Source organism: Sarcophilus harrisii, chromosome 5 (genome assembly GCF_902635505.1).
Source record: "Sarcophilus harrisii chromosome 5, mSarHar1.11, whole genome shotgun sequence".
Classification (NCBI taxonomy): domain Eukaryota; kingdom Metazoa; phylum Chordata; class Mammalia; order Dasyuromorphia; family Dasyuridae; genus Sarcophilus; species Sarcophilus harrisii.
The window spans coordinates 94683758-94755846 of NC_045430.1; the positions used below are offsets into that span (position 1 = coordinate 94683758).

General features: G+C 35.5%; 1 protein-coding gene and 2 non-coding genes across 5 annotated transcripts; all 3 read left to right on the plus strand.

The window, feature by feature from the left end:
* Window positions 1-6907: 6907 nt before the first annotated feature.
* Window positions 6908-40365, plus strand: KANSL2 (KAT8 regulatory NSL complex subunit 2). 3 transcript variants are annotated; one of them, XM_031938014.1, is made up of 10 exons: window positions 6908-7259; window positions 7991-8249; window positions 16390-16568; window positions 17193-17307; window positions 20967-21130; window positions 21367-21533; window positions 22564-22660; window positions 27073-27326; window positions 37819-37938; window positions 39427-40365. In XM_031938014.1, exons 2-10 carry the CDS (start codon window positions 7999-8001, stop codon window positions 39562-39564), a joined length of 1485 nt encoding a protein of 494 aa, XP_031793874.1. In that variant the 5' UTR covers window positions 6908-7259; window positions 7991-7998; the 3' UTR covers window positions 39565-40365. The 3 variants fall into 3 exon arrangements, 2 of the variants coding, with proteins under 2 accessions (XP_031793874.1, XP_031793873.1); XR_004229473.1 differs by lacking the exon at window positions 39427-40365 and adding an exon at window positions 33665-33940 and having other exon boundaries at window positions 7213-7259; XM_031938013.1 differs by lacking the exon at window positions 6908-7259 and having other exon boundaries at window positions 7574-8249.
* On the plus strand, window positions 22758-22893 carry LOC111721028. Its single transcript, XR_002770407.1, has one exon. It is a non-coding gene; the product is annotated as a small nucleolar RNA SNORA2/SNORA34 family (small nucleolar RNA).
* LOC111721027 lies at window positions 36399-36534 on the plus strand. Its single transcript, XR_002770406.1, has one exon. It is a non-coding gene; the product is annotated as a small nucleolar RNA SNORA2/SNORA34 family (small nucleolar RNA).
* Window positions 40366-72089: the final 31724 nt, after the last annotated feature.

Sequence of the window (72089 nt, forward strand, 5' to 3'; positions counted from 1 at the left end):
CGGTAAATGAGGTCTAGTAGTGGTGCGGGATTCCCAATAAAAGCATATATTGGCCCGGAGAGCTAGATTAATAAAAGAGGTTTATTACTGAGTTTAGAAGTAGGAGATAGGTGAAGGTAGAGATAAGGAGGGCACTGGACAGAGGGTCCAGTGGACAGAGGGTCCTCACATGGCTGCCATGTTTGGAATCTCTGCAAAGAGGGATTCCCAGCAAGGCCTTTTTAAGTCGGAGACTTAGCTCGAGGGGCTTTGGGGTGTAGCCCCAAAGTTGGCTTAGATCCGGGTGGGGCTGGGACAGGTCTGGATCTTCTATTGGAATTCAAAGGGACCAGGATTTGTGAGTCAAAGGGTAATTTACATTAACTAGGAGGGGTTGGGAATCAAAGATTGGAATCTTTCCCCGCATCAACAGGGGAGCCTCATATTCTGTTCTGTCCTGCTACTCTGGTCCCATCTGCTCCTTCCCTACATAGGGTGATGGGAATTGAAGGAAAACATAGGAACTGTTTGGAGACCTCTCTGCCTTGCCAATTTGGTGACCTGTTCAAACACTCTTTTCTTGTTATCTCCTCCTGTCCTGCCTCTTTGTTGGGATATGACAACAGTGAAATTGGGGACCCAATTTTCCCTTCTAAGACCTCTGGGTGCACTTTTTGTGTTTCTCTCAAAGCTTTCTCAGATTTCAGATGAAATCTGGGAGGGGAAGTAGATTCCTCTGTCTGGTTCCAAGGAACTTCTGGGTAGACCACTCATGCCACTCCAGTTTGTGTCCCTTCAGAACCCAATGTTGCCTCACAGGCACCAGTATCCAATGAAGCCAGAGGCCAGAGAGGGATTGCAACCCCTGATTGAAAAATTTCTTAAGCACATCTTTTGGTTCTTTTTTAGTTTCCCTGTAATACTCTTCTCCTCCTTTATGGGAGGAATTCCTTAAGGTACAGGATCTCAGAACTGTTAATGAGGCAGTTATTCCTATTCATCCCATTGTTCCTATACTATCCTGACTCAAATCCTAGGGAACACACAATAGTTTTGTATTTTAGATCTTAAAGATGCTTTCTTTTGCATAATGCTCACAATTTCTTTTTGCCTTTGAATAGGCAAATCAGAGGGAACCTAATCCCCACTAATTAACATGGGCAGTACTCTCTCAGGCCTTCTGAGACAGTCCCCACTTATTTGGATAGGCACTGACTAAAGATTGAAGAGATCTGGAGTTGTTTAATAGCAACCTCATCCAGTATGTTGATGACATCCTGATCAACCAAAGAGGATTTTCTGCTGCTGCCATAAAAGCCCTTAGCTTTCTGGGCTCTTGAGGCTATAAAATATCTTTGTCTAAGATCCACGTTGCCTGTCAGTCTGTTAAGTATTGGGGAATACTTAAACGAATTAGCTCCTACCTCCCCTTTGCTCACAGTAGAGAGGAAACAGGTGATCTTGTCACTCCCTGAAACCTCAAAAAAACAACTAACAACTACTTTCCAGGGCATGGATGGATTTTGTAGAATGTATACTTAACTTTGGCATTATTTCCAAGTCCCTCTTCTATTCATGGTCCTGACACACTTTCCTTCGACTGGGTCCCTGATTAGACCAAGGCTTTTACGACCCTGAAAGCTAAACTGACCTGACTGCCTCAGGCTAGTCCTGCCTAATTTAGAAAAGCTTTTTACTCTGTATATTGATAAAAGGTGGGGGCAAGCCTTTGGAATCTTAACTTAGTCCCTGGGACCTGATCCCAGGTCTGTTGCTTACTTCTCAAAGCAACTTGACTTGATGTCCTTGGGGTGGCTCTCCTGTCTTAAAGCAGTGTCTGCTACAGCCCTTCTAATTGAGGAAGCCTCCAAGCTTATCCTAGACCAACCATTGGAGGTTCTAACTCTCCACTGGGTTCAAAGCATTCTAGAAGCCAAAGGTTATCAGTAGCTTGCTAGTGGGAGGCTTATCAGATATCAGGATCTCCTCTTAGATACCCTGATTTTACTCTTTGGATGTGCCACACTCTCAACTCTGCCACCCTGTTCCCTGACAGTAGTCAATCAATTGATGTTATTCATAATTGTGAGATAGTGTCTATTCCAGTCAGCCTGACTTGAGGGACATTCCTCTGGACAACTCAGACAGTGAAAAATTTACTGATGGATCCAGTTTTCTTGAAAATAGGGAAAGGAGGTAGGTAGATGGTATAGTGGATAGAGCACCAGCCTTGAAGTCATGAGGACTTGAGTTCAAATCTGATCTCAGACACTTAACACTTCCTAGCTGTGTGACCCTGGGCAAGTCACTTAATCCCAATAACAAAAGAAAGAAGGAAGGAAGGAAGGAAGGAAGAAAGGAAGGAAGGAAAAGAAAGAAAAGAAGAAATGGGGAAAGGAAGACAGGTTATTCTGCGGTGAGCTTCAATAGCACCTTGGAGGCTAAGCCACTCTTCCCTGGGACCTCTGCCCAGAGGATCTGATGAGAGCAACACTCTGACCTGAGACAGCCCTATAAAGTTATGTAAAATCACCAACAAAAAATTATACAAACTCAAATAGTCTTACATCCTCTGGAGACAGGATGAGTCTCCAGAGTTCTCTTTTCATATACAAACTCAAATGTCCTCATACCCTCTAGAAACAGGAAGATAAATCTCCAGAGAATGTCTCTTTTCATATACAAACTCAAATGATCTTGCTTATTCTTAGATTCCTGTATAAAATAGGCCTTCAGAAAATGTCTTTTTGCAAAATCACTTCTCTCTTGAGAATGATATTGTGCATCAAGGAAGCCTTTATCTTGGTGTCCCTTTAACAATAAAAGCCCTTTTTTATCACAGCCTTTGAATAAGCAAATTTCCTTCTTTGGGGACTTGATGCCTTGGAGAACAAGGAAAACTCTCACCCATTCCTGCCACACCTCTCCTTCGCTACCCTGTCCTCATCAGATTGAACCCATTGCCCTAATTGAAGCTTTAGAATGGGGAAAGGAATGAATACACAAGGGAAATTCTACAATTACTGCAAGCTCTCCATGGACCTAAAGAAGTTTCTGTTATGTTTTGTAAAGGACACCAGATGGGGGGCTCATTCCAGACCAAAGACAACAGGCTTGCAGATTTAGCTGCCCATGCTACTGCCTGACAACTTTGATTTCCCCAACTCCTCGAGGCTTACACTCCCTCATACTACCCAGGAACAGGCCTTTGCTAAAGAAAGGGGATATATTCTTCCCCCTTCTGTGTGGTTTCAACCACCTTCAGACCACCTTTGAATCCCCGAGGCTAGTCAGTGGAAACTACAGAGCAGAGAAAAAATACCTTCCAAATCCTTGTGAAACTTTTTACTGGTCACAATCTGGGAGAAACAATGAGACAGGTCTGCTAGGCCTGCTGGGTGTTGCCCAAGTAAATCCTGAAGGAGCTCTTAACCCACCCACTGCACTCTTCTGAGGCCCATATGGAAGAGGAGTACATACCCAGGGGAGAATTGGCAGATAGATTTTACACATATACCCCCTTGGAGGGGCTTCAAACTACTTTTGGTTTTTATTGACACTTTTACTAATAGATAGTGTCCTTTCCTTGTGGAACTGAAAAAACCCAAGAGGTATCAAAGTGTGTACTAAAATAAATCATACCTCATATAGAGCAGGAATGGTCCAGCCTTCATTTCTCAAATAACCCAAGTTATAGCTAAGGCGTTTAAGATTACTTATTTCCATTCTGCTTGGAATCCTCAGTTTTCTGGAAAGGTGGAGAAATGTAATTACATCTTCAAGAGAGTCAAACTGTGCCTGGAGACTCCTGAGAATTGGGTGAATAATCTCCAATTAGGACTATTTAGAGTCCACATTGTACCTCAGGAGCATTTTAAGTTTAGCACCCTTTGAATTTTTGTATGGGAGGCCCTTCTTAACCTCTGACAATCTTGTAGATTCAGAACAGTATCTGATTATTCAGTTTGCCACATAGCTTGGTCCAAGTCCCACGATGTTTATTTGCATATAAACATCTCCCTAAACTAGCAAATGCTCATGCTCAGACTGTCACCTCAGTAAATCTGGGGGACATGGTATAATTGAAATCTTAGAAGGCCCAACGTGCAGACTTCCTGAGTAAAAAATGGAAAGAATCATATAGGGTCATTTTGATTATTACAACTTCAGTTAAACTTGAAGGCCTTCCCAGCTGGACTCATGTTTCTAGAATTAAAAGTGCTACTACTGTTACCTCTTTTCCCTCAGATCTTTTTGGATATTCCTGTGAGTCCAAAAAAGACCTGAAACAACTATTTCACAGGACTCCTGGAAGCACTGAAAACATTCTGGATGAATAAGGGCAAACTCACTCTAGGCCATAAACTTCCAACTACTTGTTCAACGTGAATACTACCATCAATCTAATTCTGAGGATCGGTACCCTAGTATGCCACTGCCACCATCTTCAAGTTCTGTATCTTCCCTCCTCAGTCTGGACTCCACTAGGCAGAGCTAGCTCTACACCATTTATTAGCCTGAAGCAGCTTCAGAAGATGAGACCTTTGTCACTTTGCCCTAAATGAATTTGGGTCCCAACGGGTATACCTCCTGGGGAGGATATAGCAATAACCTTCAGACCACTTGGCCTTGGGAATGTTGTAGTTCCACAAACATTGTTGGCTGTCAGATAACAATCTGTTGGGTCAGTAATAACAAAATTTCTGAGACAGACAATATGAGGTGTATAACAGACCATTCCTCAGTTCTACCTCTAAGCCATAAAAATATTAGTAATGTGAAGCACTTGATCTCTAACTTTTTCTTAGAAATTTATCTTTCTGCTTCTGGTTCTTTGCTAACTTTTTTTGGAACTTTGCCAGCTGTTGGCAGCTTTAAAAAAAATCTTTGCTCCTTAACTAGAGCAAACTGAGTTTGCAGATTCTTTCTTTATACCTGTGACACCAGCCTGGGGACCCTAACACTGTTGGAGTATCTTAACTCAACAATAGTGGTAGAAAAGGTGGAAAGTGGTAAAGGGAAGTGAGTATTCAAATTTTTGCTGCAAAGGATAGCCAGGATCTTGTCTTCAGGACATAGCTTCTTTCACTGATGCCTATTAAAATGAAAATAATGAAGTTCCTCCTCTCACTAGATTATTGTGAGAACCAAATGAGATAATATATTGTGCTATATAAATATTATAATTGCCATTAAAATAGTTTGCATTCTTTGTTTTTTCTTCCTGTGTGGTTTATTCAGCCTATCTTTGAGTATCCATGGATCTTACTTAAGACCTGTAGCATTTGTTCTGGGATCTACAAGAACAGTACAATAGAATTCATTAAAAAATAATAAATAAAATAAATTAAAATAAAAAATAAAAATAAAAAAAAATAATAAAAAAAAAATTTTATCCAAGTACCAAAATGGATGGAAACTTTTTCTGTGGCTTATTCAGTCGTAGTTGCCTAGAGGGCTGCGAGTTTGGGCAACTTGCATTGGCTCACAAACAATATATCAATGTTGAGGAATAAAACACCTCAACAATGTTTGGGGATCCCCAGGTCCTTGCCGCAAGTATGGTGAAAGAATTGGCAGACCCAACCTCCAAGTTAAGTGGCAAAGGTTTTATTAAGGAGAAAGCAACTAGCAGAGAGTTTAGAAGCAGAGGATAATTTTATCCAGCTTTCTATCATTGGCATGCTGATTTTATGGTCCAGAGATAGGACAGAGGGGTGGAATTTAATACTTGCTAACCATGAGGAGGGGAGCCCCGAAATTTTTTCTCACTCTCTCGGACTTTGGGGGGAAAGTTTGGGAAACTTCAAAGAAGCTCTCCCCTAAGAGACCTGCCCAGGGAATCAAGATAAAGTAGTTCCATTGTTATCTGGGTGGGAATAATTGAGTCTAGGACCACTCCTACTTAGTCTAAGCTGGAGTTGGAGATTTCTATCCAACTCTATTGAGTTGGAGATTAGTCCAAGGACATTCATTCAATTAGAAGATTCTCTATTTTGATTCCAACTCAAACTGCTCCCAGCCCCCACCAAGAGCTCAATCCCTTACAGAGAACCTAAAAGCAGGAATTATGCCAAGGAACCTCTCTCCTGGGCACGGCTGCGACTCTCTGCCCCTCTCACTCTTTCCCCTAACAGGACCTTGCCCCTCTTTACCTCTCTCCTCTCACTCTTTCCCCTAACAGGACCTTGCCCCTCTTTACCTCTCTCCTCTCACTCTTTCCCCTAACAGGACCTTGCCCTCTTACCTCTCTCCTCTCCTCTTTCCCCTAACAGGACCTTGCCCCTCTTTACCTCTCTCCTCTCACTCTTTCCCCTAACAGGACCTTGCCCCTCTTTACCTCTCTCCTCTCACTCTTTCCCCTAACAGGACCTTGCCCCTCTTTACCTCTCTCCTCTCACTCTTTCCCCTAACAGGACCTTGCCCCTCTTTACCTCTCTATGGCGATTTCTCTGTTAGAGGATTTCGCTGCTACACTGCCACCGAGGAAGTCAGCTTGAAAAAGCCGCTTTCTCCGTTCTAATAATAGACTTTTTTTTGGCAGTTTAACTTTTCAGATTCCCAGATTCATTTGGTTCACACAGCTCCCTGCCCTGCGCCAAATCTCATCATTTTGGGCTCCCTGGGCGGGACTCATCCTCCCGATTATCAGTCAGCGATAAACTGAGGAGCAGTCTCCAGAATTAAATGCTTGTCAGATTGGCAGACTCCAAAACCCGAAGCTCTAGGATTTACTTATTGTTAGAACAGAAGCCCCTAAAATCAGGGACCACGAAAATCCTATTAAATCCTCAGGAACTGCAGCTTGCTCCCAGGCCTTCCGGGTTTAAGGCGGGCTCGCCGAGTCCCACTCGAGGCGGCTTATTTCCGAGTGTAGACCCACAGTGAGACTTTTATTAAGGCTCAGGGGGGCGCCGAGGTAAAGTTAGAATCCGCCGCTCCCCTTTGGGAAGTTCCAAACGGAAGCCGCAGCTGCGGCCCTGAACCTGCTTCATAACCGGCGCGACCTCACCGGGACCATTAAAAGCCCGCCAATCTTTGATCCCCAGTCTCTCCCGCCAAGCATAAACTCTCAACGGCCGAGAGACAGCCATTCCAGCTAGTTCACCCCCACTTATTTATTCCCGGCGCAACACCCTCTCAGTTTGATAGACGTGAGCATTCTGCCAATGGTGTGGCCGTGCCCTCTTGCTAAGGATCCAATCGGGGGCTAGGGGGCGGGGTGAGCAAGCTAGAGGTAGGTGGGGATCCGCAAGAGAGTTATCTGCAAGGCGGTTGAGGTAAGATGGCGACTCTGGCCAGTTTGCTCTTCTGGTGGGCGGGTGGCGTCTTTGTCTTTTCGGCTCCACCGGGGGCTGGGCGATTGACCTCAAGTGGCGGCGGCCTTGGACGGGGCTTTAACTTTTTTCTCCTCCCCTGCTTGTCCCCTCCCCCATGAAAAGGATTTTCTGGACGCCCCGAGCCCTGGGTCAAAATGGCGATCGCCGGAGTCTCCGTGGGCTGGCTGGGCTCGGGGTTGGGGGAGGGTCGGGCTGGGTTTTGTGCGTGTGGGGGAGGGGGGGGGCAAAGCCCGACGGCGCGGCCGGGAGACAGCCAGCCGGGGCGGAGGTGGGGGCACCCCTCGAGAGCTTCCTTGGCTTTTTGCTCTGAAAGGGACGCGGGAAGGGCGAGGGGAGCCGAGGCCTCCCCTTGCCCCCGAGAAGGGGAAGCCACGGGCACACCGAGCTCTCGGGGCGTTCTCTGGAGGCTCCTGGGGCGGGAGGCCCTTAGTAGGCCGACGTAGCGTAGGTGAAACTTCCCTTTGGCTTTTTTTTAAGGGAGAGAGGGAGAGACTGACTGAGGTAGAAACACGCAGAGAGGGGGAAGGAGAGAAAGAAAGGGTGGTTCTCGGAAGCTGAATGCGGACGCTTGCCCGGGTTCGCGGCGAGGGGGGGCAGGGCTCTGAAAGATCCCCGACCTCTCCGCGTAGAGTCTCTCCCTTCCCCTCCCCTCCCAACCTTTGCTCCCGAAGGTGTTGGTATGAACAGAATTCGGATCCACGTCCTGCCATCGAATCGGGGGCGCGTCAACCCAGTGCCCAGATCTCAGGAGCCCCAGTCTTGTTCCTTCACACACCGCCCATGCTCCCAGCCCCGTCTCGAAGGGCAGGAGTTTTGCATTAAACATATCCTCGAAGACAGGAATGCCCCTTTCAAGCAGTGCAGCTACATATCTACCAAGAATGGAAAGAGATGTCCCAACGCCGGCCCCAAGCCTGAGAAGAAAGATGGGTATGTGAGTTTCTCCTTTTTCTTTTCTTGATCTTTTTTTTTTTTTTTTTTTTTTTTTTTTTTTTTTAAGTTTTCATTTTGGGGTAGGATGGTGCTTTGAGGAAGAAGCCTTGTGGTTTTTTTCATTGTGGTACATTAGGGTATAGAGACACTGGGAGCTGAAGGTGGTGCATGCTGGCTATTGATTATTAAGTTATTTTCTAAGTAACAGCGGAGCTGCTGAATATCTTATTAGTGTTCTGTAAAAGCAGAATGGACTGAGTACTCTTTTAAAAGTATCTTTCTTGCTTTTAACATTAATAATGAACTTTGAACTAACATTGATCTTTCTACATTTCTTAATGTCAAGGTATCATTTATTTCTTAGCCTCCAAAAAATGATGTGAGGAAGTACTTTGAAAAACACTTCCAAAAAGCTGTTATTGTAAATATATTAGTGAGCCAGTAACAGCTTATGGTAAGGATCTTGCAATTAGTGTAGTATGTTGAATTTTACTTATTTTTCTGTTTAGGTTTTGTAATTCACTTGTTAGATTTTACTCATTGTGCATCATACTGAGAAGTAGCCTATAGGGGTGGCAAGCTGATTAAAAGAAACCATATTATTGAGACAATTTTAGGTATTTTTCTTAAAGATTGAACAATCCTCAGATTGATAGTTAAACAGTATTTTTTATGAATGAGATAACCGAGCGCAATGAAATTAAATATTGTGCCCCAAATGTTTTACATATACCTATATAGTACTTTATTTGTTAATGTTGCTAATGCTGATTATCTGTCAAGACTATCTTTTCTGAAGTTATTATTGAAATACCTTAATTATATATATTGATAATGCTCTTCATCTATAGCAAGAAAAATGCCATTTTTTTAGAAGTCCTAATTGATTTGCATGGATTCACCCATATAGTTTATTCTGTCTTTTGATTAGTTATTTGTATTGACCTTTGCATAGAGCTTCATCATTTTCAGATGAAGTTGTGATCTTTATGAACATTAACCTTTTGATTTTGTTTTCCTTATTGCCATTTATTTATTTTTATTTAGGGACTTGGCACTTTTTTTTAAAGCAATCCTTGAAAATTACTTTACTTGAAAATTACACCTTAACTTGAAAATTACTTTATGGGTAGGAGTACCCATAGCATAATTCCATTGAGATGATGCCTTTTTTTTCCTAGTCACAAGGCCCTATTTTGTCCTTTTCCAGAGATGCTTTTTACTTTTTAGTCCCTGCTTTGTATGATGGCGTTGGGGGCATTTTCTGAAGTTGTAATAAGGACAAGAAAGCAAGTATATTTACAGGAGTAATCAAAGCAAGAAATATCATTAAGGTCTTTATTGATTTATTTATTTATTTTTCCTCATGTAATATGATTTTTAAATGACAGTAATCAGTAAATTAACTGATTTATTCAGTGACATACCAATCAAACTACCAATGGATAATATTATAGAACTATAAAAAATAATGAAATTCATCTGGAGAAATCAAAGGTCAAGAATCACAATGCTTTAAAAAAAAAAGTGCCTAGAAATAATCAATCTCAAGCTATACTACAAAGTAATAATCATCAATTTTTTTTTTTTTTTTTAAATCAAGAAGTGGAAAAGTTTCAGAAGTACTGTGGCACAAAAAAATTTACAACCACGAACTAATTAAACTAATGTACAGTTCTGTGTAAACAACGAATTGGATAAAAACAACATTGTGGGGCAGTTAGTTGCATGGAAATGATGTTATAAATAAGGCTTTGAAGGTTTCAGAAAAGAGTTCATGAATTTTAGTGGGGTTTATGTTGAATTAACTAAAGTCACCTTGCAATGATGTTTTCAGGACAGTGTTAACATCAGTCAATCAAGAAGCATTATTAAATGTCTATGTGGCAAGGACTGTACTGAATATTGTGGATGCAAAGAAAGGCAAAATTAATTCCTTCTTTAGAAGTGTACATTTTAGTCGAGAAGATGACATCTAAATAATTAGGTATCTGGGAAGTATTTGCTGTTCATGGTAAACAGAACTCAAAGAGAGTTCTTAAAGGGAAGGTATCAGTAGCTGAAGTGTCTTGAGAAAACCTTAAAAAAGGGTGGGGGGGAACGACTTGCGCAGAGTCTTTTAAAGGAAGATATGGAAACTAAGAGGCTAAGGTGAGGGGGGGCCAGAGAATTCCCGTTATGGGAAATAGTGAATGCAAAGGCACAAAGATAGGAGATGGAGCATCACCTTGGAAATAAGTAAGTAGGTCTGGTTAATGAAAGAAACTTGGGAACAGAGGAAGGACTCTGATTATACATGAATCGATGCTTTACATGTCAAATAAAGAAGTTTATATTTGATTGTGGAGTTAAATAGGGATCCACTGGAGCTCATTGACTAGGCAAGGGGGAAGTGATAGTGGTCATACCAGATTTGTGCTTTAAAAAAAATAATCAGCCGGACAGCCTAATGGAGAATGGGTTAGAATGGGAAGAGACTTGAGGTAAGGAGATTGTAATAGGAGATTGCAGCACAAATTGGGACCATGTATTTCAGCATGGATAGGACATGTAAGGGAATCCTGCAGGACTGAGGACCTTTATGATATTTTTGTCTTTTTTATTGTTTACTGGCTAGTTGAACGTGGTCTGTTGGATGTGACTTCAAAGCTTTTCCAATTTGAAAGGCTTATTTTGGAAAAATCTGAATCAGTTCTATACCACAATGAAACTTTATTAGGAGTTATTACTACTAGTATTTCTTGATTCTCATATCATTCTTAAATAGTGTAATTTAAGGTCATTCCCTCTCATCTTTTTAGTATACCTTTTTAATAGTTAATTAGAAATTGAGTATCTGCTGTGTGAAGAATGATACACTTTGGATAGGTTATGAAGGGATTAGAAGTGCTATTTCCTGTTAAGAGTTTATGATCTTAGTGTGGCAAATAGGTATAATTTGAAAATATAATCATCAAGTAAATGTTAACAAGTACAGAAATATAAGTGGAGTAGAATCAATCTAAGAAGGCTTCTTATAAGATTATATTTTGAGTAGACTTTTCTCATTCATTCATTCATTCATTTAATGGACTTTTCTCATTCATTCAATTAATGGGTAAAAACCATTTTACTTAGCCACTCTCAGGGATACAAAAATTAATCACATAATTCCTTCCCTCAAAGAGTTCAGTTTAGTTCAGAAGAGAATATGCACATACACACATGCACGTACATTCTGGGACCCTAAATCTTGGGACCTTTTCTCAATCTTCATTAAATTTCACCTTGTGATAGTGCTGACACTGCAGATGACACTGCAGCACTGATACAACTTTGTAGGTTTCTATATAGCACTGCCCTCTCTGCATTTACTTTTGCTTTATCTAGCTAGTATCTCTGCCTGCTCTTAAACTGTGAGGATGCTTCAAGGCTCTGTCTTGCATCATTATTTCTTCTTTCTGTACACTTTCAGTGATAACCCTATAGGGATAAATTCTTTCTCTCCAGATGACTCTTCTGTTTCTTCTGAGCTAGAATCTGTATTAGCACATCAGATTCCTGTCCAAAATAACTCATTTCTCTAAAACCCAGTTCTCTTCCTAACTTCCCTGTTTTTGTTAACTATTTGTCAACTATTCTGTTTACTCAGGTTTGCCATCTCTCATTACTATGACTGGCACATTATCAGTCCCTTGTTAATTACTATTGATTGATTAACTGACTCTCTAAGTCTTTAGTCTCCTTCAACATTCCCCTAATCTGTTCAGTTGCTAAATCTTGTTGATTTATAAGATTTTTTGCATTGATTCCCTTCTCTACTAAGGCCATTACCTTGGCTCAGGCGAGGTGGCACAGTGGAAAGAATGCTGGGCCCTTGAGTCAGATACTTTATAGATGACCTTGGACAATTCTTTTAGTATACTTATGTTATAAGATGAAATGTAAAATCTGTAAAATGAAAACCATGATCTTTTAATGTAATTTTCAAGGAATCTAATAGTTGAATAAGGTTTTGTACCTTCTTTATTGTTATTCTCCTTTACTTGCATTTCATTTATATGTTCTTTGAAACTTGCTTTTTATCTTCCAGAAATTCCCATAAAATATATGGCAAATCTGATGACTTTGCTTTTAGATGGTAGTGAAGTTATTAGTCTTTTCTTCTGGACTTATGTCTTGAACAACTTGGCTCTGTGGTATTTAGCATTTGTCTAGAATTTTTCCTAATTATTGTGTTCCTAGTCTTAGTTTTGCAGATTTCTTAGTGGGGATGTCAGTCACAGCTACAGACTCCCTTGGGCCATCTTTAACTACATCCTGCTTCAGTAAGAACAGGAAGGGCAAGAGGATTTTTTTTTTTTTTTAAGATTTTATTTTTTTATTTTTTAAAATTTTTAATAGCTTTTTATTTAGAAGTTATATGCATGGGTAATTTTACAGCATTGACAATTGCAACCTTTTGTTCCAATTTTTCCCCTCCTTCCCCCCACCTCCTCCCCTAGATGGCAGGATGACCAATACATGTTAAATATATTAAAGTATAAATTAAATACAAAATAAGTATACATGTCCAAACCGTTATTTTGCTGTACAAAAAGAATCGGACTCTGAAATATTGTACAATTAGCCTGTGAATGAAATAAAAAAATGCAGGCAGGCAAAAAATGGGGATTGGGAATTCAATGTAATGGTTCTTAGTCATCTCCCAGAGTTCTTTCTCTGGGTGTAGTTGGTTCAGTTCATTACTGCTCCATTAGAACTGATTTGGTTCATCTCATTGCTGAGGATGGCCAGGTCTATCAGAATTGATCATCATATAGTATTGTTGTGAAGTATATAAGGATCTCCTGGTCCTGCTCATTTCACTCAACATGAATTCGTGTAAGTCTCTCCAGGCCTTTCTGAAATCATCCTGTTGGTCATTTCTTACCGAACAATAATATTCCATTATATATATAAACCACAATTTATTCAGCCATTCTCCAATTGATGGGCATCTACTCAGTTTCCAGTTTTTGGTCACTACAAAGAGGGCTGCCACAAATATGGCAAGAGGATATTTTAATGCTTAGATTAGGAGGGTCCTGAACCCAGGGCCTCTGAGGTTCCTGATACTCTTGTCTTAAAACTCCAGAGAAGGCCTTTAAGATCCAGAACACTAGAATCCAGCTTCTTAAACTGGTTTTTGAACCCACATGGGGTCTTGTTAACTGAGGGTTGTGAAATTATGATTTATTTGTGTGTTGTTGTTATGTTTTGTTTTTTGATTGAAGGAATTGGAATTGGAATTAAGTGACTTGCCTAGGGTCACATAGCTAGTAGTATTAAATGTCTGAGGCTGTCTATTCACTGTTCCATCTAGCTGCTCCCATGATTAACAGTAAATGTTTGGTTTGTATATCTATTTATATTTACTATAAATAATCTGTCTTGTACAAGTTTCTCAAGCAAAAAGGTATCCTGTGAGTAGAAAAAATTTAAGAAGATCTGCTTCAGAATGTCAAAGATCATTGAAAGGGACAGCTGAGTGGTGCAGTGGATAGAGCACCAGCTCTGAAGTCAGGAGGACCTGAGTTTAAATGTGTCCTCAGATACTCAATATTTCCTAGCTGTGTGACCTTGGGCAAGTCATTTAACCTCAATTGCCTTAACAAAAAAAAAAAAAAGATCAAAGAAAGACCTAACCCTAATAACTAGAGGTTAGTTGACATACATTGAGAGTCAGCCTTGATAAACATTTAGCAGGGATCAAAACCTGGTGCTGGCATAAAGCCCCAAGTCAGGAACTAGAGTGCTGAACCAAAGAAGGCACTGACCAGCATGAAAATTATGCTATAAGATCCACAGATCTACTAAAAAAAAAAAAAAAAAAAATCAATAATTGCATGCAAAGACAAAAAAAGTTGTGGATTTTCCACAAGGAAAGAAGAAATAAAGCAAGAGATTGGGGGGAAAAAGTTTCTGAAGTAAAAACCCTCCCTTTCCCCAAGACAATAAGCAATTCAATATAGGTTGAACCTGAGTAATTTTAAACATATCTCTATATTCATCATGCTGCACAAGAAAAGTCTAATCAAAAGGGATAAAAAAACACTAGAAAGAAAAAGCAAGCAAGCAAACAACAGTAACAACAAAGATGAAAATACTATGCTGAGATTCACTTTTCAGTCTCCATAGTTCGTTCTCTTCTCTGGATGGCTCTTTCCATCGCAAGTCTATTGAAATTGCCTTGAAGCAGAACTAGATCATTGTACATGGCAACAAGATTATAGGATGATCAATTCTGATGGATGTGGCTCTTTTCAACAATGAGATGATTTAGGCCTGTTCCAATATGATGATATTAAGAGCCATCTATGCCCAGAGAGAGGACTGGGAGAACTGAGGGTAGATTACGACATAGAATTTTCACTCTTTTTGTTGTGGTTTGCTTGAATTTTATATTCTCTCTCTCTCTCTCTCTCTCTCTCTCTCTCTCTCTCTCTCTCTCTCTCTCTCAGTTTTGAGGTCAGAATTGTTTTGATTAGCATCTTTAATGATTTAGAGTAATTTTTTTTTATGACTATAGCTTTGATTTCTAACATTCACTTGTTAAAAATATTGAGTTCCACATTCTCTCCCTCCTTTTCTTTCTATCCTGAGAAGGTAAGTAATTTAATATAAGTTATATATGTACAAAACATTTCCATATTAACTCTGTTGTGAAAGGTCATCAAAAAAAAAAAACCCCAAACCCACAAAAAAAATAAAGTGGAAGATAACATAATTCAATCTGCATCCAGACTCCATTAGTTCTTTCTCTGGGTGTGGATAGCATTTTTCATCATGAGTGCTTTGGAAATGTCTTGGATCATTGTATTGCTGAGACTAGTTTAGTCATTCACAGTTGATCATTGTACAATAATGCTGTTACTGTGTATGATATTCTCCTGGTTCTGTTTACTTTGTGTCAATTTGTGAAAGTCTCTCCTTCCCTACCCCCCAGGCAATTGGGATTAAGTGACTTGCCCAGGGTCACACTGCTAAGGAAGTGTTAAGTGTCTGAGACCAGATTTGAATTTGGGTCCTCCTGACTTCGGAGCTGGTGCTCTCTCTATTCATTGTGTCATCTAGCTGCCCCTAATTTATGAAAGGTTTTCCAAAATCATCTGGTTTGTCATTTTTTTAATAATACACTAATATTCCTTTACAATTACATGCCATAAATTGTTCAACCATCCTCCACTGATGGGCATCTTCTTGGTGTCCAATTCCTGGTCACCACCAAAAAAGCTGCTATAAATACTTGAGTGCAAATAAGTCCCCACCCCTTGTTTTCTCTTTGGGATACAGACTTGGTAATGCTATTGTGAGATCAAAGGTTATGGATAATTTTATAGCCCTCTGGGCATAGTTCCTAATTGTTTTATGTAATTTTTGGACATGTTCACAATTTCACTAACAGTGCATTAGTGCCCCAGTTTTCACACAACATCCCCTCCTTCCTGGACATTTATCAATGTTCTTTTATATCATATTAGCCAATCCAGTAGGTATGAGGTGCTACTTCAGAGTTGTTTTAATTTGCATCTCTAATGGTGATTTAGACCATTTTTTAATATGACTATGCATAGCTTTAATTTCGTCCTCTGAAAACTGCATGTTCATATCCTTTGTCTACTTATTAATTAGGAAATGACTTTTATCCTTATAAATTTGACTCGGTTTTCGCTATATTTGAAAAATGAAATCTTTATCAGAAATACTGAAAAATTGTTGCCCAGCTTTCTGCTTTTGTTCTAATCTTGGTTACATTGGTTTGGTTTGTGCTAACCCTTTTTAATTTAACAAAATAAAAATTATCCATTTTATATCTCATAGTGCTGTTTATCTCTTGTTTGGTCATAAGTTCTTCCTTTCTTAATAGATCTGACCTAAACTATATATCCTTGCCCTCCTAATTTGTTTATAGGATCATCCCTTGTTTAAATCATGTACTTGTTTTGACTTTATCTTGGTACATGGTGTAGTTTCTACTATGCTGTTTCCTAGTTTTCCCATTAGGTTTTGTCAAATATTAAGTTCTTTAAGGATTGTGATTTTCAAGGACTTAATTCTGAAACTTTTGGAAGCTATAAGAGGTAACTTTTTCTCCTCTCTTGTTTTATCTCTTCAGTGTATCCTTCTGTGCAGAACATGCCCGTAGGAATGCCCTGGCACTTCATGCTCAGATGAAGAAAAACAATGCTGGACCCATGGGTGAAACACTTTTGTGCCAATTGAGTTCATATGCTAAGACTGAACTGGGTTCCCAGACTCCAGAGAGTAGTCGCAGTGAAGCTAGCCGAATTCTGGGTAAGGGTCAAAAAGGAGTCTAGAGTCAAAAAGGATAGATTCTTTAAGAGTGGAAAAATAGAGCTCATAACTATTAGTTTAGTACCTTGCACATTGGCTAGCAAATTTTTGGTAAGAATTCAAAAGATTTTGAATTTAAAGAGATATCACTTGTGCTTGAACTAATTTTCTTTCATTTCTATTTCATTACACTGATAAAGGAGTCATTCAGGAGACAACATTGCTTAGGAAGTTGGCTTTCCTGTCCTTTTCAGAAAGTGGTTGACCTCCTTAAATGATATGCTATTAAAGGCTTATTAAAATATATTGAGGGTGTTAGTGACTATTTCATGATCTCATCTACCTTAGAGTAAAAATATAATGAAAATTATGAAGCGGCTTAAGTGGTGCCATACATAGAGTGTGCTGGGCCTGGAATTAGACTCATGTCTGTGATTTGTGATGTATTTTTGGTGGCTTCATTCACTCATTTCTAACGAGTATCAAAATTCTAAAGAGCTTTTTATTATGTGAAATTGAGTTGTTGTTAAAATCATTTAGACCTTTTGGTGTTACAGTTGCAGTAAAATTATAGAGGGGTGAAGTTTTAATGACTGTATTCCTTTTTTTTTTTTTTTTTCTCAGATGAAGACAGTTGGAGTGATGGTGATCAGGAGCCTGTGACTGTGGATCAGACCTGGAGAGGTGATCCTGATAGTGAAGCTGATAGTATAGACAGCGATCAAGAAGACCCCTTAAAGTAAGTTGCAACTATATTATTTTGGAATGTTTTCTATAGTTAATGACAGTTTTCTAAACTGTAAAGTAGGCTTTATCATGAGGCTTGTAAGGTTACTTTTGCTAATTATTCCTGAGGAATGAACATTTTTGTGGAACCTTTCACTCAGATGTTTAACTGAAGTATTTAAAAAATAAAGTACAAAAGAAAACAAGAAAGGCCAGAAGGAAAAACAGAAAAGAATATTTTTGAAAGTTACATCTTGAATTTATTATATACTTATTCATGCTTACTTTTGATTGTTGTTAGGAGGTGCTAGATAGCATGTGGTTAGTCAATGGGTTGATCACTTTCTTAAATCTTCACAGGATTAATTTTTGATTGTTTCTTGCTATCTTTGTAGTCATTATATATCACTTGCTTTCCTAGTTCTGCTTTTTAAAAACATTTAACTTTTTTTAACTAACAAATAATTTAACAATATAGTAGATTCCCAAAAGATAGCAAAAATGAAGTAAAATTAATGATTCCATTTTATACAAATCGTAAAATTAAAAAGTCAAAAAGGAGATAATTGTCATCTGTATAAACTGGAAAGTTGAAGAGGCTATGCAGAAGCTGAGCTAGGCTTCCAGGTGGCCTGTGGAATCATTGCTATTATGTTTATATACCATATACTAACATAATTAGAAATGTGCAGATCTTCAACATGAAAGATCTTTTTCAATTTTAAATAAAATGCCCACTGAAAAAGCCTTATAAAGTTTGCACAGTTTATTTTAATGTCCATCTAATGCATTTCCCTGTAAAGTATTTGTATTATTTCTATATGCCGACTCTGTTGTTGGATACCCCATAGAACGATCTTAATATTATTCTGATAACACAATCAGGTGTTGAAATCTTCCCATTCTGCTCTGACTATAGTTGTTACCTAGTCAGGTTATTGCTATAAAACCATAAGAATTTGAAATTTGCTTGTAACCCTTGCCTTGGTGATATATCCCTGGTTGCCTTTGAATCCTTGATTCAAATAGTTGTCATAATTTTGATTTGATTCCAGTTTTGACTTTGACTTAGTTGTTAGTACTTTCTACACTCTCTGTTGCTGTCACTATTGCTGACTTATCCATCTTCTCAATTCCCTCTGCTTCAGCCTCTTTGACTGTCCCCACAGCTGCATTACTGCTACTGATAATACTTAATTGGGATATCTTGCATTTACTCTTACCAGCATTGCGGCATTCTTTTCTAAAATCTTCTTAATGGGATCTTTTTAAAAAAAATTCTTTGGTTTTTTTTTATTATTTTTATTTTCCCCAGTTACATGTGAAACATTTTTTTACATTTGTTTTTAAATTTTTGAGTTCCAGATGTTCTCCTTTCCTCTTTACACCTCTCATTGAGAAGACCCACATAAAGTTGTACAGAACATTTCCATTGCAAAAGAAAACAGATTTTTCTCCCCATTGCCCCCCCCCCCAAAAAAAAAAAACCCTTAGAAAAGAAGTAAAAAAAATTAAGTATGCTTCTGTCTCTATTCAGACATAAACAGTTATTTTTCTAGGTATGGATAGCATTTTTCATCATAAGTACTTCAAAGTAATCTTGATCATTGTATTGCTGAAAATAGCAAAGTTATTCACAGTTGATTATTACACAACTATGTTATCACTATGTACACAAAACATTTCACTTTGCTTGAGCCATAGAGGACTTTCTAGGTTTTTCTAATAGCATTCTGCTCCCAAAATTCAATTCTTTATGTAAAAATAAACAAGTATATATATCTCAGTATATGGGTTTGGAACCTAAATGTCATCTTCATTGAAGTCATAAGATTTTCCACAGTTCCTTGTTTACCCAATCCTTGAAGATTGTTTTGACCTCATTTTCCTTCTTTTAATCATGACCTAGTTGAATTGTTCAACTCTGCATTGTTCTGTATCCTTAAATTCCATGGCCCCATTTTATTTTAGAGTTCATACTCTGCCACTATTCAATCCTGGTTTCTCCTCTTCAGATGCCTTCTTAGTTACTACTCCATACATCTGGAAGAACTCAAGACAACTCTTATCAACCAAATCCAGGATAAATTCGTATTGTCTTAACTTTTTACTGGATCCTCAACTCTCGGTGTTGCACAAAAATTCTTTCTTTCTTGTTTATCACTATTCTTTCAATGATTCAATTCTCCTCATACTTCAGATGCCCATTTCTACTCCCATATCCTGTTTCTTAAGCAATGATGTAACCTCCTAATTTACTGGGAAAATTATAGCCATGGGATCTTCTTTAAAAGTGATGAAACTGTCAACTTTTGTTTGTCTTTAGATCCATTGTAAGTTTGATGGATTCAGTCTCTGTAAACTCTCTGAGAGACTTCTGGATTTTATCTTCTGTGAGATTCAGAATTCAATCTTCCAACAAAGATCTTCTTTATGGACTCTTTTTCTTTTCATGGACATAAACTTTTTGGGTTCAATTACCTATCTAAGCTGTGTTCTTTCTGATACAAAGAACTATCATCATTAGCAGATAAAGAGGATAAACCCCAAATTTCTAGATGTTCTTGCATTAAAATTCATTTTTGTTGTGCAAATACCTCACCAAAGTTAGTGAAGTCAAGTCATTTTTACTTGTTTTCCAACTGAGGTCATCTGCAACCTCCTCATTTTTACTAATACTGATTGGATCTTCTTTGGGTTTTTCATTTCTTTCTGGGGCTGGTCATGCAATTTCCCTCGACTCCTTTTTAAAGATGGTTTCATGACTGTTCTCAGTAGGGTCTGTCAATTGTTCCTCCATTGCTTCAGTTATGGTGGTCTGATAGATGGAGTGAAGTCTCAGGATTTTTTGCTTGTATTCCAAATGAGACTACCAAACATTTGGCAGGTGGTAGTGCAGAATTCCTGTTCCTCTCATTCTTTTCTACCTAGCTTCTCTTTGACTGCCTACTTTTTTTTTTTTTTTTTTTTAATTAGAGAATACTATTTCATAAAACTATCTGAACTTGTCTTGAGCATTTGGGACTTTCTACTATGTTCTAAAATATTTTTGTCTCAAAATCCCTTTAGTTCGAGTGAAGTCTCAGGATTTTTTGCTTGTATTCCAAATGAGACTACCAAACATTTGGCAGGTGGTAGTGCAGAATTCCTGTTCCTCTCATTCTTTTCTACCTAGCTTCTCTTTGACTGCCTACTTTTTTTTTTTTTTTTTTAATTAGAGAATACTATTTCATAAAACTATCTGAACTTGTCTTGAGCATTTGGGACTTTCTACTATGTTCTAAAATATTTTTGTCTCAAAATCCCTTTAGTTCTGGAATTTACACCTAGGAAGTACCTTCTCCACCTTTAGTAGATCCCTTCTTTTTATTTCTCACTGGACCTCCTCCATCATGGTCCTCTCTCAGGGCAGTGACTGTCGTTCTTTTTTGCTTATATTAATCGTGGTTCCAGGACTTGTAGTGCCTGGCCTATAGTTTATTTTGTATTTAATAAATTCTTGTTGAATGACTGATTCATTAAAATGACATAATTCAGATAAAGAGGTAAAAAAATTCCTATAGTCTTGCTTCTTCACCTTTCCTCCCCTCAAAAAAAAAAAAAAAAAAGACTATTGGGTCTTGCTGGTTTGCCATTCTACCCATTTTCTGCTTGATTACTCTTTTGTTCTAGACATGCTGGTGTCTACACAGCTGAAGAGGTGGCCTTGATCATGCGTGAGAAACTGATCCGTTTACAGTCTTTATACATTGACCAATTCAAACGACTTCAACATCTATTGAAAGAGAAGAAACGTCATTATTTACATAACCGCAAAGCAGAACATGAAACTTTAGGCAAGTAGTGTGCCAGCCCCTATAAATTGACTCTTTTCCAGAAATGTGATTGTTATCAATTTTGTTGCTTTTTGGGTCTAATGTGACAGAGAGAATAACTTTGTTTAAATACTCTAGTTCATCTTTTCCAGAGAATTTTCTTTATTTATTCCTGCTAGGTTAGGATCATGTCTTCCAGGGTACACCAGGGTAGCATTATCAAGGGGAATGTATATGTCTTTTGACTGTTTTTCCAGGTAGTAGCCTTTTGACTGGTCCAGAGGGACTTTTAACAAAAGAGCGTGAAAGCTTAAAGCAGCTGAAATGTCTTCGGCGTTACCGCCAGCGCTATGGTGTGGAGGCCCTGCTACACCGACAATTAAAAGAGCGCAGAATGCTGGCCACAGATGGGACTGCTCAACAGGTACTTACTGCTTGCTTTGCTTAGTTCTATTTACATGTGGTTACCATTGGTGAACCTTATTGTTTTATTTTTCTTTATATATTTTTCATAATAATATGCAACATTTTCTGCTTTTGAGAAATGACAATCTTCAAAGTATTTCATTTTAATCTTGGTGATGAAATTTGACTTAATGGACAATCAATGAGGTAGAAAGCTTCCTGACCTGAAAGCTGGAAAGCTATATGTACCTTTTTTTAGGTTTGTTTTATTTAAGTCTGATGTTAATGCTATGATGTGTTTTAGTAGTAAGAACAATACAGATTTTGTCTTTGTGGCTTAGATACATAGTAGTCCAAATTAGCTTCAGGTTACACATATTGAACAAAAGAGATCGAGTGAGCAAAGTATGCCATAGTTTTATTATAAGGATATGTTAAATTTTGTGTGAACTTAGGCAGTTTACTCATCTGGGTCTGTTTCCTTAATCTTATACAAGATCTTGAAAGTCCCTTTGAGTTCTTTATTTTCCCCCTTTCAGTTCTAATATTTTATGATTTAATGTTTGGACTTGAGGGCCAATCTTATTTTTAAAGAATGTTAAGAACCATAGAAGTTTGGAACAGTTTTGGACTTAAGTAACTTCTTTACATCTCCAAACAGTTGTCTGTCTTTGTCTTCTTAAAGTGGATTTTCCCCCAGAAGTTGTCTTTAGCCCTCTTGTCTTCTCTGTTTGCATTATCTCCTTGGTAATATCATTCATTCATTTGCCTCTTTGCTTTCCAGAGGGAGTCCCAATTCTTTATTTTTAGTTCCTGATTTGTTTATTGAGGTAAAACTTGCCTTCTTTTGAGGGAAAGAATCCATTTCTACTAGGAGTGAGCTTTAATGGAATAACAGAATTATTAACCATATTCAGAATTTATAAGTGTCTGGGGGGAACATTTCATTTAATTCATATCTGAGGACTTCCGTTATATGTAATTTTATTCTGTCTTTTATTATGACTTTGCATTATTTTCTTGAGTGACTCATTCTTTTTTCTTCCCAGGCACATACTACCCGTTCCAGTCAGAGGTGTTTGGCTTTTGTTGATGATGTTCGCTGTTCCAACCAGTGTCTCCCTATGACCAGGCATTGTCTGAATCGTATGTTTTTACCTTGTCTATTTAGCTTATGATTTGCCAGATTGAGTGAGCCTTAGTGTTTACTGGCTTTCTTATTTTCAAGATTGGCTGATTTCCATTGGCCCTGAATCAAGACCAACAGATTGTTGGAACTATTGGTTTCAAACAGGAGCCTAAAAAAATGTCATCCTATGGTTTTCTTGCCATTTCAGAATGATAATAGAGAATGGTCAGTTCATTAGGAAGAAACACTCAAATTAGTGATAAAGAAATGGTTTGTGTACTAATAAAAGAGTTATTCATTTTTTAATGGAATGTTAGACCTGTTATTAAATGGAAAAATTACAGCATAAAATCATAGTGGATAGATAAAAACCTCTAAGGTGTCATTGAACTGCACAACCAACTTAGAAAAGCCATTTTATCTTTATGTAGCAGTGGAATAGAAAACTGTCTTTTCTTATTCTGTGTGTAAGACTTATCTGGTTGACAACTTCCTGATCGAAAAATTATGAGATAGAATTTTTTCCCCTTTTTTAGTTTTACTTTTTGCTTCCCAAAGAATGTGGAAAATGGAATAATGAAACTGTTTCTCAGTGTTCCTCCATTTTTAACTCTTCACCCAAAATTCTGAGCTAAATTTTATTTTATTTTTTTGGTGTATGTGTGGGGAGAAAGATCTTGAAATACTTGGGGATGGAAACTTTTGCTTTATAGTTTTTATTTTTATGTATAAGGGACAAACTGCTAGAAACTGCTTGTTTGGTGATGTAAAGGCTATCAAGACTTATTTAAAAAATGAAATGGGATGTTGAGTAATTTTCTTTTTGTAGTCACTATTCTTTTTTAGACTGCCCTAATGCTCTTTAACAAGAAATTATGTACTTAATTTCTCATCCCTTAGAAATATGTGACTGTTTTTGATTATGAGTTAACTTTTTTCACTCATCTGATGGGGTAGAGCACTAGATCAAAAGTAAAAGAAGTTGAAAATTATTCAGTACTTATACAATGGGTAGGTATTCTCAGGATGTTGTAATAAATAACAGATAGTGATAGATTTTTTCCCATGCTATGAAAGAAAATTTTTTAGCATTATGACATTTGTTGTTAATGAAATTAGTTTTGCTTAAAAATTTTGCTTAGAAAGGAATTGCGTAGTTTTTATATACCATGCCAAATCTAAGATTATAGCTTGCATTTCGAACAGTCTTTGTATTTTAGCCATCATCAAGCCTTTGCTTGAAATGAGGTAAATTAGTGAGGTGAGATACATAATGTAGGCAATTGATTTGGTTTGTATTATAGAAAGAATTTTTATTTTTAAAAAGTAGTATAAATAATTAAAGATGACATATTTATCAGTTTGGGAAAAAAGTACCCTTTAGTTACTTAAAATCAAGCAAGAATAATGTAGCATTGCATTGATTTAATGACAGGTTTTGCTTTTATCAATAAGTTAGATCAGTTTGGTTTCACTTTTTTTTCCCCTGAGAGTTTCATTGCCAACTTAGGTGTGTATCTACCATCTTTCACCTCTGCCTGTAGCTTTTAAACCTTGATTTAAAAATAAAATTACCAACATTATTTTCTCTCCTTCCCACTTCCCAGCTTCCAAATTGAAAGAAAAAAAGAAAAGAAAACAAAACCCTTGTTACAAACATATAGGTAAAACAAATCAACATAGAGCTCACGTCCAAAAAAGTGTCTCATTTACCTTAAATCCATTATTTTTCTGTTATAGAAATATTAATGTTTTAGAATAGGTCTTGAGAAAAATGGTTAGTCTCTGCATTGATAGAAATTCTTAAAGTATTTGAAAGTTGGTTTTATTTAAAATCTTGTCTTTGCACAAATTGTTCTTCTAGTTCTATTTATTTCCCTTTGCATTAATTCATCCTACTCGGGATTCTCTGAAGTTGTCTTTTATTGGAAAGCACAGTAATACAAATTTTTCTCTTGATTTTGCTCATTTCTCTCCTTCATTTCATGTAAGTCTTTTTTTTTTTTTTTTATTTTTTATTTAATAGCCTTTTATTTACAGGTTATATGTATGGGTAACTTTACAGCATTAACAATTGCCAAACCTCTTGTTCCACTTTTTCACCTCTTACCCCCCACCCCCTCCCCCAGATGACAGGATGACCAGTAGATGTTAAATATATTAAAATATAAATTAGATACACAATAAGTATACATTTTTCATGTAAGTCTTATCAGGTTTCTCTGAAACCTGATGGTACTATTACTTTTGTATGCCATAGTTTATTAAACTATTTCCCAATTGATAGGCTTCTCTTTAGTTTCTAGTTTTTTGCCATTATAGAAAGACCTACTTTTAATATTTTTGAACTTCTTTCTTTAATCTATTTATATTGTTGAGTGTTATTATTGATTGATTGATTGCTGGGTGTTCTGGAATATGAAGATCTGAGTTCAGATGTGGCCACAGGCACTTAGTGATCCTGGACAAGTCATTTCGCTTCTGCCTCAGTTTCCTCATCTGTTAAATGGGGTTAATGGTAGCATCTGTTGCCCAAGATGGTTGTGAGGATTTGTAAAGGTATTTGTAAAGTGTTTCGCAAACTTATAAGGACTATATAAATATATTTTAACAACTACTACCATTCTAATAATGGTATTGCTGAGTTAGCATCTACACAATTTTCTTTTTGGTCTCTGCAACTTCATAAAATGTGATTGCATTGGAAGGCAATGGTAGAGACCATTTCCTGAAATTACAAACTGTTGCTATTCTAGATTTTGGCTATAAGTCTTAGATTTTTTATTTTAAAAGAATTTGGGAATATAGGCTGATATTACTTAAAATTACTATCTGTGAAATATGGCAAATTTTAGTGTTATGCATCATTTTAGAAAAAGAGAGATATTATCTACCTCTTGGTTGAGCCAAAAGTGAAGAACGTATTGTTAATAGATTGAGCTACAAGAAATAGATTGAGCTACAAGAGTGTAGTCTTTATGTTCTTTATGCAGACAAAAGAAGGGAGAAACTGTACTCATAACCTAATAGTACTCAGAGCATAATCAAGGTTCTCCTATTTATATTTATGCTCATATTTGTTGATCAAAGATTAAATGAATATGCAATGTGATTTAAAATTTTAATAGCTTTTTATTTTAAAAAATTATTGCAAAGATAGTTTTCAACTTTCATCCTTGCCAAAAACTTGTGTTCTGAATTTTTCTCCCTTCCTTTCTGCCATTTCCTTTCCCTACACAGCAAATAATCCGATATAGGTTAAACATGTGCAAGTCTTCTTTACATATTTCTACATTGTCATGTTGCACAAGTAAAATCAGATCAAAAAGGAAAAAGATGAGAAAGGAAAAAAAAAGAACCAAGCCAAAAAAAAAAAAAAAGGTGAAAATATTATGTTTGTGATCTACCTTCAGTCCCTATAGTCATCTTTTTGGATCAGATGGCACTCTCTCATCATAAGTCTATTGGAATTGCCCTGAATCACCTCATTTTTGAAAAGAACCAACTCCATTACATTTGATCATCACATAATCTTTTTGCTGTACACAATGTTCTCTTGGTTCTACTCACTTCTCCTAGCATTTCACACCTTTCTGAATTATCCTGCTGATTGTTTCTTATGGAACAATAATGGCATGTGATTTTAAAAAAATCTTTTTGCCTTTTTTGCTTGAAATAAGAAATGAAAAAAAATGACAAATGAAACATTTCAAACCTTAAAAGTGCTGCAGTTAGCCATTAATCTATATCATATATAGTTAATACTATTATGATTATTACTATTATTAGCTATTAATATGAAAGGTTGCTTGTTATTAGCAGCCATTTTAATTTTAAATGAACATTTTTGAATTTAATGGAGGAGTACATAATGGTGAGAGAGCTTTGTTAACAAAAGCATCATGTAAATATTAGAATTGCTGTCATTGTCATTTTAGATTCTGACTCTCAACCTAGAGAAATAGTAATATGAAATGATATTCCTTTGAAATTGTTACCATTTACAGTAATGCCTAGAAACAAATTTGGATATATGCTTTGAATAAGAATAAATTTTTAGAAATACTAATTTCTCTTTACTCAAAATTTTATTTTCTGAAATTGAATATTGATTACTTTTTGTTTGTCCTTTATGAATTAATTTATGATCAAATATCATTTATGTACCTCTGAGAGCAGAAACCTTCCATTTGACAAGATAGAATCCTTAGAGAGAAGTTGAAAATTAAGTTCTAGCAAAATTTTATTACTTAACTTGAAAGCCACTTCTCATGTCATTTGATGTCTTGTGTCAGATATAATAGTACTTGTAACTGTATAGCCCAGTTTTTATCATTTACTATGCCTGGACAGCTTTCAACTTTTTAAGGGATACATTTCTGTCTTTTGAATATTGGTTTCTACTTTGTTTCTTTCTGTTGTTTTTCAGATATCTGTCAGGATACCAATCAGGTTCTCTTCAAGTGGTGTCAGGGCTCTGAGGAGGTACCCTGCAATAAACCAGTTCCTGTCAGCCTTTCCGAGGATCCCTGTTGTCCCCTGCATTTTCAGCTGCCACCTCAAATGTATAAGCCTGAGCAGATTCTTTCTGTGCCAGATGAACTGGAAGCTGTCCCCATGGATATGTACTTGAGTGCTGCTGAACTTCAGCCCACAGAGAGTTTACCTCTGGAGTTCAGTGATGTAAGTTGGAGAAACTATTTGCTTTTCTTGGCCATTTCTCCATAATTTTGGAGAAAATCTTATCCTTTGTGGTCAAAAAAGTGGTTACAAAGTAGCCATTAAATTTGATGGTTGATTATTTGTTATTTACTCAAATACCAAAGAAATAATGAGTAGATATTAAGGGAAACTTTGAGTTGTGTGAACATTTTTTGAACTTGTCTTTAAGCCAGACCTTCTGAGATTAGGAGTCTGGACAATATTTTTAAGTTTTTTTTTTTTTTTAAATAGCATGATATTTATAACCTGATATATATATATATATATGAAATTCAGGCAACTGATCATGCCAAGATTGATTGTTACAGGAAGCACTTAGAAAATGTTGCCAACTATTTGAATATATTGTTTGTATGCCTTTTTGGTTGGAAGGAGGAACAATTTTAGATTTGAGGGAGTTTGAAAAAAACAAGTATATAGAAAGGTTGAAAGAGTCACTGGAATTTTACCAATATAATGCCTATAATAAAGAATATAATAATTGAATTCAAATTGCTTATAATAAAAATTTTAGTAGTTGAATTCAAATAGCATTCAGGCATATATATATAATTTTAGTGGTAATGGATTTTATTGTGTAGATTGATCACCTAGAAGTTGTTTCACTGAAACATTTGTTCAGTTTGTTAGTTATCTTAAATTTTGTGCTACACTTTTATATAGTAGAGCTCTGGTTTTGAACCTATCATGTCTGTGTCATGAACTTTAATCTCCATGTGTTTGCTCCTTTAACTTTCCAATTGACTTACATCCTTGCTGTTACCATTTACAGGCTTTTAGTACTACTGTCAAAGTAAGCCAGTTTTCTGACTATATAATTGAGTCTAAGGATCAGTATATTCCTCCTTAAACTAGCTTGCTTCTTAACCTATCTCCTGTGCTCCTGTTCATTGATAAATTTGATCCTAAGTTGATCAACTTAAATCAACTTTCATTCACTTTCTTCATCATATTTTCCTCTATATACTCTGGTTATGTAGTTTTTTTTTTTTTTTTTTTTTAAGTTCATAATAAAGGAATTTGTTTTATAACATGGGTTTCTGCTGTTTCCTGTGATGAAGACTTTTATATTTACTGGTTTTTGTGGGGGATGAAGTGGGGATGGGATTGTTTATGTAGATCTGTAGGATTATCTGATGGTCCGGAATGCTTGATAAGTAGAAATCTAGAAAATATGCTTGTTTCTGCCAAACTTTTGAAACTTAACTGAAACTTCTTTACATCCAGTCCAATTTTATTCAGTACTTTTATTTCAGCAATTTAAGTGGATGGTGATATATGCTGATATTAACTATTCATTTAATTTTACTTTTGGTTTCAGGATGATCAAGAATAATCACTTTTCTTCTGGCGTGTGGTCATGAATTTATATTTGGGATCTCAGTGGTTCTGAAAAATGATTGAGACAAATCATTTTCATACAGAGACTGATTTGTAAACTAAAATGACAATTTACTAGTCTACCAGGAAATTGGTGTATGTTGAATTCATATTTACTTTTCTGTATGTTCCTAGTTCCCTTTTCTTTTGTATAGGACAATTAATTTAGTACTTTTTTTCCAGTTTTTTGTCTTATATAATGAACTATTACCCTGTCTTTCCGGGAGGCAAATATAAATCTTATCTGAATTGGAAAGAGTTTTATGTTTTGTTTTGTTTTGAAAGACAGTGGGGTTAAATGACTTGCTTAGGATTACAAAGCTGGTGAGTGTCAAGTGTGTGAAGCCAGATTTGACCCAGGTCCTCCTGACTCCAAGCCTGTACTCTATTCATTGAGCCACCTAGTTGCTCTGAAAAGATTATTTTCTTTAAAAAAAAAAGTTTATTGATTTTTATTCTTTTTTTGTATTATTGAAATTATTCTGTGTTTTCTCCATCCTAAAATTATACCTTATGACAAAGAATATTTTTTAAAGGAAAAAGATGAAAAAGAGGAAGAGGAAAAAAAGTTGACAGTTGATCACATTGAAAATATTTGAAAATATATGTAATGTTCCACAGCTGTGAACCTCAATTAAATATTTATTAAGATCCTCCTGTTTGCCAGGCACTGTGCCAAGTTCTGGAGATAAAAAAGCAAAAGATAGTTCCTGTTCTCAAGTATCTCATAATCTAACGGGCAAAAAAAATCTTTACATATAAAAATGAGCTATATACAGTATGAACTGGAGATAATGAACAGAATTAAGGAAGATTAGAAAAGACTTCTGTAGAAGGTTGAATTTTTGCAGGGACTTGAAAGAATGGAAGGGAAGCCAAGAGGTGGAGGTGAGGAGGGAGAATCATTCCAGGTGTGGTGGAGATCCATTGGAAATGCTTAGATAAAAGCAGATAAAAAGCAGAAGAGTTGGGGAGAGAAGTGTCTTTTCCTTATCTCTTCTTTGGATTTGTGTTTGTGCTTTGTAATTTTTCAACATTCATTTTCAATTGTTTTTCAGTTCTTTCCATTTACAGTGTTCTAGTTATTTATGTATATTGTTTACTTGGTTCACCTTTTCACTCTACATCATTTTAAGTCTTTCCATGCTTTTCTGTAGTTAGCTATTTGTGTCATTTCTTGTAACACATTCTATTACATTTGTGTAACACAGTTTGTTCAGCCATTCTCCATTTATGAGCATTTACATTGTTTTTAGTTCTTTGCTACCACAAAAAGTGATGTTACAAATATTTTGGTGCATTAAGGACTTTATCAGTGATCTCCTCCTTGATGTATATGCCTCGTGAATAATTATTTTGCATAATTTTATATTGAATGGTTTTACTAAATTACATTTACCAAAAATGCATGTGTACCTTTCAACAATCCCTAAAACATTGATTATTCTCATCTTTTGATTATTTTTGTTCTCATTCTGCATACATTAATTTTGTGCATTTCAGTTTCATGTAATTTAAAATTTGTCTTTTATCTATTTTATCTTATAATTGCTTCTGTCCTTTGGTTAAGAAAATATCTTTCTATAGTTGTGAAATTGTGAAAAATATATGATCTGCTTTTAATTTTTATGACCTTTAATATTAGTCATATGCAGTTTTGTAAAATACTGTAAGAGATTGGTCTAAACTCAGCTTTTGCCAAACTATTTTCAATTGTCCTAGAAATTAAAAAAAATTTTTTTTGATAATAGCCTTTTATTAGCAAAATACATGGAAAGATAGTTTTCAGCATTTATTACTGCAAAATCTTGTTATCCAAATTTTTCTCCCTTCTTACCATCTCCCCTAGACAGCTAGTAATCCAATATAGGTTTTCATATTTATTATGCTGCACATGCATGTGCACACACACACACACACACAAGATCAAAAATGGAAAAAAAAAAAGCAAACAACAAAAATGCTGAAAATACTATGTTGTGATTTACATTCAGTCTTCTTAGTCCTCTTTTCCCCAGAAACTCTTAATCAAATGGGGAGTTCATTCTTAATTAATTCATGGTTTCAGACATGAGTTTATTGAGTTTCATTATTTTTGATACTTCCTTCAATTTGTTGCTTTGATCTATTTCTTTATTTTTTTAAACCAATATGAAGTGATTGATGATTTCTGTTTTATCAAATCAGGCAAATAAACATTTTTCAAGTGCCTATTTTTTTCAAGTGTGCTAAGCTCTAGGGGGATACAACAGAGACAAAAGACAGTCCCTTTCCTCCAAGAGTTTACAATCTAATGGGGTAGACATTAAGTAAACAAATAAGTATGAACAAGCCACATACATGAAAAATGGGACATAATTAAAAGGGGGAAGACTCTGTAATTGAGAGAGCTTGAGAAAGGCTTTCTGAAGAAGATGGGATTTTGGTCGGAACTTGAAAAAAGAGAAGTTACTAAGTAAAGATAAGGAAAGCATTTCTGGCATGGGGGATAGCCAAAGAAAATGCCCAGAGGTGAAAGATGGAATGTCTTATTTGCGGAACAGCAGAGGCCAGTGTGGATGAGTATATAATAGGAAGAATAAGGTGTATACATAAGTTTTTTCCTGGTAGTGATGGGGAGCCACTGGAGTTTTATTAAGTAGGGAAATGCATGGTCAGTCAAACCTGTGCTTTAAGAAAATGACTTTGGGGGGGGCTAAATGGAAGAATTAGAATGAAGAAAGACTTTAAGGTAAATTGACCCACCAAGAGGTTGAAGTGAAGTGACGAATGCCTGCATTAGAATGGTGGCAGTGTTAGAAAAGAAGGGGGAATATATCAAAGTTGTAGCAAAAGTGAAATCAAGAGGACTTGACAACAGCTTGGGTGTTGGGGTGTGAGAGAGGAGGATGACATCTAAAATGTGAGGTTGTTTGAGGTCTGGAAGGTATGATTCATTATTTCTGCCTTTTAAAATTATTTTCCTTGGTTTAAAACATGTGTATATTATTTTAGCTCTCTACCTGACCCCTTCTTTAGAAAGGCATCTTATAATACAGAAAGAGGAAAAAAGTTCAGCAAAACTAACTAGCACATTGAAAAAAGTCTGAAGTTATTTATAGTGTTGGGCGTACCCAGGAGCCTCTGAACTTTTTAAATCTCACCTTTGTGTTCAGACTTGGTCACAATTCCACAGCATTCAATTTTTAAAATCTTAATAGCTTAGAACTGAGACTTTTGGAAAACTTTACATATTTATAAGCAGAATGCTGTATAAATTGTATAATGCTTGTATAAATTACCTTATTCCTATTAATCCAGATTAAAATATAAATTAAGAACCAGACAGTATTGGAAATACATTTAAAATTACTTTCTAAATATACTTCTTTCTATATTTGATACTGTCAGGTTTACTACAATTTTTGTTTTCTACTTCATTTTTATCTATTGTTCAGTTGTTTCTCAAGCACATAGTCTAGCTTCTAGTATATATTAGTTGCATATTAAACTCTTCTTGATTGTTTAATTGGTAAACTAAATAGAACATTTCTAAGGACAAATATTTAGAAATGGCTATCTTCTTTCCCTCTCATTTTTATTTTTCAAGCTAATCTTCAACTGGTACTCATGAATCTGATCTCAGAGTCCTTTTATTATTCTGGTTGCCCTCTTCTGAGTGCTCTGAAGCTTAGTTTCCTTTCTAAAAAATTATACTCTGAACTGCATATAACCAGCAAGCTTCTTCTGGTTATTATGTTATTCGGAGTAAGCTGAAATCTCATTTATTTTTGGTGGACTGCTGTAGTCATTGAAGTAATAGTCCCTTAAAACCTACAGATCTTTTTCAGATGAGCTGCTGTTTAATATCTTTCTTTAACTCATATATGTAAAGTTGACTCTTAGAACCTAAGAATAAGATTTTTACAACTATCCCTCTTACATTTCATGTTATTAAATTTGGCCCAATTGTGCTCTCTCAAGAATGATTTGAATCATGATAATGTTAATTATATTACTTATGTCTCAGTTTTGTGTTATTTGAAAATTTGTTAAGGATGCATATATATCTTTTTACATATTTACTATTCAAAATGTAGAGGGTCAGACACAGATCCCTCTTGACAAAGCCATCTCCCTGCTCCCTTTTCGTATTTATTGAGATCTTTTGTTTTTATATCACTTTTTATTTACAGATTTTTCTCCTCTATCCACTGAGCCATCATTGTAAACAAAGTTTAATAAAGAAAAATGGCAAACAAAGCAGATATTTTCTGTATTTGAGAGTACGTAATATCCGTATGTCTGCAAGTCTCCCATCCCTGCAATAAAGGAAGTGAAATAGATTTTCTTTTCTAGGACTGGTATTTGTTTTTTTCTTTTTTCCATTATACTGTTGTCATTGTGTACATAATGACTTTTCCTGTTGTTTTTTTTCCTCTTCATTTTTCATTAGTTTATACACATTATCACATGCTTCTCTTAATTCTTTATATTTGTTTCCTGTGGTTACTATTATATTTACATTCAACAAATATAGTCATTCCCTAATTTATGGCATTTTAATTTTTCACCCCAGTTTTTTGCTATCACAAAACTGCTATGAATATTTTTGTGTATATATTTTTTAGAAGGAAAAATGGTCTTTGATCTCCTGTAGAATGGAAGACCAGAATTAAGTAATCTTGGAACAGTTTTTCATATAGTTGTTACAAGTTTGCAGTTCTTAATTGTTCAAATCCTTTGAACTTATTTCTTTGGGAGAATGGCTCTTGGTCTAATATTGTGTAAATTCCATATAAATCATGAGTATCTAAATCTTATCAGATTTGATGCAGATTTTTTTCCCAGTCAACAGTTTGATTTCTTATCATAACTTGCATTGATTTTGTTCCTGCAAAAGCTTTTTAATTTCATATGATTGAAATTATCTATTTTAGTGACTTAATCCACTCAGCTTTGGAACCACGGCCTTGGGGCAGTGCTGTCCTGATTGGTGAGTCAGTCAACGACAACGTACATGGCCCATATTATCTAGTGGCCCCAGACTCTAGACCATGCTTCACATCCCATCTGACCGTCTACCCTGGCCATCTCCTTGCCATCTGTCCTGCTGCTGCTCACTCTGGACCACTGGACCTCCTGAGACCATGCCCTGGGTGACTTAATACACACTGCTTTGGAACCACCACTCTGGGGTCATGCTGTTCTGATTGGTGAGTCAGCCAGAACCAATGCACATGGCCCACTATATTCCTATCTAGCCACCTCTAGGCCTTAGATCTTGCTCTGTATTTCATCCAACCCGTACCCTGGCCATCTTGCCCTGAGGAAATGTGTCTCCCTCCCCTCCTTTCCAACATCTCTTGCTCTGGGAATAGTAATCAGATGTTTCAATACTATTCAAGACTGTTGGTTTAATAAAAGGACATGTCATTTGACTGCCCTGTGACTCCATTTCCTGTTATTTCCCACACCAAATCATCTTTATATGGTCACTACCTTATATACGTGATTTTCTTTTACCAGAATTAAGCTTCTTGAGGGTAGGAACTGTCTTGCTTTTGTATTTGTATCCTCATTTTATGCTATTGATTGATTCATTCTTTCATTGTTTTGTGTTTTCTGTTCTTCCTTATTCATAACTTTGAAAACTATTCATGTAGGGTCTTTAAAAATCTTTCCTTCTTTTAAGTGTAAGCATCCAAATAATATATTAGAGAATTTAACCAGGAATTAAAGTCAGGCTCATTAGTCTGTAGTCTACAGACTCTGTTCTTTTTTAAAAAATTGGCAGTTTGCTCTTTTGCAATCCAGTGTTATCTCTCCTATTCACAGATCACTTAACAATAACTTACCAGCTACATCTTTGATTTTTATTAGTACTTTAGGGTTAGTTCCTATGGATCTATTGACTAGAGTTTGAAGGTGACTAAAGGTTTTTACTTTCATTACTTATCTTGAGTACCAATTCTTAGTAGCTATTCTTATGATGTCCTTTCCTGACCAAAGTTCATATTCCTTGGCAAGAAAAAAAGTAAAATTAAGAATTCTCTCTCTGGTCTTATTTTTTTAATCATCTTCTTCCACTGATAGCCAGTTCTATTCCTTTGATCCCAATTTTCCCCCCAGTATGGCTTAAAAAAAAAACATTTTTGCTGTATGTTTTTTCATCTACCTTACTCTCATTCTGACTTAGACACTTTCCCTTCAAAACTGTGGCATTCTTTTATATTTGTCTTGTGTTATTGTCTTCCTTTTATACATGTTTAAAAAATATCTTAAGTTGCTGAGTTCCTGCTCTTTTACATGTCTTTATACACAGTTCTTCCTTTTTCTCTTAATCAGAATTATTCTTCTTTGTGTCTTAGAAATTTAAGTTTTGAGGATCTCACTTGAGCTGATTTCCCCTATAAAATTTTAGTCTGTGGAATCCTACCTATTTTGATATGTTTCCTAAAAATATAAACTATATTTTAGACTGTGCCCAGTTTTCTTCCTCTTTACTGCAAACTCTTGAGCTTTTATGTCAAGATTCATTTCCATCATAGCAACCAGTTTCTTCTTGTTTGTTAGAATCACATACTTTGCGATCTGCTTCCTGAATGCTTCATTTTTTTCTGTTCATGTGATTGATTGTAGGCTTTAAAGATAATATTTCTATTGCTGTCTTAATCGATTTTCTTCTGCCCTCCATCACAGTTAAAACTGCCCTGATTTCTGCATTTCCTCATGTATCTGCCACTTAACACTTAACAAAGAACACTTGTTCTTTTTTTTTTTTTTTTTTTTTTTTTTTTTTTTTTTACCGAATAACATATTTTTGAAAGTTCTATTCTGGTCGTGATAACTCATTGTTCCAGTGCTATCTGTGAAGTCAAATATGATCCTGTGGGCTAGACTCCCTAGTAAATTTTTTTTTTTTTATTACTCATACTTCCCTCCCCCCCCTTTGTGTATAGGCATCCGATACTTTAGATTTAATTGCTGGCTCCTATATTCTGGGGTGTGCTATTCTTTACACAATGTTTAATCTTTATGCTTGTACACACTGAAAAAAGTAGGGGAAAACTTCTATAAATTATATAAACATAAGGCCAACATTTCATTATATGTCATTCACTAACCTAGGAGTCCTTTTGAGCCATTAAAAAATATCTTTGGCAAAATGACTTGTGAACTAAAAGAATTATAGATTAAAAGAAATTGGTTCTTTTAAAATCATTTGGGACAAGAAATTAGAAAATACATCTCCCTTTTTTGCAGAGGTGGGTGGCTATTGGTATTAAGTTTTGCATTTTTGTTTGTCAATCTTGATATGCTGTTTAATTTTGCTGAACTGCTTTCCCTCCTTTGTTAGAAGGAATTGACTTCCTGAGCAGAGAAGAATATTTTCAGAAATGAAGGTGATGTAAAATCAAGGACCAGAAAGTAAAAGAAAGAAACAATGACAGAATAAAGTTACTTGAAAGATAGAGCATAGAAGTTCATGATAAAACTGGAACATTTTGAGGGACTAGAAATACAGGGTGATTATAAATATGTAAAGACCCTCAGATTTATTTTTGGCTTCTACTATATGAAGGGGAAAATTTGCTCTTGGAATGGACATCGTTGGAGAAAAGTGGCAAATAACTTTTCTTCTTAATATCTTAGTCTTTGCAATGCCTGCAACAGGCCCTGAATCAAGACCAATGGTTTGTTGTAACTATTGGTTTCAAACAGGAGCCTAGAAGATTGTCTCCCTATGGTCTGTTGGTCATTCTAAAACTCTAATGGGGAATGACTAATTCAGTTGGAAGAAACAAAATCTGTGAAAACTGTTGTTTGGATCAAGATTAAATGATTAAATTAAAATTAAATCAAGATTAAAGATGATAAGAGAAAGTTCTTCAATTTAATTCAGCAAACATTTATTCTTATGCAGTGCCATCTGTGAGGCATATGAGAAAATATTTTTCATTTTCTTATCACTTTTGTTACCATCATTAAGGCAATGTGTTGTAACTACTTTAATTTTTTTTTCCCCAAATTTTCCCCTAATATTGCTTTTCTTTTTCACTCTATAATTTTTTATCTTAATGGTACCATTCAAAACCAAACCAAACCTGGGTTTTGAATTAACAATCTTTAGAATTCTTGTTCACATATCTAATCAATTACCTAGGCCTTTCATTTCCACCTAGTAACTATTGCATCCTCTTTCTGCTGCCACTACTCCAATATATAACTTCATGACTCCTCCACTTTGGCTTATTTCAGTAGGCTCTTAATTTATCTTTTTTACCTTCTATTCTCCCTGCCTCAGAGATCTTCTTGGTCATTGTTCTTTTTGTTACTCAATGAGAAATCTTTCTTTACTTATGTATTCTCTCTATTTTACCTTGCTATTTTTATTCCATACTTTTCTCTGTACCATCTGATTTTACATACCCCTTTTTCTCTACATCCATTTCTTTTTTTTATATTTTTTCTGTGCCAGTAATTTTCTCCTTATTAAGTTCTAAATGGCTGTTGCTTTTGTACACATAGAAACTCAAATGGCATTTCCTTTAGGAAATCTTTTCTGAATATTGATTTGGATCTCACTTCATACTTAATTTTTATCCAAAAAACTTTTCTTTGTAGCATAATATTTATGTTTGTGTCATCTAATAAGATTATAAATCCTCTGTGAACAAGGATTATCATTAGACCTATAAACTTTGAATCTTGCCTAGTACCAAGGACAGTATACATGTGAGGCACTTAATACGTGTTTGTTGAATTTACTATTTGTGAAATGTATGTCTTGAACCAAAATCACAAATTAGAAAAGGCAATTCATTTTCTAACCTCCAGTACTTCCTGTTTTTCTTCCTTTTAGCCTTTTAGTTTATTGTTGATTGCTATCATTGTTGGGAAAAAAATCAGTATTGTGTAAGCTGGCGGTAGATTTTTAACAAATTCTATTTCTTGTCGAAAAAGTCAATGAGAATAATTAGGGGTTGACTACAGTTGGTTAAAATGAGGTTATTTTATTCCCTTTAGATGATATCAGTTCCCCTGGTTTTACTGATAGATTTGTCTGTGGTATTTTTCCCCCCTCTCCTAGGACTTGGATGTAGTGGGTGATGGAATGCAGTGTCCTCCTTCTCCCTTGCTCTTTGACTCTTCACTAACTCTGGAGGATCATTCAATCAAAGACATTGCTGAAGCTCCTGTGGATATTCTGGCAAGTGAAAAACACCTTTAGCTAAGTGTCCCAAATGCAGTAACAGTGCTCGCCAAGCTGTACATTGGGGAGTGGGAATGTCTTCTTGACTCCAGGGCTAATGCTCTGTCACACTGCACCATCTAGCTACCCTGGGAATGTCATCACAGGTAGATTAAAAGCTACCTAGAATGAATTTTATCTCATTAATTGTACTTGCCTTTCTAATCAGTCCACAAGACATACCAACTGCTGTACTAGACACTGCGAGCCCAAAGATAAAAATTCCTGCATTCAAAGAATTTAAATTTTATAATTTTTATTTTTTTTTAATCAGCCAAAAGATATTTATTTAAGTGTACTTCTCAAATTTGTATATGAATCCTTTTGTATTATGATCATTTCTTCAAAGACTTTTCCTTAAACTACTTTTTCTTATGTCTTTTTATTGCATATTCTTTCTTTAGTCATCTAGAAAAAGACTGTGGAGAGAGTTTATGGGCAATTGAGTTTTCCACACCTTTTACTTTTACTTAGGATACAAAGACAATAAATAGTCTTACAATCTTTTTTTTGCTGAGGCAATTGGGGTTAAGTGCTGGTCAGGGCTGGTGCTCTATCCACTGCACCACCTAGCTGCCCCAAGCTTACAATCTTATCAAAGGAAACAATGAGTACATATATATACATGTACATGTAAAATATCACTTCAGTATATATAGATGTAAGATAAATTAAGAGCTGGGGAAATCAGAGAAAGTCTTGCATAGAAACTGGTATTTGAGCTGATCTCTCAAAGAACTTGAGATTCTATGAAAAAGGATCTTCTACCAATTTGATGGTAAAGCAAAAAAATCAAGGAATGCAAAAGCCTTTATTGAATGTCTATTCTGTGCCAGGCACTGTTTTAAATGCTATGGATACAAATGAAAAAGTAAGACAGTCCTTGACTTCAAGGAGTTTGTAAGGTAATAGAAACAACACATATAGGGAAGTGTGGTGACCTTAGAAGGTTGGAGTTATATAGAAGGCACAGGCAATTGTGAAGTTGATTGACTTTCCAGAAGCAAAGATAAACTAATTTATTACTCTTCCCAGATTAAGAGTTAAGAAAGGTAGAAAGTAAGAAGGAAGTGAAGGAATGTTTGTAATGGCATGGCAAGGAAAAATGACTGAGGTGTGAGGCATGGTCTACATTCTAGGGCTTGCAGGGTATAGTTAAGTGGGCTTTTGCTAGTCATGACATCATAGAGTTATGGTTGGAATTCCACAGTTAAGTGATTTAGTTCCTTCAGCACATTGTAGAGATTAAATCTGCACAATTTAGGGTGGTATGACAGAAAAATGGCCAAAAGGTATAAGGGCTTGGATATAGATTGGGTTTGGAAGATGTTCTGAATTTTGGCGCAGGATATTTTGTTATTCCTTTCTGTTATTTGTTACTTTTATTAAGTCAGTTCTCCACTTCATTACTGAATTCTTAACCAAGTTGTGTTTTTCTATTAATAGAACCAAGTACAGATCGCAGTAGGTGTGCCCAGGTCACAGGGATCCCAAAATCCTGAAGAAGCCACAGTTTCTGCACCATTGCCTGGATGTGAAGTGGTTGCCACAAATGGGAAGCCAGAACATATTTCTATCAGCTGATAGTTGCTACTGAGAACAAGTTGACTTTGGGAGAGGGCGAATTCTTCATTTCCCTGAGAAAAATTTGATTGTTCTTCACCAAAAGAGAGGACCCAGGCTGACTTATTTTCTCCCCTTTGGGCAGCTGATATGTATAGTCAATCATAAAGCAAAATTGTTTTGGGAATAGAGTTATAATTGTCTCAGCTGTGGGTGACTCTTTAAATTGAGCAAGCTGTATGTAATTCTGCTTCTTGGGGATCAATGAATGAGTTTGTGTCCAAGAGGAAGAAAATAGCTTAATAATGGAATCCTAAAACATTGACTAGGAAACCAATTGGGTAGCCAGTATGACAAGACTGAAACTGGAAAATATATCCTATATTCTTCTAGCTGTTTCTGACATTTCATCAAAGTTGAGTGCTAAACTGGGCATATCCAAGTCCCTCCATCCCAAAAGGAATTCAGGTGTGGACAGTTTGCAGGATCAAATCCTTCTTACCCTTCCAGCTTCCTGCTTCTAACCTGTCTAGAGTTCTGTAGTGGTCACCTTATGTAAGATAAAATATAAATATTCTGTATAGAATTTCTATCAAATGATCTAAAAAAGAAAAAGAAAGAAAATGTGTTGAAAATGAAAAAGTCTTATCACTTGAAATGTGAGTTGTGGGTTTAGTTGAATAATTTTGTATTTGAGAGGGCTACCTACCACTGATTGAAAAAAACATACTGGCATATGGCCTTAGTGAGACTTATGTACAGAAAACGATTTTCTAAACCTGTTTTTATATATACAACCTCCTGCCCCCCCCCCCCCCCCCCAAATATGACAGAATTATGTCTGTATGTAATTATAGTATTGAAACTACTTTGGGTTTAGAGAATGGCTATGGGAACATTGGCCTGTGGGATCTACTAAGAATTGTCAGTGTTAGAAAAGGTTACAAAAACAAAAAGCATATGTTGCTAGGGAAAGAGACAACGTAATCATTTTCTGTTCCTCTTTTCTTCTGTCTACTTGTTGGGGGTCCTTTTTCCTTAATTTTCTAAGTCTCTATAGCCAACAGATAGTGATGACAGTTGGAAAAAGACATTGTTTAAAACAGAGGGGGAACAAAAGGCCTGTGAAATCATTTGGTGTGTTCCTGTCACAGCAACCACAGGTGATGATGTCCTGAAAACTAGGAATAACATCCCATTGCTTGAGTTTTTTTAAATTTTGTTAAATTTTTTTCTGATTAATACTTCATTTTTCCAAATACATGTAAAGATAATTTTCAGCATACATTTCTGCAAGATTTTGTGTTCCAAATTTTTTCTCTCTCCCTTAACCTCCCTCCTCCAGTAGAGCAGCAAGCAGATATGAGTTAAAAATGTATAGTCTTTTAAAATACTTACATATTTGTCATGTTGTGCAAGAAAAATCAGACCAAATGGGAAAGAACCACCAGAAGAAAAAGCAGACAAAAAAAAGGTGGCCATATTATACTATGATCCACATTGAATCTACAATTCTATGGATGTAGTTGACATCTTCCATCCCAAGTCTCTTGGAATTGTCTTGATCACCACGTTGTTGAAAAGTATCATAGCTGATAATCATGTCACTGTGTATGTTCTGGTGCTGCTCACTTCACACTGCTGGAATTTTTAAGTTGATAATTTTGTATGTCCCACAAATGATTTTATAACCAAAAGTCTCTTGGTAGAAAAAAGGTTCTCTATCCCTTGATTTAAAGAAATGTAGTTCCAAAGTAAATGTCCTTCCCACTCCCCTGCCTTACCCCCAGTACATGTTGTGTATAATACTACTGATGGTTCTCTGTTTTAATGCTATATATGAATATTAATGTGGTTCCAACTGCATTTATTCCAGCCTTGAATATAATTCTGAATTTATTTTAACCCCATTTTTATTTTATTTTTAACCATTGCTACTAAAATTAATAATCCAAATAGACCTAAAATTTTCATTCTTTTACCAGCCACCTTTTCTACAGCTTAGCCTATTTACATGACTGAAAATTGAGGCAAAGGCTGAGAATTTTTTGGCACTTAAAAGATTGTCACTTTTTTTCTCTATATATTAAATACTCTGGGTATCCCTGCTTATACACATTTATGCAGATATTCTTGAGTTGACATATATCTTGGTTCTGAGATCCATCCCATTCTTTACTAATACAACTTTGTCTTTGGTGTGATCTACTTTTAAAACTGTCTCACTTTCTGATCTTGAAAATGATCAGAAAATGATCCTTTTTGTAATGCTCTTCTCTTATAGTGTAATATAATCTGGGAGCAGGTTTCTTGGGGGATTTCTGGAGGCAGCCTTAGTTTCAGTTCAATAATCACAAGTGCAGCCAGTGATTAAAGTCCCAATCCTTTATTGTCTCTTTCCAAGTCTTGTCTCCTTTCTTGGGTCCGGTTAGCTTTTTTAGAGGCCTATTTCTCTCCTTGGTTCCAAGAGCTCCTGCCGCTAGTCCTTTTCCTCTGCCAGCTTCAGCCTCCAGCACAAAGGTGGAAGATGGAATGAATCTGTCTCCTCCAAGAGCTTCTAGTGGGCTTGTGTTGTCTGGCCTTGAGAGCTTCTTGTTTATAAGCTGTACAGTTTACACCAGTCATTATAACACTAGGAAACCATTATTGTTGTAGGAGTAAATCAGTCCTAAACTAGATTTAATCACTGTCTCTTCAATTCCACTAAGTACCTTGTTTCAAGTTCTGGCCCATAACTTCTCTTTGGAGGATCAGATCAATCATACTGAATCATGCTAAATTAGATAATTATTGTCTCATCAATTCTACTGTCTTAACACCTTGTAAGAATCCTAATGCCTTTAAAAATTTTTGATTTAGTTAAATTTAATTTTTTAAAAGAATGAGAATGTTACGTTATGATCCACACTTAGCTCCTGTTAGTCCCCTCTCTGTGTGTACATGACTCTTCATCATTAGGTCATTGAAACTGACTTTAAACATCTCATTGTCGGAAAGAGACAGAATTGATTGTCGTATAATACTGTTGCCGTGTACGGTGATTTCCTGATTCTGTTCATTTTACTTAGCATCAATTCACATCAGTCTGTCCAGGCCTTTTTCAAAATCATCCTGCTGATCGTTTCTTACAGAACAATAATGTTTCATAACATTCACATATCAACTTATTTGGTCATTTTCCACCTGATGGGCATCCATTCAGTTTTCAGTTTTTTGCCACTATGAAAAGGGCTGCCACAAACATTTTTGCACGTGTAGGCCTAGTAGAAACCCTGCTCCTTCAAAGGGTATGCACAGTTTGATGATTTTTTTGAGCATAGTTCCAAATTTCTCTCCAGAATGGCTGGATCTGTTCACAATTCACATTCGTCCTTGTCCTGTCATCTTAGTTAATCTTAGAGGTGTGTAGTAGTATCTCAGAGTTGTCTTAATATGCATTTCTCTGGTCAGTAGTGATTGGGAGCACCTTCTCATATGATTAGAAATAGTTTTAATTTCTTCATCTCAAAATTGACTTCATGATTTGAGTCAATTATATATTTTAGAAATGAGACCTTTATTGGAACCCTTAAATGTAAAAATGATTTCCCAATTTATTATTTCCCTTCTGATCTCGTCTGCATTAGTTTGTACAAAAACTTTTTAACTTAATATAATCAAAATTATCTATCTGGTGTTCAGTTATGATTTCCAGTTCTTTGGACTCAAATTCCTTCCTCCACAGATCTGAGATCTGAGATCCTGTGTTCTAATTTGCTTATATCACTGTCTAAATCATGAACCCGCTTAGATCTTACCTTGATGGTGTTAGGTGTAAGTTGAGGCCTAATTTCTTCCATACTAGTTTCCAATTTTCACAGCAGTTTTTGTCAAATAATGAGTTCTTAGCCCAAAAGCTGGGGTCTTTGTGTTAGTCAATAATTATAGCAATCTAGTGTTTGACAATCTTGTCCTGTGATCCTAACCTATTCCACTGAAAGACTACTCTTATTTCTTAGTACCAAATAGTTATGGTGACCACTGCTTTATAGTACAGTTTTAGGTATGCCACAAGTAAAGGAACTACCTTCATTAGCACTTTAAAAAAAAATTACTAATTTTCCACATAATATTTTGATTTCCATTTTTTTCTCCTTCCTCCTCTTCCCTTTTCCCAAGATTATAAGCAATCTGATATAGGTTATACATGTCTGATCATATTAAACATTTCCACATTATTCGTTATAAAAGGATCAGAACAACAAAAAAAACCCCTGAAAATAGTATGCTTCGATCTACATTCAGCCTCAGTATTTTCTCTGAATGTGGGTAACCTTTTCTGTTTGTGGAATTAAATTAGATCATTGTTTTGCTAAGAGCAACAAATTCTTATCAAAGTTGATCATCTGCATGATGTTGCTGTTGCTGTAAATGATGTTCTAGTTCTGCTCACTTCACTCAGCATCAACTTACGTAAATCTACAAGATTTTCCTGAAATCTATTTGTTCACAATTCTTTACAGAACAATAATCTATTAAATTCATATACCATATTTTTCAGTCATTTCCCAATTGATGAGTATCTCGGTGTCCAACATCCGATTCTTTGCCACCACCAAAGCTGCCATAAGCATTTTTGCATGTCTTTTTCCATTTTTTAGTCTCTTTGGATTATAGACTTAGTAGTATATCAAAATGCTGGATCAAGGGCATGCAATTCCAGAGTAAATGATGTCCTTTAGGCACTTGTTTACCAAACTCATACCACTGAACTTATGGAAAACTGAAGCATGATAATAATTAGATGATAATAACTGACATTTATGTGGTTCTCTTAAGGTTTTTAAAGAAAAAAGATAAAAAGGGTTAAGAGATTTTCCCCAGCATCACAGAAGATAAAAATAACATTTTTCTCATTTCACTTTCTGTAGAGAGCCTGAACTCTGGAGAATACTTGAAACAAGGTGTTTAACTCAGTAGAACTGATGATATAATGGTTCTCTATGTCACATATATACTTATTACATAGTATGGTGTTATGGTTCTCAAAGTTCACACATAATGTGCTGTAATGATGTAATTGCAATAAGGTATATAAGGGCTAAGGAGGACTGGAACATAGACATTCTATCTTGATCAGCCTCATGGTGGCTCTCATGCCTCCTGCACCAAGATCAAGACTAGGTCAGAATAAAGAAATCTAGCCTCTATTCTTGACCATTTTCATGGTGTCTATCCTGCTGAGACCAAGGCCCTTCCGGAAGACCTCCTGAAAGCTATCCCGAATATTACATTTTGGTGCCTGAAAGTGGATATAAGGATCTACACTCAGCAGTTCAACTAACACGATTGTGGGTTCAGTGGAGAGTCCCCATGATCCGGAAATAGGGTGGATATAAAAATAGACAAGCAGGAAACTTTGGTAAGGGCCAAACTAGTCACTTTTATTTTTAGCTGAAATGGGGCAAGAGTCTCCTGGACCCCAAGGGAAATATGCAAAATGCATAGTTAGGTTAATAAAGAAGCAAGGTTTGTTGGTAACTTGAAAGCAGATCACTGGACTCTTAAATATATTAGCGTGAATGTCTCCTTGTCTAAGTAAGAAAAATTAGAGCCAGATATGTGGGAACTAATGGGAGAGCAACTAATTGAACATTATGAAGCTATGGGTTCTGATTCAATTCCTGAAGAAACATTCCTTATGTACAATATAATACAATTGGCTTTAGAGAATCCCACAAGTTCTAAAAGAAAGGAAAAGTTTTACAAGGAAGTGTGAGGTTAAAGAGCCAGGAGAGGGATGGTATTGACAAAGCAGCTGAAAAGCATGGAGAATTGGAAAAGAACAGCGCAGGTGAACTTAAAGGGTATGGTGCTTCTCACTTTTTCAGCTCAATTACATCTGAGCAGGTGCCCTTATGGCATTCTCCATCTTTTGACTGTCCTTCAATTTCTCCTTCCTCAGTTGAGGAGGAGCAGGAGGAGGAAAAGGGGGAAGTGCAGTGACACTGTCAGCACCACCCATACAGCAGTTTTGTCCACCTCCTATGACACCATTACAAATGGCACTAATTAAAGGTAAAGAGGAAGGACAGAATATATCCGATTTAAAAATAGAAGCATATTCTGAGATTGAAGAATTGACCCTTTAGGTCAAGAAAAAAGAAAATATACTCTGTTTAATTTAGAAATTATCAAAGATCTGAAAATGATTTGCACTCTTTATGGGTCTACATCATTTTATGTTAAGATGTTAGAGAATTTGGCTTTTTGAAGTTTTAACCTTTAGTGATTGGAAATCTATAGCAAGGACATGGTTTTGGAGGATATTTTCATATGGCTAGAAATAGTTTTAATTTCTTCATCTGAGAATTGTCTGTTCATATCCTTTGACCATTTATCAATTGGAGAATGGCTTGATTTCTTATAAATTAGAGTCAGTTCTCTATATATTTTGGAAATGAGGCTTTTATCAGAACCTTTGACTGTAAAAATGTTTTCAAAGTTTGTTTCCCTTCTAATCTTGCCTGCATTAGTTTTGTACAAAAACTTTTCAATTTGATGTAATCAAAATTTTCTATTTTGTAGTCAATGGTGATCTCTAGTTCTTTGATCAAAAATTCCTTCCTCTTCCACAGGTCTGAGAGGTAAACTATCCTATGCTTTTCCAATTTATTTATAATCTCATTCTTTATGCCTAGATCATGAACCCATTTTGACCTTATCTTGGTATACGGTGTTAAGTGTGGGTCAATGCCTGGTTTCTGCCATACTAATTAACAATTTTCCCAGCAATTTTTGTCAGTGCATTCTTATCCCAAAAACTGGGGTCTTTGGGTTTGTCAAACACTAGATAATTAAAGTTATTGGGTCTTTTTTCCTTTGAACCTAACCTATTCCATTGATCAACTAGTCTACAGCAAGGACATGTTTAGAACGTGGACAAAACTTGTGGCTTTCTGAATATAGTGAACGCTGTAGAACACAAGCCCAACAAAATAGGCAACCTGGAGCTAATATACCAGTCACTTCTGATCAACTAGCAGGTTTAGGTCTTTATGCAGACACTTTAGCACAGATTAATTACTCTTTGATAGCATATGAACAAATTGCTTCTGCTGCTATGAAAGCATGGATGCACTCCCAGGAAAACAACATAGAGGGGAAGCCTTCAAAAAAAACAAGGTCCAAATGAACTCTTTGATTTCGTGGAACGTCTGAAGACAGCTGTCATATTAACTATTGGTGAAAATGTAGTAACAAACTATAAGACAACTTGCTCAAGAAAATGCTAATGAGGTTTGTAGAAAAATTATACTAGGACTACACAAGGATGCCCTTTTAGATGAGATCCTAAGACTATGCCACAGTGGACACAAATACCTTTTATACTCAGGCTGTGATGCAGTTTTCAAGATCTGAACATGGGGAGACAGGCTCCCTTTTGGCAAGGGACTTCCAGAGAGACTCATCAATGCTTTCAAAGTTGGGCATCTGAAAGCTCAATGTTGGCAGAGAAGACGGAGAACAAGACCCAAAACCCTATATCCAAAATGCAACAAAGGCTTCCATTGAGCATCAGAATGTAGAATGATTCAGGGAAACAAGAAGCTGGGCCCAGCTGCAGGGCCCCAGGGGGAAAAAAAACACTTGGAGCATGATGACAGCCGATGTTATACCCAGAGAGTCTTTAGAAGTTCAGTACTATGACATCAGTCAGCCAAGAAGCAACCTGATGGGAGAAAGAGATTACAATTGGGGAGAATAGAGTTGTATGCAGCTGGGACAACAGAGATAACCCCTGGAGAGGTGAAATCTGTCCCTCTCCGGCTTATGGATCCTTTGTCTCTAGGCACAGTAGGCTTGACTGTTTCACCTCCTGAGAGTGCTTACAAAACAGTGTCCATCCACACACTGATTTGGGAAACTGGTGAATGTGTAGCCAATATCCAAGTTACTATTAGGTAGACAATGTGTGATCTATCACCCAGGAGAAGTAGCAGCCTCCCGTTTACTGATACAGATTCCTAATTGACAATTTGGTGATATTTGCCTGGATTTTGACTCCCAACAACAGAATCCAAGAATATTCTGGACTGTAGCTATTACAGCTGACCTATGCTCACTCTCTATGTAAATGGCATACCACTGGAAGGATTGATAGATAGAGTGCAGATCATACAGTCATTAGATATGCCAATTGGCCCAGTCATTGATCATAGGTTAAGGTAGACAGCTATATATCTGGCATAGGAGGATCAATAGCAGCTGAAGTTAGTGCTACCCCTTTGAGGGGGTGAATATTTGAAGGTGAAACAGGAGTTTTTACTTCTCAATCTATGGATCAATTTACAACAGTTAGGATTACAATTGAGTACTTAGGCTTTTTAGGCAGGGCTGCTGTTGAAGGCCTGCTTATACTCTCACTTGTTTCCATTTAATGGAAAACTGATTTACCAGTGTGGGTAGAACAGTGGCCCTTAGTAAGTGATAGGATTCAGGCCTTATTAGATATAGTACAAGAGCAACTTGACCAAGGACACTTACAACCTTGGAATTCCCTTGTATTTATTCTAAAAAAGAAATCTGGAAAATGGAGGTTGTTGACTAATTTAAGAAAAGTAAATGAACAGTTGGAAACTATGGGAACTCTTCAGCCTGGACTTCCATCTCCTACTCAATTGCCTAGAGAATGGCCTCTTTGGGATATAGACATTAAGGACTGTTTTCATTCTATCCCTCTGGATAAGGAGGATATGCAAAGATTTGCCTTTTCAGTACCCAGTGTTAATTTAGCTAAGCCTTATAAAAGATATGAACAGACAGTTTTGCCACAGGGAATGAAAAATAGCCCTACTATGTGTCAAATGTATGTGGCTGCTGCTTTTACTCCAGTAAGAAAGTCATTTCCAAAAGTTATATTGTTATATTACATAGATGATATCTTGGAGTGTGTACCTGAGGCGCAAATGTTAGAAGCATATCTACAAATTACCATAGAAACACTAAGGAACTATAAATTGCATATAGTGCCAGAAGAAATTCAAAGGCATGATCCTTTTCAATATTTAGGATATGAAGTATACCCTAAGGTGCTTACAGTACAAAAACTTTCCTTAAGAACAGAGAAGCTTAACGTCTTAAATGACTTTCAGAAATTGATGGGAGATATCCAATGGATACATCCAATGTTAGGCTTGACTACTTATTGATTGTAACCATTATATGACATTTTAAGGGGAGACAGTGCTTTAAACTCACCACGCCAGTTTTTAAAAGAAGCTCAAGAGGCTTTGAGAGAGGTTGAACTGGCTTTATCCAATGTGGTTGAAAGAGTTACTCAAAAACCCTTGGAAATATCAGTTCTTTGCTATTAGAGAGGCATCTACAACAGTCCTTCATCAAGGAGACAGTGTGATAGAGTGGGTGAACCTCTCAACACAATCAGAATAAAGCCTTACTCCTTACCCAATGCTTGTGGCTAGAATTTTATTAAAGGCCATTAAGTGAGTAATACAATTATCTGGATAAGACCTAACAAGATTTACACTTTTTATACCAATGCACAAATTAATGTATGTTGTGAATTTTATTGGCCACAGTTCCAAATTTTACATAAGAGTCCCCATTAAAGATAACCTGCCTATTACATAATTGGCCATGGATTTTTGAAGAAAGGGTTTCTAAGGTTCCTCTTAAAGGACCAACCCAACCATCTTTACAGATGCATCCAGGCATAACATTTGTGCTATATACTCTCATGATAACTATAAAGAGAGTAGTCAGAACCCCTTTTCAATCCACTCAGCAGAATGAATTGTATGCAATCATGCTAGCTTTTACTTATTATCCAGGAGATGTAAATATAATATCTGATTTGGCTTATTCAGTAGGTGTAGTACAAAGAATTGCCACAGCCCAAATAAAATTTGTAGCTTCTAATATGCATCAGCTCTTTAAGGAACTTCAAGAGCAAGTGAGAAAGTATCTAGGTAAGATTTATATCTTGCATGTCCATTCTCATAGTGACTTCCAGGTCCTATTTTTATGGAAATTCAAAGGCAATAGCCTTCTAACCATGTTAGCCAATACTCCTTTATTTCAGGCAGCCCAAGAATCTCATTCTAAATATTTCAGGCTGCTTGAGCTTTACATTTGCAATTTGGGATAACAAAAGAGGAAGTTAGGAGCATAGTAAAAGCTTATACAGCTTGCTTTCTTTTCCATGCTCTTATACTCCCTCCAGGGAAGAACTTTTGTGATTTAAGACCCAGTGAAATTTGACAAATGGATGTCACCCATTATAAATCTTTTGGTTGTCTGTCTTTTTTTCATGTTGTAGTAGACACTTTTTCAGGATTTACTTTTGCAATACTAGCTGCAAAAGAGATTGCCCCAGTGGTCACTGAATTCCTTATATAAGCTTTTGCAATTTGCCACAAGCAATAAAAACAGATAATGGTCCTGCATATACTTCTAAACATTTTGCATACTTTTGTGCACAGGATCAGATTTTACACACTACTGGCATATCTTTTAATCCTCAAGGTCAGGCAATAGTAGAGAGAAGAAATAGGGAAATTAAGACACACTCCAAAAACAAAAGAAAGGCGGCACCACGGGGAACCACAGGTAGCTCTAGAGAACCTATACTATTAATTTTTAAATTTTCGATAATGATGCATTACCTCTAGTAGACAGGTTTTATAACCCACCGCAGTGTCCAGTGAGAGCACCTTTATTGTCTTTAGATAATCGCCAGGTGATGTGGAGAGATCCAGAAGGTGGTGAATGGAAGGGACTAAATGGGTTAACTGCTTGGGGAAGAGGGTTTGCTTGTTTCTCTACAGATGGAGAAGGAATCAGATGGGTGCCAATGAGCCGTATTTGCCTTGTCCATCAGAGAGAGATGAAGAAGACTCTTGAAACAAAGGAGAATAAGAAACATCAGATGGTTCCAAATTTGACTACATCTGCCACTGAAAGAGCATGGCAGTTATGGCAATTGACTCATGAACATTAAGCATGTCCTGCAGGACTTTAAAACCAGCAGGAATCATTAGAGTCCCTGAGACATGATGAGACTGTTGCAGGACTTCAAAATCTGCAGGAATCACGGATTCCTGACACATGAAGTAATGGACAATTGGTTTTGGACTTAAGGACATGTATAATTCCTCATATTGATTCATGTTGTTTGTTACATTACTACTAGCCTGTCTTATATTACTATGTTCTTGTGTAATACTTCCCATGCTAGTGGATCTAGTTTTCACTCTTGGAGATAAAGTTTCTGATGGCAATGCCATGTGGATTGCTCATGGATTACTTTAGCAATTACCTTCAGATTTGTGCTGATAATGACTAGAGTTTGTGCTAATAATGACACAGAACCTGGTGACATGAGCAGGCAGGTGATAATTTCATCTGTGGATAAGTGGGATAGATGCATCATTAATTAGATGACCAGTTTCTTCAGTTAGAGCAATCTATTTAGTGTTAACTTTTGAAGCTAGAGTCTAAAAAAAATGACCAGCTCCTTCAATTTATTCAGTTTCTGAGGAGATAATCCACCTTGGAGGACAAATGTTAAAAGGCAAAACCATTGTGGATAGCATGCCCCGGTTTGATAACATTCTGTGTTGTTCTTTGACACTAGGTGACAATCCTAATTTGATATCTAGAAGTGTGTCATTTACTAACTCGTCAGAATCTGAGTTTTAAATGCTTAGAAGTGATTTGATCTTTCGATTAGGGAATGACTTCAGGATTCCACATAGTTTGACCAACCAGGTATAATCTCAATACAGTTCCATCCTGTAATGGGCTGAAGCTCAAGTTGATGCATTAAGGTCCCAAGCATGTGAGGCTAAATAGCAATTGGACAATACTCTATTAATATATGCTTGGAGAAACAATGGCCCCACCCGCTGTTTGTGGAAGTTTTGATGAGTTGTATAGGAAATGATGTAGAGACAATTTGGTGGGTGAAGTGAGAGAGGCAGAGGGACTGCTGGCCGGAGTCGTGTTGTGACTGCTCTCACTTCATATTGCCATTCCCCTTCATCTCCACAAAGAATAAAGCTCAAGGATTTTCCTTTATTCTGACTCTGGCTGATTTTAATAGAATCTGGGTGCTAAATGCAGTCATCGCACCATCCAGCAGTAGTTCATTGATTTTGTGAATTTCACATGTTGACATGACCTGTTTGGAAAAAAGATGACTATAATCAATTGTTGAAAATGACTATCATATGCTGAGTGAAATGAGCAGAAACAGGAGATCATTATAGACTTTAACAACAATACTGTATGAGGATGTACTTTTATGGAAGTGGATATCTTTGACAAAGAGAAGAGCTAATTCAGTTCCAATTGACCAATGATGGACAGAATCGGCTACACTCAGAGAAGGAACACTGGGAAATGAATGTGGACCACTTGCATTTTGGTTTTTCTTCCTAGGCTATTTTTACCTTCTGAATCCAATTCTTCCTGTGTAATGAGAGAACTATATGGTTCTGCACACATATGTTGTATCTAGGATATGTATAAGACGCCCTACCATCTAGGGGAGGGGGTGGAGGGAGGGAAGGGAAAAGTAGGAACAGAAGTGAGTGCAAGGGATAATGTTGTAAAAAAATTGATTATAATCAGAGATTATTAATCAGAGTTATATCAGAGATTGTTATAATCAAAAGTTAAAAAAAAAAAAAGAAATTTATTAGGTCAGATGTAATTTACATTAAGTATGGATTTGCCTTAGGTTGTACCTGTGGAGTATCAAAATTAAATCTGGACATGCTTCAAAAAAAAACCCCAAAAAACAACAACCCCAAAACCCAAAACAAACAAACAAACAAAAAAAGAACATGAGTATCATAAATCTAACCTAAAGCTACAGATACTGGAGGCCAGTAGTTCATCAAACCTTAATTTTGAGTGAATCAAGGTTATCTATTTAATGTAAAAGGACTCATAATTGAGCTCCCAGAACATTGCAGAGAAAAGTCACTCTTGACTCTCCCAAATCTCCCTATTATGTTCTCATTGTCAGATATTGTTTGCTTATAAGTCCCTACTGGTAATGGAAATGATTATCAGCATTCATGTCTGGGTTCCACCATGAACACGTTACATTTTGGGATTTTGCCTTATCCATTGATGCTTCTCTCTACTGTTTGGAACTTCTCAATAAGAGTACACTTGACTAGAGGAGCTTTGGAATAAGCCCTTCTTTGAGGGTTCTAAATCAATATCATAAATATGATTAAGATGTCTTAAATTATTGAATTCAACAAATTTTAAGTACTGATATGCAAACCTCTTTGCTCATACAGATATATACATATATATTATTTAGTAGAAATCCTATATACATGTATATATATGTGCATGTATAATTACACACACACACCCTGTGTGCTGAGCTAATGAGTTCATTAATGAGTTAGTGTACAGTTGTACACTAACTGTATGCCTATATAACTATATAAACTATCTGTAAAAGTATTCCATTGTAGTTCAATTTCTGGCAGATTCTACCACACAGGAAAATGGCTTGAAGTAGAGTTCCAGCAATGCTTTGCTATTCATAGATCAGTTGGCTTACTGCAGGCTCATCACTAGTAGCCAGGTCATTTGGCAACCCATGAAGTCAGAAAATGCAAAATACCTTCATTCTTGTGTGGCTCCCTTCTGATTCTTCAGTGGTCATGTTTGAAGCAGAAAAGGGGAAGGGGCACAAGTACCCTAAATTAATTTTTAGTTTATCAACGATAAACAACTATTGGCACTTGACTGAAATTGAATTGCATCAGTTTTGATATATTCTTATTTTAAACGAAATCTAAAGATAGAATTTGCAGCTAAATGGGAAGGTGGTTCTTGTGCTAAAGGAGTCAGCAGAATTGATTTTGTCCTGGGTTCTAAGATATTTCTTAGGATATTTGATCATATAGTATTATAATGCTCATGATAAGGTTGCAAAAAGATGATGAAAATAAGTCCATCTTGCAGAGGAGAAGGAGGTAAAGAATTCTACAAAGAATTCGCTAAGACTCCCAAGTTAAATCATATATAATTTGATGTGTTTTCAGTGCAAAAATGGAGATATGTGGGGATTGTTGAAGAAAGAAATTTGTTATATTTTGAATCATCAGAAGCCCATCCTATTTCCTTACAGCTACAAAGAAAAAATTCAGGTCATTCAATCCCTCAAACTGAGAAACAGGCAAGCTCAAACAGCTTTCTCTCCCCCCCTCTCTCCTCCCTCCCCGATTGTACATGCACATTAACTTTTTAAAAAAATACACATTTCTTTAAGAATCATTTTGGGAGAAAAAAAATCAGAACAAATGGGATAAACCATGACAGGAAAAAACAAACAAAAAAGTGAACATAGCATGTGTTGATTTTCATTCATTTTCCATAGTTATCTCTCTGGATCCAGATGGCGTTTTTTTTTTTTTTTTTTGTTTGTTTGTTTGGCAAGTTCATTGGAATTGCCTTGGATTGCCGAGAAGAACCAAGTCTTTCACAGTTGATCATTGCACAATCTTGCTGTTAATGTGTACTCCACCAACAATGCATTAGTGTTCAAGTTTTCCCACAGCTCCTCCAACATTTATAATTTTAATTTTGTTTTCCTGTCATTTTAACCAATCTGAAAGATGTGAAGTGGTACCTCATAGTTGTCTTAATTTACATTTCTCTAATCAAATAATGATTTAGAGAATTGTTTTATATGACTAGAAATGGCTTTAATTTCTTTGAAAATTGTTTATATCTTTTGGCCATTTAATCAATTGGGCAATGAATTGTATTCTTATAAATTTGACAAGTTCTTTATATATTTTAGAAATGAGGCCTTGACGGTGGATTTCTTTGGATAAACACTAATGTGTATGTTGTTATAGATGAAGACAGAAACTTCAGTGCCTCTCCATTATCTCTTGGTTCAAATATGAACTTCTTGTTTGGCACTTCAAGTCTTTCACAAATTGGCCCATTACCTTTCTAATCTTAAACATTGCCTTTGGCAATTTCTCATTATGAAAAAAGACATTATTTTTAGGAAGACTTAGAGGGAGATCTTTCCATTGAAGAAACTTTTTTTTTCTTGTTCCATGAAAGTGTCAGGAACTTTGGAGGTGTAAACTTGTATCCATTAGTGATACCATGCTATTGACAAAGAATTTCTCATTTATGACTTTGTAGTGGGCCTGAATATTTTAAAAAGAGTTTCTACACAAGAAGAAAGATTAGGTTTTTTTTGGTACATATATCATGTTCCAAATAATGTTCTTTGAGACAGCATAGCTTTATTTTTCTCTGGAGGTTTTTTAGGAAGGTTAGGAAGAAGAGATTATGGCAAGAATAAGAATACCTACATTAATGAACCTAATAGAAGAAAGTGAATGTCCTCATTCAGTCTACTATTTAGTCAATTCAAGTCACCCCTTCTCAACCTCATGCCTCCAATGCATAAGGAATTATAATGTCATTTTTATCTTTGTTTCACTTTTATCTGGTGTCTGTTTTTTTCTTTTAAAAAATTCAATTATATTTTTTTCCAATTACATTTAAAGATGATTTTTAACATTTTTAAAATTTATTTTTAACAGAAAAATCTCTGTTTTATTCAAAGGTAATAGGGAATTATGGAATATTCTTTTTTTTTTGACATTTATATAGCACTTTTAATGTTTGCATGTCAACATTTATTTATTTATTATTATAGCTTTTTATTGACAAAACATATACATAGGTAATTTTTCAACATTGACCCTTGCAAACACTTCTGTTTCAACTTTTCCCATCATTCCCTCCACAACCTCCCCTAGATGACAGGCAGCCCCATACATGTTAAACATGTTAAAGTATATGGTCAACATTTATTTTTGTAAGATTTTGAGTTTCAAAATTTTTTTCTCCTCTTTTTTTTACTTCCCCCCTTTCCAAGACAGCAAGCAATCTGATATAGCTCTGATATGATCTAATACATTTACAATCATTTTTTAATTTAGTTCCATATGAGTCATGTTGGGGAAAAAAAATCAGAACAAAAGGAAAAAAGTCTTGAGAAAGAAAACCCCCCCAAATATAAGGTTGAAAATAGTATGCTTTGATCCACATTCAGTCTCCATAGTTCTTTCTTTGGGTGCAGATGACATTTTGCATCCAAAATCTATTGGAATTGTTTTGGAATTTTGCTGTGTACAATGTTCTTTTGGTTCTGCTTGGTTCTACTCAGCTTCAGTTTATGTAATTCTTTCCAGGTTTTTCTGAAATCAGGCTGCTCATTATTTCTTATATAATAATAATATTTTATTACATTCCTATACCATAACTCATTCAGCCATTCCTCAACTGATGGGCATCCCCTCAATTTTCAGTTCTTTGTCACCACAAAAAGAGCTGCTACAAACATTTTTGAACATGTGGATCTTTTTCCTTCTTTTATGATATTTTCGGGATACAGAACTAATAGTGGCACTGTTGGATCAAAGAGTATACACATTTTAATAGCCCTTTGGCAATAGTATAGTGTTCTTGTTGGTTTTCTGGAGGTCTTGGGACCAGCCTCCATTTCAGTTCAATAATCACCACAAGAATAGCCAGGGATAAAGTCCAAATTCTTTATTTTCTCCTTGCTTGGGACTGGGCAGCTTTCTGGAGAGCCTTTCAGATCAGCCTTGGTTTCAGTGGGGCAAGTGCAGGAAGCCAGTCACCAAGGTGGTGTGAAATGAAGATGGAATGAATGCCTCTGAGTCTAAGGGCTTGTGCTTCAGCCTCCAGTCACCTCAAAGGTGGACAATGGAATGAATCTGTCTCTGAGTCTGTCCCAGCTTATATGCTCTATTCTAATTACATTATCATAGGTGTGAATCTTGTGGAACTATATCAAGTACATATACTGAACTAGACAACTATTAATCACCATGCTAAACTACATAACCATAGTCTCATCAATTCCACTGAGTTTAACACCTTGTAAGAATCCTTGTTTTAAGTACAGAGTTCTGGCCCATAACACTATAGTTCCAATTCTTCTCCAGGATGGCTAGATTAGTTCACAACACTACCAATAATATATTAATATTCTATTTTCCCACATCCACTCCAATATTTATCATTTTTTCCTGTCCTCTTAGTCAATCTGATAGGTGTGAGATGGTACCTCAAAGTTTTTTTACGTTGCATTTCTCTAATCAATAGTGATTTAAAGCATTTTTTTTATATCATTATAGATGGATTTAATTTTTCATCTGAAAACTATCTGTTCATATCCTTTGCCTATTTATCAATTGGGGAATGATTTGTATTCTTATAAATTTGACTCTGTTGTCTCTATATTTTAGAAATGAGGTCTTTATCAGAAAAACTGGCTGTAAAAATTATTTCCAGCTTTCTGCTTCCCTTCCAGTCTTGAATGCAGGGGTTTTGTTGTGCAAAAACTTTTTAATGTAGTCAAATTTAATAACATTTTCTACTTCTTTTGATCACAAATTCCTCCTTTCTCCAAAGATCTGATGGGTAAACTATCCCTTGCTCTCTTAACTTGCTTATAGTATCACCCTTTATATCTAGATAATGTACCCATTTTGGTCTTATAGGATGTGATATACTGGCCTGGGCCTAGTTTCTGCCATATCATTTTCCAATTTTCCCAGAAATATTTGTTTAGTTCGTTTCCAAGAAGATGGAGTGTTTGTGTTTACTAAACAATAGGTTATGATAGTCATTGACTATTTTATCATACCTTACTTAATCTATTGATCCCCTATTTTATTTTTGGTGTCTATGTTTCTTGTAGATTAATTTTTTTAAAAAAGGAAGCTATTGAAATTGGGAATATCTGCTCTATTCTTAGAATTTTCTTCATAGAGTATGGAATCTATCCTCTAGAGATCTATAATAGATCTAAATACTGTTGACATTTCTAACCAAGAAGTTCTTTATCCTCATTTGGAAACCTTGATTATTTCATAGATTCCATTTCAGACAATTTTCTGAGTCCTTCACCTATAAAATCTAGGTTGAGATGTGTCAGATTATATTATTTGCTACATATACCTGATGTTTCTTTTGAAAATGGAATCATTTGAGTCAACAGCCTTTGGCTATCCTTCTCTACTCCTCAGTTTTCTCAGGTAACAGAGAAAATTCTTAAAGGTATCGCTCTCTCCCTGGCCTTAATATGCCAGTAAAAATGTGCAAGTTTGACTTGTCCACCCTGTCAAGATTAGATTTAAATCCTTAGAAACTTTGACTCTTAATTCCAAAGTATCCTTAAACTAGAAGCTGCGAAAGATACCCATCTAGTAATAATTTCATTATTGTAAGTCTAGCAAGACATTGTGATTCCTGTCAAGGACCCTTTCTATAGTCCCATGTGGTAAGAAGCCTAGAAAGGAGTACATTGGAAAATATAGATCAGGAATAAAGAATTACAGTCTTGTAAACTACATTGAAGTTTCATGCCTATCCTATACATAATGGATACTTAAAAATTTATTGGAAGGCACAGGACATGAGCATTGAATAATATTTCCTCCAAAATGAAATTTTTAATGCACAAGAAACAAGTCATTATTGTTCTGGGAGTCATTCTTGAAGTAGTTACCTGAATAGTCCCACTACAGACCTCCTTGAAGAAAAGGCCCATGTTTTTGAAGTTTTGCTTCTATATTTCTTTTCTTTCACCTTCATTTCTGAACATGTCTTTCACTCTTTCTGTCCTATTCTTTGAATCTTTGTAGCAATAGTTTAGATAAAAAGGAAAAAAAATAATTCTCTAATATTAACCAATGTATCAACCTATATAAATGACAATATAAACTATGTTTCATGCTGCTAGTTTTCCATATAAATTACAGATCACTAAATTTCCTTCCTCTCCCTCTCTCCTTTCCTTCCTTCTTTTCTTTCTTTTTACATTGTTGTAGTAATTTGCTTTCTTTTTACATTGTTGTAGTAATTGTGAATATTGTTTTCTTTCTTTTCACATTGTTGTAGTAATTGTGAATATTGTTTTCCCAATTCTTTCTTGCTCCATATTAGTTCATATATATCTTTTTTCTCCTTTTCCCCCAATATTATAATTTCTCTTTTTAATTGCCACAACTTCACCCTTCTCTCATAAATAAAAATAACAAATATGTATAGTTATTGAATTACTAATCACTTTGAATTTGTAGTTGATTCATTAGCGTTGTCTAATTTAACTATAATATCATATGTAAAAATGATAATTTTGTAACCTCTTTTCCTAATATTACTTTTTCAATTTTTATAAAGCTTTTTTTTTCAAAACATATGTATAGTCATCAACATTCAGTCTTGCAAAAACCTTGTTCCAAAATTTTCTCTCTTTTTCCTTATACACCTTTTCCTAGACTGCAATTCAAATATATGTTAAATATGTGCAATTCTTATATATATATATTTCCACAATTGTCATGCTGTACAAGAAAAATCAAATCAAAAAGGAAAAAAAATGAGAAAGAAAACGAAAAGCAAGCAAACAACAAAAAAAGGTGAAAGTACTGTCTTGTGATGATCCACATTCAATCTTCATAGTCCTCTGTCTGAGTGCAGATGACTCTCCATCACATTGAAACTGTCCTGAATCAGCTCAATGTTGAAAAGAGTCAAGTACATCCCAGATGATCTTCACATAATCTCGTTGCTTGTCCAGGCCTTTCTGAAATCATCCTGTTAATCAGTTCTTGTAGAACAATAATATTCCATTTCAAGAATATACCATAACATATTGAACAATTCTCTAATTATTGGGGATCCATTCAATTTCTGGGTTCCTTCCTATAACAACTTTTAAGTGTTCTTGGGATTCTTTGTATTTGTTATTTTTCATGGTTCAATAATACCCTTTTATGGGGCAGAGGAAAGATGGTGGAGAATAGACAGGACTTTGGTTAAGCTCTTCCTGGTTTCCCTTGGAATTAACACTAGAGCATGACTCTGAAGTGGTTTTGAAGTGACAGAATGCACAAATATTTGGAGTACAATAAATTTCCAATAAAAGATATCTTGGAAGGACTTTAGGAAAGGTGTATCTCAATTGGACAGGGGGGTACCTGGCCCAGGGCAGGTGCAGTACAGGGAAACTGAGGACAAAGAAGTCCATGCAGGGAATCTAATGGGAGACTCTTGGTCAAAATACAGTAGCGTTGGCTACTCTATTCTGGTTCAGAAGCCAGTGGATCAGCAGACTAGTTGTGGGACCTCCAATGCAACCAAAATAGGCAAATAGTGAGCTCTCGAACCCCAGCATAACAGGCAGAACTTGACCAGGCCCACCCAGCACAGTGGGAAAGCCTGAAGTACTGGCCCCAACATAGTGTGAAGCTGCTATCACCTTCTAAAGGAAGCTTGGGATAATTTCCCCTGTGTCCTAGGAGCAGACTTTAAACTTGAAAAATGAGCAAAAAAGCAAAAAAGAGCTGTGACCATATATTGAAGGGAAGAACAGAATTCAACCCCTGAGGACACTAAACGCAAAATGCCTACAGATGAAACCTCAAAGGGGACTTTGAGCTCCTTTCCAATTCAGAAGACTCTCTTGGAAGATTTAAAAAAGGATTTTAAAAGAAAGTTAGAAGAAAAAAATGGAGAAAGGAAATGAGTGTTTTGCAGGACAATTTGGAAAAGGAAACATAGAAATCAGATGAAGAAAACAACTCCTTAAAAATACACTTGGTAAAATGTAAAAAGATATACTGAAGAAAACCACTTCTTTAAAAATAGATTTGGCAAAATGAATGGCAAAAGAAAACAACTTCTTGAAAAATAGAATTGCTGAAATGGAAAAAAAAAATCCAATGGAAAAAAAACAGAAGAAAATAATTCACTAAAAATTAGAATTGGATAAATGGAAGTGAATGACTCAATGAGATATCAAGACTTAGTTAAACAAAAAAAAATAGTAGAAAATGTAAAATACCCCATTCAAAAAACAACTGACCTGGGAAATAGAACAGGAGAGAAAAATCTAAGAATTATTGGATTACCTGAAAACCATGATGAAAAAAAGATTCTGGACAACATCTTTCAAGAAATCATCAAGGGAAACTGACCTGATATTCTAGAACCAGATGGTAAAATAGCTATTGAAAGAATCCATGGAATCCCCGAAAGAGACTCCAAAATGAAAATATTGTATCTAGATTTCAGAATTATATCAAGGAGAAAATACTGCAAGCATCTAGAAATGATACCCTTTTGGATTCCTGTACCATGGTTTGTATAGCAATTCACTGGTCAAACTTTGAATATTAAACTTTAAAGCTAATTATAATGATTAACTTATGTCCTGGTGGTCAAACTGTATCTTTAAAATAACCTGCTAATAGGAGCTCATTTTCACATAGTTAAAGATTTCAAATCACTTTTACTTATATTTGTTATGAGCCAGAACTTGAAAAAAGATAACTCAAGGGAGATGTTAGAATCCTTACAAAGTGATAAGTCAATTGCCTAATTTAGCATGGTACTTAGCAAATTTTCTAGCTCACTAATGTATTAAGAGCTTCAGTGAGCCAGTCAAGAGTCAGTTCGGAACATTGTCAGGAGTCAGAGAAGAGCACTCTGGGAGGAAGCCCACAAGCCCTCTCTCGGTGGTGGAATCAGATTCATTCTATCTTCTACCTTTGTGCTGGCTGGAGGCTGAAGAAAGCAGAAGCAGAAGCAAAGGACAAAGCTGCAAGAGCTCTTAGAATCAAGGAGAGAGAGAGAGGCCTCTAAGAAAGCTAACTGGGTTTAGAAAGAGATAAGAAATAAACGCTTGGATTTTATCAACTGGCTGTATTTGAGGTGATTATTATATTGAACTGAAATTAAGGCTGCCTCCAGAAAACCTCCCCAAGAAACCTGCACTCAGAGAGAATGATTATATTATGAAAAAGAAGAGAACATCACATATATTTACTTATATTACCTCATTTGAGCCTAATCACAATCTTGTGAAGAAGATATTACAGGCATATGCACATTTATTAGTAATAATACTAAAGCTTGGAGAAGTTAAGGAATTTGTTTTAGGTCTTCCAGAGTGAAACTGATTCCATATCTGATCTTCTGACTTCAAGTTCAGGAGTGTTTCAATTATAATATTGTAAAGAACTATTATAAGAATTACTAGAAAATGGACATGGCTCTTCTCAACAATGAAATGATTCTGGCCAATTCCAATGATCTTATGATGAAGAGAGTTATCTATACCCAGAGAGAGGACTGTGAGAACTGAATGTGGACCACAACATAATATTTTCACTTTTTTGTTGTTTTCTTGCATTTTGCTTTTTTTCTCATTTTTTTCTTTTTGATCTTTTTGGTCTAATATTTCTTGTGCAGCATGATAATTGTAGAATTATGTATAAAAGAATTGCACACATTTAATATATTTTATTACTATCTAGAGAAGGGAGTTGGGGAGAGGAAGGGAAAAAATTTGGAACATAATATTTTACAAGGGTGAATGTTGAAAATTATCTATGCATATGTTTTGAAAATAAAAAGCCTTTTCTTTTTTTAAGAATTATCAGAAGAGGCTATTTAGTTGGTTTTTTGCCCTTAGGCAAATGACTTTTCAGTTTGAGAACACAGGGAAATGAAGGGTGGATTTGAGCAACAATTATTTATTATTATGTAGTCTGTGGTGCATAGGATAGATGATTGGCCTTGGAAATGCGGTCTTAGTTTCAAGTCCCAGATCTGATTTGTGTGATGATAGTTAAGTTACTTAAACCCTCAGTGCCTCAGTTTCTAAAACTATGCAAAAAGTAGGAGTATTCCTTTTCATTGAAGCAGTGGTGTTGCAGTCTGACAAGAGGTATCTGAGCAAGGATAGATCAAATACATGTGCCTTCTTTAGTGTCAGTTGAAAGATCTAGTGCTGTGGTAGTAATAGCTAACAAATGGTGTTTGAGGGAAGGTAATATTGGCAGCATATCACACTGGTCTAAGTATCCTGGACTTCATTCTTTAAAAAAAGGAAAAAAAAATTGTGAAAAAAAATTCAAGTTTGATCCCATCTACTCTAGAAATGTATAATTCTCCATAACATGAGTCATATAAAACTCCTAATTTATTAAATTTGTTTGACTTGGACTACTATTTATTTCCAAGGAATTTTTATCTCCTCATTTCATAAAAGGATTGCTCATTCATGTGTGAATGATTAAATTAGTTATATCAATTAAAGCAGAAACAAAACCTTCTGATTTTGTTACTAGTCATTGTGACTAGTGAGATCTACAATCTCAATTCTCCTACCCACACTTTGGTCCCTTTAGTCAAGTGAGCTCAAATGCTCAAATGTCAGAAAACATTTCTATACTATTTTCAAAGTTTCAGGGATAAAAACCAAATTCATCTCATTGCAAAGTTATAAAAACAAACATCTATTTTCATTTGATTCTGACTGATATGAGGATGTGTTGGAGTTCGGCTCCAGTGAAATACCAAGAGTGTGAATGAATATCTGAGGCCAGGCAGAAGATATTCTTTGCAGTCTTCATTTATTAATTTGTGTCAGCGTTTATATGCTTTTTAGATTAGTGTTACAAAATTACTAGCCACCTTCATCACATTTCTTCCAGGGTATTTCAATACTAAGATGCTTATCAACACAGAATTGTAAATAGCCTAGTTGTGATGATCATCAACAACAGAATTATAAATAGTTGTGATGTTATCAATACAGAGCAGAAATGATCATACTAATGTATTTACCTCAAGTATGTCTTTGATTCATTGTATAGTTAAAATGCTTTGCATTCTGGATTTTCCTGAATTTACCAAGTATGTCTTTACAACTGTTATAGAGATGGCGAGCCAATATAGTTTGAATAGTTTGCTCTAATAGAGAGTAGGTTTCAAGTAATCCCTGGACCAGACTCTTGCTGTTTATGGACTTATTCAATACAGGCCCTCTGCAGGGTTTGTGAAAGCTCATCACTTGCCCAATGTTTTAGATGGCCAAAGGAGGTAATATTTGGTGTTGCCCATAAGTCCAAGGGACTCTCCAATCAATTTGTCTAATCATTTACCTACTAACAAGAATATGAAGAAATAATAGAAATTCTGTTTAAAATTATTATAAAATACACAAAGCATCTAGAAATCACCCTAGCAATACATGCCAATATATATGTAAATGCAATCATGAAGCATTCTTTATAGATGTAAAGGAAAATAAATAATTGAAGTTAATAATTTTTCATGAATGGGTGCAGAAATATATATATATATAGATTATTAAGTCAATGTTCTACTAAACAAAGCAACATTTTGCAAATTACAAAAAATAACACAAAATTTCTTTGGTGAAACATAAGATTTAAAATCTCAAGAAATATTTCTTTTCCTAAAAGATAAAAGCAAAACATTAACAGATGAACATTCAATTAAATAGGTGAATTTCATTTCTTTTTTTTTTTTTTTTAATTTATTTAATAGCCTTTTATTTACAGGATATATACATGGGTAACTTTACAGCATTAACAATTGCCAAACCTCTTGTTCCAATTTTTCACCTCTTATCCCCCCACCCCCTCCCCTAGATGGCAGGATGACCAGTAGATGTTAAATATATTAAAATATAAATTAGATACACAATAAGTATACATGACCAAAACGTTATTTTGCTGTACAAAAAGAATCAGACTCTGAAATATTGTACAATTAGCTTCTGAAGGAAATCAAAAATGCAGGTGGGCATAAATATAGGGATTGGGAGTTCAATGTAATGGTTTTTAGTCATCTCCCAGAGTTCTTTTTCTGGGCATAGCTAGTTCAGTTCATTACTGCTCCATTAGAAATGATTTGGTTGATCTCGTTGCTGAGGATGGCCTGGTCCATCAGAACTGGTCATCATATAGTATTGTTGTTGAAGTATATAATGATCTCCTGGTCCTGCTCATTTCACTCAGCATCAGTTCGTTGAAGTCTCTCCAGGCCTTTCTGAAATTATCCTGTTGGTCATTTCTTACAGAACAGTAATATTCCATAATATTCATATACCACAATTTATTCAGCCATTCTCCAACTGATGGACATCCATTCACTTTCCAGTTTTTAGACACTACAAAAAGGGCTGCCACAAACATTCGTGCACATACAGGTCCCTTTCCCTTCTTTATAATCTCTTTGGGATATAATCCCAGTAGTAACACTGCTGGATCAAAGGGTATGCACAGTTTGATAACTTTTTGAGCATAGTTCCAAACTACCTCTCCAAAATGGTTGGATTCGTTCACAACTCCACCAACAATGCATCAATGTCCCAGTTTTCCCGCATCCCCTCCAACAATCATCATTATTTTTTCCTGTCATCTTAGCCAATCTAACAGGTGTGTAGTGGTATCTTAGAATTGTCTTAATTTGCATTTCTCTGATTAATAATGACTTGCAGCATCTTTTCATATGACTAGAAATAGTTTCAATTTCTTCATCTGAGAATTGTCTGTTCATATCCTTTGACCATTTTTCAATTGGAGAATGGCTTGATTTTTTATAAATTAGAGTTAATTCTCTATATATTTTGGAAATGAGGCCTTTATCAGAACATTGACTGTAAAAATATTTTCCCAGTTTATTGCTTCCCTTCTAATCTTGTCTGCATTAGTTTTGTTTGTACAAAACTTTTCAGTTTGGTATAATCGAAATTTTGTATTTTGTGATCAGTAATGATCTCTAGTTCTGCTTTGGTCATAAAGACCTTCCCTTCCACAGGTCTGAGAGGTAAACTATCCTGTGTTCCTCTAATTTATTAATAATTTCATTCTTTATGCCTAGGTCATGAACCCATTTTGACCTTATCTTGGTGTACGGTGTTAAGTATGGATCAATGCCTAGTTTCTGCCATATTAGTTTCCAATTTTCCCAGCAATTTTTATCAAACAGTAAGTTCTTATCCCAAAAGCTGGGATCTTTGGGTTTGTCAAAGACTAGGTTGCTATATTTGTTGACTGTTTTATCCCTTGAACCTAATCTATTCCACTGATCAACTAATCTATTCCTTAGCCAATACCAAATAGTTTTGTAACTGCTGCTCTATAATATAATTTTAGATCTGGTACAGCTAAGCCACCTTCATTTGATTTTTTTTCATTAATTCCCTTGAAATTCTTGACCTTTTGTTTTTCCATATGAACTTTGTTGTTATTTTTCTAGGTCATTAAAATAGTTTTTGGGACTCTGATTGGTATAGCTAAATAAATAGATTAGTTTAGGTAATATTGTCATCTTTATTATATTTGCTCTCCTATCCAAGAGCATTTAATATTTTTCCAATTGGTTAGATCAGACTTAATTTGTGTGAAAAGTGGTCTGTAATTTTGCTCATAAAGTTTCTGATTTTCCCTTGGCAGATAGATTCCTAAATATTTTATATTATCAGTAGTTACTTTAAATGGAATTTCACCTTGTAACTCTGACTGTTGGATTTTGTTAGTGATATATAAGAATGCTGATGACTTATGTGGGTTTATTTTATAACCAGCAACTTTGCTAAAGTTGTGGATTATTTCTAATAACTTTTTAGCAGAATCTCTGGGGTTCTCTAAGTATACCATCATGTCATCGGCAAAGAGTGATAATTTGGTTTCCTCATTGCCTATTCTTATTCCTTTGAATCTCTTTCTCAGCTCTTATTGCTATAGCTAGCGTTTCTAATACAATATTAAATAGTAACGGTGATAGTGGGCAACCTTGTTTCACTCCAGATCTTATTGGGAATGGTTGCAGTTTGTCTCCATTACATATGATGCTACTGATGGTTTTAAATAGATGCTGCTGATTATTTTAAGGAAAAGTCCATTTATTCCTATACTCTCAAGTGTTTTTAATAGGAATGGATGTTGGATTTTATCAAATGCTTTTTCTGCATCTATTGAGATGATCATATGGTTTTTGTTAATTTGGTTATTAACATGGCCAATTATATTGATAGTTTTCCTAATATTGAACCAGCCCTGCATTCCTGGTATAAATCCTACTTGATCATAGTGTATTATCTTGGAGATGATTTTCTGTAGTCTTTTGCTAATATCTTATTTAAGATTTTAGCATCAATATTCATTAGGGAGATTGGTCTATAATTTTCTTTCTCTGTTTTCAGCCTACCTGGTTTAGGTATCAGTACCATGTCTGTGTCATAGAAGGAATTTGGTAGGACTCCTTCATTCCCTATTTTATCAAATAATTTATATAGCATTAGGGCCAATTGTTCTTTAAATGTTTGGTAAAATTCACATGTAAATCCATCTGGTCCTGGGGATTTTTCTTAGGGAGTTGTTTAATTGCCTGTTCTATTTCTTTTCTGAAATGGGACTATTCAAGCAATTTACTTCCTCCTCTGTTAGTCTGGGAAGTCTATATTTTTGAGGTAGTCATCCATTTCACTTAGGTTATCAAATTTATTGGCATAAAGTTGAGCAAAATAACTCCTTATTATTTCTCTAATTTCCTCTTCATTGGTGGAAAGTTCTCCTTTTCATTTTAAGACTACTAATTTCATTTTCCTCCCTCCTTTTCTAATCAGATTTACCAAAGGCTTATCTATTTTATTGGCTTTTTCATAGAACCAACTCTTAGTTTTATTAATTAGTTCAATAGTTTTTTTACTTTCAATATTTTTAATTTCTCCTTTTAATTTTAGAATTTCCAATTTAGTATTTGATTGGGGGTTTTAATTTGGTCTTTTTTTAGTTTTTTTAGTTGCAAGCCCAATTCATTAATCTTTTCTTTCTCTGTTTTATTCAAGTAAGCCTCTAAGGATATAAAATTCCTCTTATTACGCTTTGGCTGCATCCCACAAATTTTGGTATGACGTCTCATCATTGTCATTATCTTGAGTGAAATTATTAATTGTATCTATAATTTACTGCTTCACCCAATCATTCTTTAAGATGAGATTGTTTAATTTCCAATTACTTTTTGGTCTATTTCCCCCTAACTTTTGTTGAATGTAGTTTTTATTGCATCATGATCTGAAAAGAAAGCATTTACTATTTCTGCTTTCTTGCATTTAATTTTGAGGTCTTTATGTCCTAATATATGGTCAATTTTTGAATAGGTTCCATGAACTGCTGAGAAGAAAGTATATTCATTTCTATCTCCATTCAATTTTCTCCAAAGATCCAACATACCTAATTTTTCTAATATTCTATTTACTTCTTTAATTTCATTCTTATTTGTTTTGTGGTTTGATTTGTCTAATTCTGAGAGTGCAAGGTTGAGATCTCCTACTATTACAGTTTTGTTGTCTATTTCTTCTTGCAACTCTCTTAACTTCTCCTTTAGGAAGTTGGATGCCATACCACTTGGTGCATATATGTTTAATATTGATATTGCTTCGTTGTTTATGCTACCCTTTAGCAGGATGTAGTTTCCTTCCATATCTCTTTTAATTAGATCAATTTTTACTTTTGCTGATGAAAAGAACAGGGTTGAATAGAAAATCTGATCTTCAAATACAGAACTCATGAGAAGCATAAAAAGGTAAAAAGAAAAGAAAAAAAAAACCCTTTCTTTTAAATGTTAAAAAGCTTATATCCCTATATGGAAAGATGATATGTTTAACTCTTGAGATCTATATCTCTAGATATCTTGAAATCTAGAGAAGGAAAAAGTGATTCTACTGGAAGAAGAGAAAGATGGATTTAAAATGGGGTAAATTGCATCTTATGAAGAGGCAAAAAAGACCTATTACAATTGAGGGAAAGAAAAGAGGGGGATGAGTATTATGTGAATTGTGCTCTGATCAGATTTGGCTCAAAGAGACTATCAGACACATTTAGCTTCACAGAGGAGCTTGTCTCACCTTATAGGGAAGTAGGAGGAGAAAGGGAAAAGGAAAGTGGAAGGCTAATAGAAGAGAACAGAAGTAGATGGGGAAAGGAATAAGAAAGGGAAAGGGGTTGTAAAAGGGGAGGGCCATTTGATGGAGGGATTAGTCAGAAACAAAATACTAAGAAGGAGGGAAAGATAAAAAGGGGGAAGGGAAAGAGAAAAGTATAACGGAAAAAAAAAGATGGCAGGAAATACAAACTTAGTCATTTTAATTGTGAGCATGAATGGGATGAATTCTCCCATAAAATGTGTAATGGGCTGAACCTGAGCAGATGCACTTGGACAGCTGAGAACTTAAGGCTAATTACTTATTGGACAATACTCTATTAGCATTTGCTTGAAAAATGGCCCACCTCAATATTCTGTTGATGTATAAGGTGGAGGAGGGATTAGAGGGTGGAGTAGGACAAGTGAGTGTGACTCCAGGGAGTGGAGAAAGAGGAGATTCCTGTGTCCATTCCTCTGATTTCAACTAAGAATAAAAACCAAGGATTTTGCTTATCCTGACTCCGCATGATTTTAAAGTATCCAGGGTGCTAATGTAGTCATCACCATATGGAAGCAGGTAGCAGACTGTATTAAAATCTAGAATACTACAATTTGTTGTTTACAAGAAACACATTTAAAGTAGATTGATATATTCAGAGTAAAAGTAAAAGGCTGGAGCAGAATCTATTATGATCAGCTGAAGTAAAAAAAGCAGGGGTAGCAATCCTAATCTCAGATCAAGCAAAAATAGACCTAATTAAAAGAGATAAGGAAGAAAACTACACTCACTAAAAGGTACCATAGATAATGAAGTAATATCAATGCTAAACATATATGCACCAAATGGTATAGCTTTAAATTCCTAGAAGAGAAGTTAAGAAAGCTGAAAGAGGCATTAGACAGCAAAACTATACTAGTGAGGGATCTCAACCTTGCTTTCTCAAAACTAGGTAAATTAAATCACGAAATAAGAAGTTAAGGAGGTAAATAGAAATCTAGAAAAGTTGGAGATGATAAGATATTTGGAGAAAATTGAATGGAGACAGAAGGAACTTATACAAAAACTGATCATGTATTAGAACATAAAAACCGAGATCATAAAGAAGGGAAAGGGACCTCTATGTGCACGAATGTTTGTGGCAGCCCTCTTTGTAGTGGCTAGAAACTGGAAACTGAGTGGTTGCCCATCAGTTGGAGAATGGCTGAAAAAATTGTGGTATATGAATATTATGGAATATTATTGTTCGGTAAGAAATGACCAACAGGATGATTTCAGAAAGGCCTGGAGAGACTTACACGAACTGATGCTGAGTGAAATGAGCAGGACCAGGAGATCATTATATACTTCAACAACAATACTATATGATGACCAGTTCTGATGGACCTGGCCATCCTCAGCAAAGAGATCAACCAAATCATTTCCAATGGAGCAGTAATGAACTGAACCAGCTATGCCCAGAGAAAGAACTCTGGGTGATGACTAAAAACCATTACATTGAACTCCCAATCCCTATATTTATGCCCACCTGCATTTTTGATTTCCTTCAGAAGCTAATCGTACAATATTTCAGAGTCTGATTCTTTTTGTACAGCAAAATAACGGTTTGGTCATGTATACTTATTGTATATCTAATTTATATTTTAATATATTTAACATCTAGTGGTCATCCTGCCATCTGGGGGAGGGAGTGGGGGGTAAGAGGTGAAAAATTGGAACAAGAGGTTTGGCAATTGTTAATGCTGTAAAGTTACCCATGCATATAACCTGTAAATTAAAGGCTATTAAAAAAAAAAAAAAAAAAGAACATTAAAAACCGAGATCATAAAGAAGGGAAAGGGACCTGTATGTACATGAATGTTTGTGGCAGCCCTCTTTGTAGTGGCTAGAAACTGGAAACTGAGTGGATGCCCATCAGTTGGAGAATGGCTGAAAAAATTGTGGTATATGAATATTATGGAATATTATTGTTCTGTAAGAAATGACCAACAGAATGATTTCAGAAAGGCCTGGAGAGACTTACACGAACTGATGCTGAATGAAATGAGCAGGACCAGGAGATCATTATATACTTCAACAATAATACTATATGATGACCAGTTCTGATGGACCTGGCCATCCTCAGCAAGGAGATCAACCAAATCATTTCCAATGGAGCAGTAATGAACTGAACCAGCTATGCCCAGAGAAAGAACTCTGGGTGATGACTAAAAACCATTACATTGAACTCCCAATCCCTATATTTATGTCCACCTGCATTTTTGATTTCCTCCAGAAGCTAATTGTACAATATTTCAGAGTCTGATTCTTTTTGTACAGCAAAATAACGGTTTGGTCATGTATACTTATTGTATATCTAATTTATATTTAAATATATTTAACATCTACTGATCATCCTGCCATCTGGGGGAGGGAGTGGGGGGTAAGAGGTGAAAAATTGGAACAAGAGGTTTGGCAATTATTAATGCTGTAAAGTTACCCATACATATAACCTGTAAATAAAAGGCTATTAAATTAAAAAAAAAAAAAAAAAGAACATAAAAACCTCAAAAACAAATACAGAAAAGCAGAAATAGCAAATGCATTTTTTGTAGATCATGATGCAATAAAAGTTACATGCAATAAAAGATCATGGGGAAATATACATAAAATTAATTGGAAACTAAATAATCGTAAAGAATGAGTGGGTGAAAGAAATCATAGACATAATTGATAATTTCATCCAAGAGAATGACAATGAGAGAGCTTACCAAAATTTATAGGATGCAGCCAAAGTTGTTCTTAGAGGAAGTTTTATATCTCTAAATGCTTACTTGCATAAAATAGAGAAAGAGAAGATCAATGAATTGGGCTTGCAACTAAAAAAGCTAGAAAAAGAACAAATTAAAACCCCCCAATTAAATGTCAAATTTGAAATTCTGAAAATAAAAGAAGAGGTTAGTAAAATTGAAAATAAAACTATTGAATTAATAAAAGTAAGAGTTGGTTTAATGAAAAAACCAACAAAATAGATAAACCTTTACGTAATTTGATTAGAAAAAGGAAAGAAGAAAAGCAAATTGTTAGTATCAAAAATGAAAAGGAGAAGTTTCCACCAATGAAGAGGAAATAAGAACAATAATTAGGAGTTATTTTGCCCAACTATATGCCAATAAATCTGATAATCTAAGTGAAATGGCTGAATATTTACAAAATATATATTGTCCAGATTAACAAAAGAGGAAATAAGTTAGTTAAATAGTCCCATTTTAGAAAAAGAAATAGAACAAGCTAAGAAAAAATCTCCAGGACCAGATGGATTTACATGTGAATTCTACCAAACATTTAAAGATCAATTAACTCCAATACATATAAACTATTTGAAAAAATGGGGAAAGAAGGACTCCTGCCAAATTCCTTTGATGACACATATATGGTGCTGATACCTAAGGTAAGTAGGATGAAAACAGAGAAAGAAAATAATAAACCAATTTCCCTAATGAATATTGATGCAAAAATCTTAAATAAAATATTAGCAATGAGATTACAGAAAGTCATCCCCAGGATAATACACCATAGAATTTATGCCAAGAATGCAGGGCTGATTCAATATCAGGAAAACTATTAGCATAATTGACTATATCAATAACCAAACTAACAAAAATCATATAATTATCTCAATAGATGCAGAAAGAGCATTTGACAAAATCCAACACTTATTCCT

Bases quoted from the DNA above. Each gene is read 5' to 3' on its own strand.
- KANSL2 (XM_031938014.1), top strand. From the start codon at position 7,999: ATGAACAGAATTCGGATCCACGTCCTGCCATCGAATCGGGGGCGCGTC. The intron at 17,308-20,966 runs GTAAGTTGCAAC...CTTTTGTTCTAG, and splicing joins GATCAAGAAGACCCCTTAAA to ACATGCTGGTGTCTACACAG. The intron at 21,534-22,563 runs GTACTTACTGCT...TTTTCTTCCCAG, and splicing joins CAGATGGGACTGCTCAACAG to GCACATACTACCCGTTCCAG.